The 60,602-nt window shown below is 37.5% G+C and overlaps 5 protein-coding genes across 6 annotated transcripts; 4 read left to right on the top strand and 1 right to left on the bottom strand.

Annotated features, from left to right (window-relative positions):
• Nucleotides 1–4,946: 4,946 nt before the first annotated feature.
• Nucleotides 4,947–9,626, top strand: LOC130407797 (prenylcysteine oxidase-like). The gene is made up of 6 exons (XM_056731034.1): nucleotides 4,947–5,294; nucleotides 5,459–5,665; nucleotides 6,323–6,497; nucleotides 6,916–7,127; nucleotides 7,941–8,081; nucleotides 8,485–9,626. Exons 1-6 carry the CDS (start codon nucleotides 5,198–5,200, stop codon nucleotides 9,144–9,146), a joined length of 1,494 nt encoding a protein of 497 aa, XP_056587012.1. The 5' UTR covers nucleotides 4,947–5,197; the 3' UTR covers nucleotides 9,147–9,626.
• Nucleotides 9,627–10,227: 601 nt separating this feature from the next.
• LOC130407883 (V-type proton ATPase subunit e 1-like) lies at nucleotides 10,228–14,241 on the top strand. Its single transcript, XM_056731201.1, has 3 exons — nucleotides 10,228–10,418; nucleotides 10,799–10,846; nucleotides 13,241–14,241. Exons 1-3 carry the CDS (start codon nucleotides 10,318–10,320, stop codon nucleotides 13,332–13,334), a joined length of 243 nt encoding a protein of 80 aa, XP_056587179.1. The 5' UTR covers nucleotides 10,228–10,317; the 3' UTR covers nucleotides 13,335–14,241.
• Nucleotides 14,242–14,389: 148 nt separating this feature from the next.
• crebrf (creb3 regulatory factor) lies at nucleotides 14,390–38,958 on the top strand. 2 transcript variants are annotated; one of them, XM_056731422.1, is made up of 10 exons: nucleotides 14,390–14,585; nucleotides 23,768–23,958; nucleotides 24,065–24,190; nucleotides 24,419–25,595; nucleotides 26,376–26,570; nucleotides 26,841–27,030; nucleotides 27,253–27,326; nucleotides 27,531–27,653; nucleotides 27,789–27,854; nucleotides 38,933–38,958. In XM_056731422.1, the coding sequence occupies exons 2-10, from the start codon at nucleotides 23,950–23,952 to the stop codon at nucleotides 38,956–38,958; spliced, it is 1,986 nt and encodes a 661-aa protein (XP_056587400.1). In that variant the 5' UTR covers nucleotides 14,390–14,585; nucleotides 23,768–23,949. The 2 variants fall into 2 exon arrangements, with proteins under 2 accessions (XP_056587400.1, XP_056587399.1); XM_056731421.1 differs by lacking the exon at nucleotides 38,933–38,958 and having other exon boundaries at nucleotides 14,391–14,585; nucleotides 27,789–35,676.
• On the top strand, nucleotides 38,951–42,051 carry bnip1b (BCL2 interacting protein 1b). Its single transcript, XM_056731423.1, has 6 exons — nucleotides 38,951–39,090; nucleotides 39,283–39,375; nucleotides 40,024–40,115; nucleotides 40,217–40,318; nucleotides 40,743–40,861; nucleotides 40,996–42,051. Exons 1-6 carry the CDS (start codon nucleotides 38,995–38,997, stop codon nucleotides 41,190–41,192), a joined length of 699 nt encoding a protein of 232 aa, XP_056587401.1. The 5' UTR covers nucleotides 38,951–38,994; the 3' UTR covers nucleotides 41,193–42,051.
• Nucleotides 42,052–42,193: 142 nt separating this feature from the next.
• On the bottom strand, nucleotides 42,194–60,389 carry stc2b (stanniocalcin 2b). Its single transcript, XM_056731785.1, has 7 exons — nucleotides 60,061–60,389; nucleotides 59,549–59,673; nucleotides 59,067–59,265; nucleotides 46,414–46,582; nucleotides 44,735–44,877; nucleotides 44,172–44,383; nucleotides 42,194–43,918 (listed from the first exon to the last, which is right to left on the bottom strand). Exons 1-7 carry the CDS (start codon nucleotides 60,199–60,201, stop codon nucleotides 43,528–43,530), a joined length of 1,380 nt encoding a protein of 459 aa, XP_056587763.1. The 5' UTR covers nucleotides 60,202–60,389; the 3' UTR covers nucleotides 42,194–43,527.
• Between the last annotated feature and the right edge of the window lie 213 nt (nucleotides 60,390–60,602).

Consider the following 60,602-nt stretch of genomic DNA (forward strand, 5'->3'; position numbering starts at 1 on the left):
AAGTATTTTAAAGGCAAACGTTTGGGGCATTTAGACTGTGAAAACCCGTGTTTTTTTTCCCTTTTTTTACAGAAATTGGCTCATGTGTGTCATGGTTTATTCAGCATCAGTGTGAAAACACCCTCTTATCAGGCCACTGGTGAATCACATAAATAAATCAAATCTATATTATGTTTTTTATTAAACAAGTGTTGTTTGATTGTTTATGAATTGTCGGGAGGAAGAAAAACAGTTTCATCAATTTTATTCCAAGTTCATTTTGTTACAAATATTAACCTTTTATTCAAGATGTGATGTAAAGCACAATATTTATCCTAGTTAAACATCTAGTACATGACAGTGTTTGTCTCAAAGGTGCTGAGATCTGTTATCATTGGTAAGTAATTTCCATATTGCAGAACGTAAAATGTTTAGGTAGTACAAATCATGTAGTTAGTTAACATCATAAATGTATTTAAGCAGACACAATTTCACAACATATAAATATTCACAATGTTGTTTCCTTAAGTTGTTTTATTAACATGAGTTCAATGCAAGAGAAACCCACCTTTCAGGATTTCAAGACTCATTAAATATAATGTTTCAATCTGTTTATTATGTTATTAATACTGCAGTCATCTCAGCATGCTTCTGGCACAATTTAGCAGTCAATCATGAGGAAAGGAACGCGAAAACATGCCGTGATGAAAACTGATTAAAAAAATCTCAATTCAAAGTAGTTTTGGTGAAAAGATTGGTTGGGTCATTTAATAAGTGCAATATAAAGTAATATACTTGATATAGACATTTAAATATTATATAAAAAGTAATTACTATGTAAAGTACATTTTAGTTACCGTGAACTTCCTTTTTTTATTATAATTTTCTAATGAAGGTACTTACTATTGTTTTGGGCATGTTGACATTGAAATCATGTGACTTAATTTAATAAATTCAAAGGTAGATTTTAGTTCAAAAATTACAGTATTTCCAAACATACAGGACTCAGTACAATTACAATCAGTAAAACAGACTAATATTTTCAACATTTGACGATTTTACCTAAAGATGTAACATGAATTGTATGCCCAGTTCGAATCCCGTATTTTACACCACAGGGACTATTTTTCTGGGTTGCAACAGAGACGACACGATCCACGACAACTTGACAAAACAAACTGAAATAAATTCTGAACTCTTCAGTACTGCAGTGACTCCTTTAATAATACACGCACCAAGAGTGCACAAACAGATGTCTTACACATCCAAACACAAATGAAATTAACAGAATTCTTGGTCAAAAATAAATATTGAAATACACTACTACCTTTAAGTCCCGTAGCAGACATTTTTGGTGCAGGTCGAAGGTCAGAGAAGATGCCACGAGTATCCAAGCTTAAGAACTGAACTCCGTGGGCTGAATATGGAGCAGACGCCCTTGGAATTCAGTTCTCAAAGCCAAGACCTCCGTAAATCTGACAAGTTGATTGTTTTGGGGTGACCTGGGAAAAACCGAAATGTGAATAAACACTTATTCTGTCACTATTTAAACAGCAACAAGATCATTTCAAGTTGTCACAAGGAACCCTCATGCGATGTAATTTGTGTTATTTGGCAAGTAAAACGTGTTGCACAAGTATTCTCTCTTCAAAGTTTTGTTTTGATTTTCTCGTTCCTCATTCAAAGGTATCATTTACTTGCAGTTTCTTGAAAGTATGTGTCAAGTTCTTGCAAGAAATGATTCAAACAAATTAAACATTAAAGAAACAGCCTTTGTTCAATTGGATAATGCACATTAAGGTGTTTCTATATGATTCATGCAAACTTTTATAACTTTTTACTACGTGGATATTTAAAAATCTCTTACCAGAAACTTACCTGACTCGTAACACACAACAATATCAGAATAATAATAGTAATAGGAATTCCAGCTAGTGGTATTGCTGACTAGCACTCGCGGAAACACTATACAATGAATTATTACAGTAAATGATAAAAAAATTGTTTAACGTATAAGAGTGCATTTGAAGGGTTTCAACCATTACATAAATACACTCCCTGTGTACTAAATGTAGCTAAATCCTATATTTTAACATTCATAAACTATATTTGTAAAAACTTTATTGAAGCCTACATGCAACATTTTTTTCATCCTGTAGGTACAGAGAAAGCTCATAAATTCACTATCAATTGTCCTCCATGCTGCTTTCAGCGATTCTCCTTCAATTATTCATGACACCTTTTTACGAATCTTCAAGTCCTTCAACCCACGTGCGCATCTGTCATTTATCGTTTTTAATCGCTCAACTCTTTAAGCCTACCTTACGATTCCCCTGCTTTTCTCGGCAGGTCCACATCATCTGTTGCTGGTGAGTCATTTCGGTACCAGCGTTGGATTGAGGATGCTGAATCATGTCTCTCATGCACCTGCAATAAATGATAAGACATGCAGAAAGCTTATCTGCCGCCTACTCGCTCAGCGCATCATCCCTATATAAACCGATTGATTAGCGTTCTCATTTGCATGGGCGTTTATTCCACACTTCACCCATATAGTCATGGGAAAGTCCCACAGTTTGCTCAAAGTTCAAAGATAGCCCTAATTGCACAACACATAGCCCGTGGTAATAGAGCCACGTCACACGGACAACAGCAAAACGGTGTTGCAATTTGGGTTTGATGGATAAAGGTTGATCGAATAACATTGTTTTTCCATCAATAACCTGTTATTGCAGACTATGCTATGTGTAGACGACGTTGGTGTTGAGAAAACCCCAACCACCAGAGGAGGAAATGGTCGATGCACCATTTCCGCTCTGTAAAGTCCGTGGGTTGAAACGGGGAAATCCTAACCGTGTTTGGTTTGCCAATCAAGAACACAAGATCTCGTCCTAAATATCATAAGGCTGTTATCACACTAACATTATTCACTTTTGAATGTTTTGAGAGCAAAATAACCGACCCTTTTGTTATGATAAAGATGGATATAGCCTACTGTAGGATATACTGTACGTACGGTTTCATGACTGGCGTGAGTATTATTGTACGGGACACGTTTGTATTTGTTGCCAAAACCAGATGTACATGCATTTACATTTACATTTCCCTTGATATTGGTTAATTCATTTTCGTGCTGTAATATTTGAAAACATTGAATGTAGTGTCACAGTGATCTGCAAAAACATATCAACGCATCTTGAAATGACATGTGCTGAACTGAAGTTTTCTTTACATTTTGACATTAGCTAGTGTAATTTTGTGTGCGCCTGTGAATATCTTATGTCAGTAGTCTCATCTTGCACCACAGAATCTTCACTCTACTCACATGACAGAGGAAGTGAGTCACATTCTCACTCAGTCTGCTGATGACCTCAAGTCATGGGCCACTCATGACGGGAAAACGATGTATGAATAAACATCAGCCTTTAAAAGTGTGAACGTGTACAATCCGTCATAACCTCAAATGTGGATTAATTACACAATTTAAAAAAGTAGTTACTATCTTGATTATGTTATTTACAATATTCATGAAAACGGCATGCAGTGACAAAAAAGGTTTGTTTTTATTCGTTTTTAAATCAGGTCTTCCATCCATCCATCCATTTTCTACCGCTTATCCGAACTACCTCGGGTCACGGGGAGCCTGCGCCTATCTCAGGAGTCATCGGGCATCAAGGCAGGATACACCCTGGATGGAGTGCCATCCCATCGCAGGGCACACACACTCACTCATTCATTCACTCACGCACTCACACCCTACGGACAATTTTTCCAGAGATGCCAATCAACCTACCATGCATGTCTTTGGACCAGGGGAGGACACCGGAGTACCCGGAGGAAACCCCCGAGGCACGGGGAGAACATGCAAACTCCACACACACAAGTACAATAAAACACATGATTTTTTAAATTATTTTTGATGAACGGTTTTCATCGGTTTTTGCAAATAAACATTTATTGTTAGTTGGTTCTGATTTGTGTTTTTTTTAACACAATTTTTTTTTTAAATAGCATGAAGCAACAATGAGGATAGTACAAATATATATATATATATATGGTAAAATTCTTGGATAAAAGTTATTATTGTGTATTAACTGTTCACTTACAACATAAAGGGTATGCTTGGTTAAAGTAAACATTAAAATTCATAAAAGGTATTTCCACACCATAAGGGATGGGTTCCCATACACATAGATGTTCCCGAGACTGGTTATTGTTATTTTCTAAAAAAAACCTCTATGTTGTCTAATCTCTGTTTGGGAAATCAGCAATTGAAAAACTGGTTTCAAAACAAACCAGGCAGCTAAAGGGGAATTTCTGTCTAACCAGGATCAAAAATAACACTCCTATTGATGCCCATGTCTGACAGCTGCAGTCAACCTACATAACACTGCACCCTGATTTCATATACAAATATTTCTTGAGCAGAATATATACATATATATATATATATATATGCATACATACATAAATATATATAGGCTTTACACGTATGTATGTATATCAGAATTTTCTTTTTTGGGTGAACTATACTTCTTAAAGCAAAAAGGGCTTTACATACCTCTGTTTTTATTATCGATATTTTTTAAATAATTTTGTTTTAATTGTAAAATAAAACATTAATACAAATATGAACATTCAATGCTACAACAACGTTAAATTATGTAGTAGCGTAAGGTAACAGCCTGCCCTTTCTAAAGCCAGTACCCTAGCCAATCAGAAGCGCTATTTACCCGTCACTCACGTGTGCTTCGGTTTGCTGACATTTTGATTGGCGTACGTGTCTTTGGGAGGCGGGGTTTGTGAATTAAAGCGTGTGGTTCAAGGTATAATAGCGAGTTGTTAATCATAGCTCTGGAAATTTGACTGCAGCACCTTTAAAACTCGATCAGAAACCAAACCTGGTCAACAGAAACACACAGTCACGAATTTCAACGCGGAAGTGCCACATTTCTCTTGTCTGATTGGTAGAAAGAGAGTTTCCCCCTCTCCAATTGGTTAGAAACGTGCACGTGCAAGTCGAAATCATGCGCTGTTGTTATCCGGCGACACTGCAGTATGGTTTCGTATTGCATTCAACGAACTATTACTATTGTCTAAAATATTATATTTTGCGTCTTTATAACGAAACTCACATAGATCCACAAAACTTCCATTTCCATTGAGCATATTCTGTCATCTTCTGACTCGTGTTGACCTTGTTTGTTTTAGCGCAAACATGCGTCAATTTATGTACGTGTTTCTTTACTCATTTGCGCATGTATTGTCGGAATCGGATTTTTCCAAATTTGACGGTGCACCGCCTTCAAAAATAGGTAGGTGTGATGATATGATCGGTTGTCAATGTATATATATATATATGCATTCTCATAAAACAGTATCACCGTAAACTGCATTTGGATGACTCTCATTGTGCAGCTGTAATGTACAGATGCATCAGTCACGAGGTTTATGATGTGTATTGCATTGTGTTACTCAGCTGTTGTCGGGGCTGGGATCGGAGGAACCGCTACAGCCCATTTCCTGAGGCAACATTTTGGACCGGAAGTGAGAATCGATGTTTTTGAAAAGAACTCAGTTGGTGGTCGTCTGGCAACTGTCTCTGTTAACAACCAGGAGTATGAGTCCGGCGGGTCCATCATTCATTCCCTCAATTTGCACATGCAGGACTTTGTCCAGCAACTGGGTATGCATTAAGAAGAGGCAGAAGTTACATGAATGAGTTCTAGGATTTTTTGAAAGGAAAAGCCACTCCCCAAAACAAATTGTAAAAGTCAAAGTAAAGTTGTTTATCAATGCTGTGTGTTTAATGTTGCGATTCAATTAAAAAAATCAAGTCAAAATATTAATAGTTTGCTAGTTTAGCTTCAAACGACCCAGTAATCCAATGGAGTGATTTGTATGGGTACTGAGACATACTTGCATAATGGCTGGGATACTACAAGACTTTTAAATCTGAACAGATCTTTATAAACTTGACATTATACACTTAGAAACACACTAAAGGCTTAAATACACAACAAGACTTTTGCCCAGATTTTCAGTCTAGACTTGTTGCAGAAAGTCTGTGCCAGTCTGCAGATTTGATCAGTTAGTGTGTTTCTATCTGAAACTTTCAAAAGGTCTGCAAGTGTATGATGTCTAGTTTAAAAAAGATCTGTTCAGATTTAAAAAGTCTTGTAGTATTACAGCCATAACTTAATACATCTGCAGACTGGCACAGACTTTCTGAAACAAGTCCAGACTGAAAATCTAGGCAAAATCTTCGCAAAAAAAAATCTTCTTGTAGTGTATTTTAGCCTTAAGTAAATTGCATAGTTTTAATTTGGTCTCATGTACTCAGGGCTGAAGTACCGTAAGAGTGTAGCTGGCAAAACGGCAGTGTTCAATGGAGAGGAGTTTATTCTGGAGGAAACCGACTGGTACCTGCTGGATTTGTCTCGCTTATGGTGGCGTTATGGGATCAGCTTCATCCGTCTGCAGATGTGGGTGGAGGAGATCATGGAGAAGTTCATGAGGTGAATGATATAAGTTATTGGAATATTCCTCTGTTCAGATACGTTTTGAAATGTGATAATAAGAGGATAGATTGTACTGAATTTTAAACTCAATTATTGTACTGCCATTCTTAAGATGCACTGATGCCTCAATTATTTTAGTTAATTTATATGATCACGAGAATCCACTGGAGGCAAATAGAAACAATTCAGGTAGGTGCTTATTCACCTCATTTGTGCATCTAAAATCGGATAAGTAAATTAAGAAACATTGAAGCAGATCTAGTGAGTAGGGATCTTTAAATAAAGATAATTGATCCTCTAATGATAAACAGCTTCTCTTTTTAACTTTTATTATCTGAAATACTCTCCTCACTTATCATGTTTAACTTTATCGCTTGGTTTGCTCTGACACCTTTTTCTCTACTTTTCTTGCCAGGATATATAAATACCAGGCCCATGGCTATGCCTTCAGTTCAGTAGAAGAGCTGCTGCACTCTCTGGGGGGTTCGGGATTTATCAACATGACCCGACGCTCTCTTTCCGAGTCTCTGTTGGAATTGGGAGTCTCCCAGCGCTTCATTGATGAGATCATATCCCCAATTATTAGGGTCAACTATGGACAGAACATCAGCATCCCAGCATTTGTGGGTATGTGCATTACTTAGAGTATGAATTACACATCTAACACGCGTTTAGTTTTTTTCTTTGCGATTATGCCTACCAAATGTTTTCATTTAGTAAACGTTTTTGTTAGTATACTTGGAGTTTTTCAATGTTTTCTGATCAGATGTCCTATCATCATATACTTTGCTGCTGTCCTTCTGAAACCTCATATCTCCATATTTTGTGATTTTTTTTTTTGCAATATATCATTATTATTAGTCATCCGTCATGTTTGTCATAGCGTTTTGCTAAAAAATTACCAACGAAAAGTATTAAAATGTGCTTGTCAACTTTGATAACACAGTATGTTATCAGTTAAGAAGTACATTGTTTTTTTTACATGAGTAAGAGATTTCAGAAGGCCTTTCTTCCTTTGGATTTTCCATCCTTCTCTTAGAATAAAATGAGCTGTTAAAACTACCTACTACATTTTTTACTCTTTTCCCCACGTATCACTGTTCAGCTAAATATCAGGTGGAATAATACTGTCTGTCTGACAGTATCAGCAGTGGTGGATCTTGCATATGCTGTATATAAATTTGACTAAAAGTGCCTGATATTACATGTGATCTGTATTTGCTTAACTAAATTAATTGTCCCCATATAATGTCACTTTATATTTCTAAACCTCATGGGTCACACTATCTTGTTTGAAGGTTAAATTATGAAAGATACATTTTGAGTTATTCTGGATTATTTTTACAAATAACATAATATTGGTTTTAGACAGTAATGGGCTTGGTACCCTTCTAACTGCTTTGGTTTCACACTTGAACTAATGCATCTCGTTCCTGACAGGTGCTGTGTCTCTGGCTGGTGTACAGGCTAATCTGTGGGCTGTAGAGGGAGGAAACAAGCTGGTTTGCTCGAGGCTGCTAAAGCTAGCAAAGGCTAACCTCATTCAGAGTCAGGTTACAAGTATTGAACTCCGATGGATGGGTAAGACGTCCATTTTAAAAACGGATGACTCCACAAAAGAAAGATTTTACCCTTGATCTTGACTCTGAAGGTGCATTTAAGATGACAGCGATTTGCCAAGTTTATTTTTGGTTTTCCAGTAGGCTTTCCTGCTCAACCGCAGGGTTCTGTCTTCTCGTCACCCCATTGGTGGTTTGCTGCATGACGCTCTGACGCTCTGAAATTTTAGGGAAGCGGAATTGAGCGGAGCGGAATTCTTACAGCTCAGCTCCGCTGAAATTCCCTGCTTCCAGTCACTTTGTCACTGCGAAACGCTGTCAGCGCTAAGTGACCTTAATTGTCTGAAAATGTTGTATTCCCTTTTGAATAACATGGTACATTGTATTATTAGCTTGCACAAAATCTTTGTTTTCTTTTTTCTCAGGAGATTACCCCCAATATGAGATCACCTACAGCTCTCAAGATAAACGAACATCTGAAGTGTATGACATCATAGTAGTAGCAACACCTCTCCAGCAAAATGTCGAGACTGGAATCTCCTTTCAGGGCTTTGAGCCCGATCTCCCAGAAATGCCAGGCTCCTATCACCAGACTGTGGCCTCCATCATTCACGGATACCTAAATTGCACTTACTTTGGCTACCCTGACCCTAAACTGTTCCCGTTTTCTAGCATACTTACCACAGATGCTTCTGAACTGTTCTTCAACAGTGCCTCCAGCCTGTGTCCAGTCAATATAACCTCCGGCTTCCGCCGCAAGCAGCCCCAGGAGGCCGGCGTTTACAAGGTCTTTTCTCCTAAGCCACTGGAGAAGAATGAGCTGAAGACTCTTTTTAAGTCGTATTATTCAGTGCAGGTTAAAGATTGGCTGGTGTACCCTCAATATGGAAGCACCCAAGGGTTGCCGCCAGTGGTTCTGCATGATGGCATGTACTATCTTAATGGCATTGAATGGGCTGCGAGTGCCATGGAGATGAGCTCTGTGGCAGCTAAGAACATAGCGCTCTTGGCTTATCATCGCTGGAACAGACAATTCGAAATGATTGACCAGAAAGACCTTATGCACAAGGTCAAGACAGAACTCTGAGCTTTTCCTTAATGTCATGAGGACAGCGAGGTCAAATATAGACAAAGTTTGACACAGCATGTTTTCTATCCATCCACAGTTTGACACCTCACGAATACTGGGTACTTATTGTTAACATTAATTTGTGTTTTAATTGTCTTTCAGTTCAATTGCTCAAGGAGGGCAGATGTAAGATCCTAAAATGTGATCCTAGGATGTGGTGGGGGATGTGCTTTCCATGGCTGTCTCTGTTCATGGAGAAGTTATATGGTAAAGTGAGAAATGTGAAAGTAATTCTCCATTTGTTTTTCCTCGTGAACAGTTTTCATAATATGGGTCTTATGATTTACAATTTCAATAAGTTTCTGATTTGTTAGGTTTTTACAGGTACAGTATGTGCACGATGATTTCACTGGAAATGTCTGAACACTGAACAGTTAATGTGTAAAAGTACACCCTTTATAATGATTTCTCACTTCAATAAATATTAGTTTATGGTCATTTTGGTGGCTTTTTGTCTTTTGTATATACATTGTCTTTAAGTAATGAATCGGGTTAATGTTTCTATCAAAGCATTAAAAAGTCAAGTCATTTTTCTGTGAGTGGCAGTATGTTAGTGCATTTCATTAATTTTACTACGAGAGAAAGTTAAAATAAGTTTATAAGAAGAAGAAATAGGAATCCTTGTGTATAATACGGATATAAAAGAACAGCATAATAAAAGGTTTTTATTGTACAGAAAATTGAGTTGTAAGTGTCAAAATTAGTTCACATTTTTAAAATGAAAAGTTGTCTGTCAGCATTTCTTATTTAATAGACAATTGTTTTTATATTAACATTAACAAAGATTATTTATAACTGTAAATAGATCATCATATTCATTGATTGTTTGTGTAGGCTTATGCATCAATAGCCTAATGAAGGAGATGTGATCGAGAAATGTTATAAATATATGTAATTACAGTGTTATAGCACATGATGTATTTTAAAAAGAGTACATAAGTTACTCTCATTATTATGATTAATTATATATTCTTTTTAATAGATAGACACGACAAAGAAACTGATACATTTACAAGTCCGTTTACTGGTGACGTCAGCAGGGCGTGTTTTTGCGCTCTTCCTACATCACGTCAAGGTAACGAATCCACACCATTGTACAACCAGGACAAATACATAAACACAACTGAAAATGGAGCACAATTTGGGAATAACAATGGCCGTTGTCACGCTGTTTTGGGGATTTGTCGGTGGACTTGTCCCGTGGTTTATTCCCAAAGGGCCGAACAGAGGGTATGCATTGTTTCTGGACTGACACGTTGTTTTGATCTCCTCTCGAGCGGTTTTAGTTGCTTTCTTTGCTTTTAGAAGTCACGCCGCATTTTACATTTACAACAATCCATGAAAGTTGAAATGTTCAGTCCATGACGTCAACGTAAGATTTTACAGTTCACATCCGACCCAGGAAAAGATTTACGATGGCACTTTTCAAACTTAAAAATGTCCCAATTCATTTTTAAAATATGAGTGTAAAACAAATAGGAGGCCAGTGCATTACATCACCACGACGTCTTGCTGTCTTGTCAAACTTTCATCAACTTTTCTGCTTGTAATAATAATCAGGAATGTAGCTAAGCCAAAATAATTAAACTGCATGTGTGTGACTCCCACAGTGTCATCGTAACTGTGCTTGTGTTAACAGCCATCTGCTGCTACCTATTGTGAGTATATTTTTTTACTCTGGGATTTGTAAGACTTTACTTTCTGCTCAATGAAATGCATTTAAAGATCTTTAGTGTGCTGCTGTCGTTAAAGTATTCATTTTTTCACGTGTTTCCCGTTGTGTAATTTAGGCTGGAAACGTTTTTGGCAACAGGTTTTTAGACTCCCTTCACAAAGAACAGAAGATGGCGCTGTTGTATAATTTTTTAATATACACTCACCTAAAGGCTTATTAGGAACACCTGTTCAATTTCTCATTTATGTAATTATGGTGTTGGTGTAATGGTGTGGGGGATGTTTTCTTGGCACACTTGGTGCCAATTGGGCATCGTTTAAATGCCACGGCCTACCTGAGCATTGTTTCTGACCATGTCCATCCCTTTATGACCACCATGTACCCATCCTCTGATGGCTACTTCCACCAGGATAATGCACCATGTCACAAAGCTCGAATCATTTCAAATTGGTTTCTTGAACATGAAAATGAGTTCACTGTACTAAAATGTCCCCCACAGTCACCAGATCTCAACCCAATAGAGCATCTTTGGGATGTGGTGGAATGGGAGTTTCATGCATCCCACAAATCTCCATCAACTGCAAGATGCTGTCCTATCAATATGGGCCAACATTTCTAAAGAATGCTTTCAGCACTTTGTTGAATCAATGCCACGTAGAATTAAGACAGTTCTGAAGGCGAAAGGGGGTCAAACACAGTATTAGTATGGTGTTCCTTATAATCCGTAAAGTGAGTTTATTTTAGACCGTATATTTATTTATTATGCATCATAGCATATTTCTATATATATTAAGACACAATGCTAACAGAGAACTTGATAAGGAATACTTTAATTCAGGCACTATGTAAAAAAATTATGTAGCTATAAGACATACAATAATACAATAAAAACGATTTGAAATGTCGCACAGACTTTTTAAAAATATGTACATATGTTATATATAGTAAGATATTTTAAAATTAGCCATTAAGAACCAGAATATCATAGAGACTTGGGAGTGGGCTTTTTGACTACCATCTAGTAACCACTCAGAACACCTTAACAACTGCACATCGATACCCCAAGAACAACCCGAAACATCCTATCAGCGACTATTCTATTCTATACCGCACTGCTCTGTCCTGTCTGTCTTCATCTTATCATCCTGCCCATGTGCTATGAGGAATAGCCTTCAGGTCTGGTCGAAACGTGTCGCTATCTAACTTTGAATTTGGAGCATTTTACATCAGTGTAGGGACTATACATTTCTTCCTTTTGCGATTTACCTTTTTTGTTGTCCGGCACCAGAGCCCAATCTGGATTATTTGGATGTGCAGACCTCTTTGCGTTTATTGAACTGATATGCTCTATGCACAGTGACTGAGGTAGACACCCATGCATGTACATCAAACTTCAAGTGCAAGCAGAAATCCTGCCAACCCTGACAGCTGAACTGATTAGAGAACAGCCCATCTTGCACATGCAGATCTAGGAAACAGCACAGACAAAACAAATTAATTTACGTAGCAACCCCGTTCATAAATATTGAGTCCATTTCAAAACCATATCTGCTTGTCATTGTGAATTGTGTCCGTAAAAGATTTGAGGTTGGATGCAGGTCACATTTGTTCATGGCAAACAAAAAGATAGCTGTCCTTTTTGCGGGTACGTGCCCGGAAAATGTGTTCTATAAATAGCTTGATGTTTGACCAATGGTGCATATCTCCTCATCCATTTTATAAAATCAACAGAGCTTGAGTGTGCCAATCTCCCAAAGCCTGTGATGAGCGTGTCAGGGTCGCATTAGACCACTAAATCAGAAGAAAACAAACTATACTTAGTTTATAGAAATTTAGAAATTTGTTGAAGATGAGGATTTAATTTTTGTTTTTACATGACAATTAAGCATGTCACATATTGACACAATCATAAAAAATAGCCCTAGGTTATTTACTGTATGCTGAACATCATTTTTCTTTTTCACATTTGAGGTGAAACATAACCTGAGTATGTATTAAAGAGGTTTGCCAAATAATACAATGAATGAATATTCATTGTGCAAAAATGCTGTGGGCAGGGCCAATGTCGTCATTCTAAAAATAAAGTTTGTTGTCAGTTTCTTTTTACCCTCTTACCTTCTTTGCACGATTTAACCTTTAGTAATATGTGCTTTTTGTTTTCGACTGACTGTAATTCCCTTAAGTGTTGTCTTTGTTTGCGAATGGATACTTGATATCGTGTTGTACATTTTGTTCTTTCATATTTGTTTGTGTGAAATGTGTTACCATGACAAAGTAAACTATTCACTCTTTTGGAATCCCAAAGAATGCAGAGTTTGGCAGAGAAGAGAGAAAGAGCTTTTGGATTTATTCTGACATGGTTCTTATTCCTTCACAGCTGGTTAATAGCCATCCTGGCCCAGCTGAACCCCTTATTTGGACCGGCACTGAGCAATGACACAATTTGGTACCTGAAGGAACACTGGCCATAGTGGGTGATGCATTATCCTACATTATAGGAAAAAATCTATCTCACAAGGGCACAACCAATATGCAACAACAGTTTAGATTTACAACACCTGTGCATTTTAGAAGACATGCTATCAAACTTGTTCTCAAAGTATGACCGATTTTGATGACCTACTTGTTATTCCAGAATCTTAAGTTTCACTAACGGCACACAAGCAACACAATGCCTCTTTCATCTTCTTACTTTAAGTTTTGTTTCCTTCTTGGGAGTAAATAGATGCTATTATTTACTAAAAGGCTTGGCATGCAGCCTAGGGCCTTGGGAAGAGTATCACAGACTGCTGCTGCTGAACTCAAGGCCCAGCGCACAGCCCTACACAAGCAATCGGGCCCTTCCCTCCGATGGAATCCTTAGCTTGTTCATCCTCCAACAATGAGACATTTTCTCGAACATTCATTGAATCAGCTGCAACATATAAGCTGTACAGGACTGACTTTTAGGAAATGTAATCTTAAGAGCTGTCAGTTGTTTTTTGCCATGATAATGGCTTAACTTTTCACTGTGTATTTTTTTATTTTATTTTAATACATAAAATGCAAATATCTGTTTTGTACTTATGAAAAAAAAAAGATTGAGTCGACTCAAAGTGTGTTTCAATGCGACGTAAACTTGTGGTCAATATTTAAAAAAATATATATATAATTTTTTTTTAATATTGACGAAAATTCACAGTTTGGGCAAATGTATTTAAATATCTTGTTTTGAGGCAGAACTGCGTTAAAATGATGTTTTAATGGATTAAATGCAAATATCTGTTTTGTACTTATGAATAATAAAAGATTGAGTCACTGTATATTTTTTAATTATATTTTAATGCATTAAATGCAAATATCTGTTTTGTACTTATGAATAAAAAATGATTGAGTCGACTCAAAGTGTGTTTCAATGCGACGTTAACTTGTCGTAAATATTTAAAAAAAATAAAAATATTGATATATTATATTATAATATAAACAGACTACACACAGTTTGGTCAAATGTATTTAAATATCTTGTATTGAGGCAGAACTGTGTGGTGTCTGTGATTGGACAGTGTGAAAAGCACGTGACTGGGGAGTCACGCGCTTTCCGGGAACCCGTCAGTCAGAAGATAAACAAAACAAACCAGAGATGAAGACGGCGTGGATTGAGGAGAAATTGATATTAAGTTTTCCTAAAGACGAATGAAATCGAAGCTACAATCTCTTTTTTACTCTACGTGGCTTACTTAAAGGTGAGTCGTCTTTTTTACTGTGACGGCGCTGTGGAGTGTGTCAGGAGAGTTGTTTAATGATGATAAAAACATTGTCTCTGGTAGTTAGCTCTCCGGCTACGTTACGCTAGTGGCAGCAGAGGGGAGGGACACGGAGGCCATAGTGTGAAAGCTGTTCTCTGGTTGCTCTTTAAAACCCAACGTGTTCTCAGCTGTCTAGCTGACGTTACATGGCGATATTTTATATGGTCTTCATGCTTTATGTTTCCATTTGTCCTTGAAGATCAATATTTTTCCTGCAGTTGCTTATTTGGCCAGTCATTGGTGCTGAGTAAGGGGAGCAGATGTTGGTCGTTTGCTTTCAAATACAAAATAAAAATTGTCCTAGAGAAATGCATATAAGCCATCATTTGTTGAAAGGAAATTTAGATATTAGAATATATTAGTTTTGAGGTTGTTACTACCAAACTGGAAAGGAACAAGGAAGTGAGGGCGTTTGCAAAAAGCAGTTTCAAGCAGCCTATCTATGATTTAAAGCGATCGGTGGCATTTAGTCAACGATAAATGATCAACGTAACAGTAATGCAGACATAAATCTAAATGAATTGTCAATAGCACACGTGGCGCATTGGAAGTTTCAAACTTAAGTCTACATGTTTATCAAAAACATATTCGAGTAAACATGTTATTTTAAGACGATTTCGTATATCGGTCGCGATCGGTGATTTGTGACCCTTCTCACAAATCCACTTTCTAACATATATTATTATAAGCTAAAAACAAACCCTACTCGATCCTTAAGGGTACACGCCCCCATCACCACGATGCAAGGTGGAATGGATACACGATAGTTTCAGCTGCATCGACTGTACGTATTACACATCAACACCCATCCGGATCTGTTTAAAGACGTGTGTTTAGATCGTGCACAAAAACATTTGAACGCTTAAAATGTGTTTTTCCTTTTTTGCACGAATTCGTTTGAACACGTCAGTTCCTTGCAATGTTTTGTTTATTTATAGATTTCATTATAAATCGCTTGGGATTTAATGTTTGTCTACAAATGAATACTTTACGAGGGAATATTATTGTGCATTCCGTCTGTTTACGTAACGTGGGGAGGCCTTCAATCTTGTTTGTTGCTTGCTACGTCAACCGAACTGAGTCGGGGAACCTTCCAGTGAAAATTATTCTTGACTGACAGCCAGTCAGCGTAACCAGTTTTGTCCGCAGGCGGGACAAACATTCGCATATAGCCAATCACAGCCGTGAAAACCGTGGGCGTTGGCTCTAAAATGTCATCATGTTTGGTTGAAGCTATTTGTTTTCGATGGGGGCCATGTTGAGTTCATGGTGTTGTTGTAAAGTGTTAGTAGGTCAGAATAAAATATGATATACCCGTAATTCAAATCTTAAAATTAACAAGCGTTATCTTATTATTGTACAATTCCTGCAGTTTTGCTCCGTGTTGTATCCGAAAAGTGCACACGTGAGCTGTCGATAGCAGATTTTTAGTAGGTCGTTCTGTCCTCATGTAAACATCGCGGGAGCGGTTACATACAAGAGGCTAAACCTGCTTTTAAGCGTGCTGCAGTTTAATAACCAATGCGTGTGTAGGTTACTGACTTACAAAAACTGAGGAAACCAGGGGAAAAGGCTTTGAGTTAGGAGTGCAGTGTCATGATGACCTGTTTTGAATGGAACCTTTACTAGCCCTGGCCTGATGCCAGTTATGCAGTGTCTTTCACTTTTTTGGTCGTGAGGTATAAACTGAAGATCCTATACAGTATAATCAAACTTGGATTTTCTGTATCTCTGCTATTCTTTGTATTTACACTGTACTTTGAATAAGTATACATTAAATTGTCTTGTGACAAACTAAATGTTTTATTCCAAGCTTTACCGAAAATGAAAATTTGGTTGAAAAGCATTAAATGCTTACCTTGGTAGTACCCCAGGTTTTCGTTTCTTGTGCAACACAATAGGAAAAGAAATCCAAATTTTCTATGGCTCCTTTCATAAAACATGTATGTTTATGCAGACCCTTTTATTGAAAGCAACTTCATCCAATTATTATATATATTTATATGAGACATATATTTATATCTGTGGCCACTACTAACACAATGCTCTGCCAATAGCAACAGGAACTACAACAGCGATCATATAGAAAGATTATGAGTAACGCTTAAAATTGAAGTCTGTTATATATAGACAGTTTCAAAGAAACAACGTAAGCAGATGGTGCTACTTAACTAACGTAACTTCCGCTACACATCCACGAAGAATACAGTCCCTGTAGATTATATCTGGTAACGAGTAAAAGGAATAACATGTAAATAACATTAGCTAGCAAGTTAAAAGTATGTCTAGCCAGTATTGTTTTGCAACAGAGTTACAGGACCTATTTAACATATAGTTTTTTATAATACTATATGTTAGTTTATTATATTATAACATGAAGTTTATTATAAAACAATTAACAATACAATACAAGCTTTCCTGTAGCTCAGTGGTAAGAGCACTGCGTTAACAACGCAAGGCTGTGGGTTCGATCCCAGGGGAATTCAAATACCTATGTAAAATGTATAGGATAAAGCAATGTAAGTCGCTTTGGATAAAATCGTCTGCCAAATGCCTAAATGTAAATGTAACATAAAAGTAAACGTAACAAATTGTGATTTTAACCAAAAAGTAAATGTAACAAATTGTTATTTAATACAATAATTATAAAAGAAAATATGAATATAAATGAATATTAAAAGAACATTGTGTAATTTTCATCGTGATCTAGTGGTGAGGTTGTGAATTGCAACTAACGGCTCATTCCGGAGGGAGAGAGAAGACTAGATGTTGTCACGTTTTCGCTGCTTTCCCGAATGTGATAACGTATTTACGAAACGCGTTCTGTATAGCAGTTTGTCTGCTAAAGACTACCGTAGAAACTAGGGATTCCACAATACTCAATATAATATTGAACCGTTCGGTACAACCTCCACGGTTCAATACGTGGAAGTGATTGCGGTTTTCTGCTTTTGCGTTTAAAATTTTCTGTGCGATTATTTACACAGTGAACTGGCTCTGTCGTGTTTGTCTGAATGTTGAGATAGATGCTGATGAACAGACGTGGGCTGGTTTTATTGTATGCCTGTTGTACTAAAGTGATAATGTCCAAATTTGGCACATCACAAATGTATTTTTACACTGCACATGAAAGCAATACGTTCACTTTGCTCTAAGCACACACAGAAAGAGTGTCTACAGCACCATGCCAAAATCCTCTTAACAAAAGTCATGCCACTCGGCGGCCTTTCGGACAGCTATTTACGTCATAGCAAGAGGGCCTCCAGGCAGCTATTTAGCATAGCAGTTTTTCCAATTTATTGCAATGGCATTGGCGCACATAGTTGATATATTATCTTTGCTTAAATATAATAAAATAAGTCAAGTAAAATTGAGAATTTCAGTAAAATAATTCTTCTTCTTAAGTTTTTACTGTTCCTGTCACATGAGCATAAAACAATGAGAAAAACACTTAAATGTGCCGAAGCCATCCGAACTGAACTGAAAACCGTGAGAAAAACCGAGGTTTGTAATGAACCGTGGGTGAGCTGTATTGATGCATCCTTAGTAGAAACAACATTCCATGCCAGCATACCTGCGCTGAATGTGGATAGAAATAGCTCATTCTAAGGTAATAAAAACAACGCTTCATCATGTAACTTCTTTATACACCTCAGAACACATAGTTATGTATATTATGTTGAATTTCTGTCAATAGATCCTCCAAAAAATTAGGCACTGGACCTTTAATATAAATTGATTAAAATACAAATAGTTATATTATTAGCCACTAGCCAGACCGATAAACAAACACAGGCCAGAAGTTAAGTTCGGGCCAGGTGCTTGCGTGCATTTGATGAAACCGTCTGTATATGTTGTATAGCTTTAAAATGTGTGAGACATATTGTGTGGATTATTCTTTCTTCCTTTTAACAAAGTTTTTTCTGAAAAAAGTTATATTTTTCCATTAACTAGCCCAATTTTTCTATGTGTGCATGTTCATTAATTTATATTATATAACATCTACTGTATAAAAAAATGCATTAAGTGTTTCGGTTGTCCTGTACTTCAGGATTGAGGTACAGGCATTTTTCTCTGTGCTAGGTCTGTGCTGTCTCAGCAAGCTGAGATCTCTGACATTTGCAGCGCAGTTTCTGCACTTGAAGCCTGAACTGCAGAACGCGAGCTATTTTGTGATTAGCTCACACTGTCTTCTGGTTCTGCAATTCTGTCTGACAATAAAGGAATCATGATTTGGAAGACCTGTCTAATCTACAGTATAAATTAAATGGGAACTGTACTATGCTCTACTTTGTTTCCTTTGATACTTCCTGTGTGTAAGCCACAGTTTGTCTGTATCGTAGTGCATAGGCCATCGATTTGATCACAGCTCGCCCACGCTTAAGATTTTTCAGCTTGTGCATAGCAAAGGAGTGGCCTCTGTGTGCAGTGCAACAAAACTTACGCAAAGTAAAGTGAAGTCGTAGTTGGGCGATTTGCACAAACTATTTAGGCAGTTACAGATCATTATGTGGTGGTCAGTGGTGTTTAACAAAGGGTTCGTCAACCATAAGGAGTGGACATATTCAGAATTGGATACTTATGGCTTGTTCTCAATCTAATTTCTTAGAAAATTGAAAATGGAACACTTGGAAAATATCAACCAAAAAATGTTTCGCTTAAATTTGTTTTCATCCTTTTTTATTAAAATCTTTTTATTAAAAAGATTGTATGTCGTCTGTTTGTTGGAGATGGTCAAATATTGATTTACATTATTTATTTATTTATTCATGCAGTAAGTTTTGGTGTCTATAAAAAACGTTTGCAGTTTGTTAGAATTTGGCATTACTATTGTATAAAGTTATAATAATAAGGTTTGCAAAATTCCGGGAATTTTCAAGGCTGGAAACTTTACATGGGAGAGAATATGGAAATTAATGGGATTTAATGGGAATAAACAGGGAATTAACAAAATTGCAGGTTACCCTATTACAGGGAACTTAAATGTAGTTGGAAAAATCTTGCAGATTGATCTTAGTAAAAACAACCAGATTTAATGCAATTTCAGTTGAATTTGTACTCGCAATTATCAATCACATCCCCACAGCACACTGCTTACTGCAGGGCTATTTAGGCCACACCCCCTACATGCGCTGTGCATTCTTCCATAACATAACACAGATCATTTCTTGAATCCAGCACACAAAATAATGTAAAAAATGTACATAAATATTACACAAATGTATATTTTAAATCATGTGCTGTAAGCTAATGTGCAAATTATACTACTGTAAAAAAAATACAATGACTAAGCAGATATTTAGGTAAGATAATACAAATCTGTCTAAAAAAGACCATCCCTACAAACAATCCCTTAGTTATCTGGTGGGATAATCCCTTCTTCTAGACTCTGACTACCATAGGAATATTGAAACCACAGTTCTACATTTCAGTTCGAAGATAACATCCATTCAAATAAGTTTTGATATTACTTGGTTAAATAAACTGTATTAAAGTCTTACTTGCCAATACCAAAATGTGCTTATTCCGTAGCTAGCCGGCCAGTAAATCAGATATGTTAAATGTAAGCCAGCACTGTTTCATTGACAATTTATGATGCTAGCTAACACCAGCTGTGACGCCCTTTCTTCTACTTTCTGCTTGCCAGTTTTCTGTCATCATACAGAAGTACAGTAGGCTACTGGTCAGAAGTATAGACACATTACTGTTCTAAATGATTTTGAAAGAAGTCTCTTATTCATCAAGCCTGCTTTTATTTGATCAAAAATACAGAACAAAACGGTGATGTTGTAAAACATAATAGTTTTCTGTTTTAATAATTTCAAATATAATGTATTTCAGTTATATAAAGGTAAAATTTCCACACCCCTTACGCCAGTCTTCATAGACACATGATGCTGACCTCCGGTAGAAAACAGCCTTTGTTGTGAGACGTCAAAAGTGTCAAACCCTAGGTTACTATGATATTCTCGTCCCTACGCGTGGCATGATTATTGGTCTTTTTTGGACATTTTATTTTATTCGAACTGTTTAAGCGAGTTAGATTTCAAAGTTTATTGCTTAGGGTTTGGGGTTTTGTTAAATAAGAACATTGAAATTTTCAGTAGACTCTTGTCTTGGCCAGCACCATTTATTGTCATAATGAAACCAAACCGGTGCTTAACTTCTGAGTCATACTGTCATTATCCAAACAACATTTATCTCCTGTTGTATGATGAGCTTTTGATGAAATAAAATGAACTTTAGGGTACAAAAAATATGATAGTCAGAATAGATTAAACGCCTGGTATCATTTCTTTATAGTCATTAATTGCTAGATCGTTAAACTTTATTATAACCACGTATGACCTAGAACAATGTCTGCTTGTTTACCAGATTATCATAATCACAGTATCATTCTGAGGATTTATCTATTTTCATTGTTATTGGAAATACTGTATCATCCAATGTGTTGCTATTAGGAAAGTAATTTAAGGCTAGCCTGCTATAATTTGTATTTGTAAATAACATGCATGCATCTGAGAACTACTGTACTGTCATAGATGTTCCTCAACATTGGCCTCCCCTAACAGCAATCCGGCTGAGATGAGGTATCACAACAGTTGGATATATCATGGCACGATTGCTCATATCGAAAGTGCACGGCTCTTCCTCATTGCAGTTTCTAAACAGCGATGTCTGATGACTCTTTCAGACAGCTCAGAGACACAGTAGGTCATCCAAAACAAACTGAATGGTCATTTAATGTTTAGAGCGAGGAATGTGCAGATAGTCCGACCCTGGTTTTACATTGTTTTGATATTTGAGGACTGCATGCAAATCTGCTAGTAGTGTTTGTTAAAACAAGCATTATTTTGTATTGCTCATTCATTTGAAGTAATCTCAGACTCAGACTGTAACTGAATATTTGCAATATTTCAATAGATACTTGTTAAATATGATAAATGACTTGTGACCTGTGACGTAGTCGGGCCAACCAACATCAAGTCGAATGTTTGCACAGCAGAAGAATTTGGTTGTTAGTAGGGTAGTGTCGCTAGGATTTTTGTACCGATTGAAACAAAACAAAAGACAAACGTTCGGAATCACCTTTTTGACATTAAAATGTATCTTTGTTATGTCCTTAATTAAAAACACATGCATGAACAGATGTCTTACAACTCAGACTTTTATCATGTGGTTGCCCATATGCAGACATTTTTAATTGATCAAAAATAAATTGATGCATCTCTAGATGTCAGTACTGTTTTGAGTTTTGTAATGTGGTTATGTGCACACTAGGGTTGGGCGATTTCTACCAAAATGGGATCGGACGATGGCTAGAGTGAAACATCGCGATGGACGATGACATCTCCCTGCGGTGTTATCTTTCAACTAGTAGTCTGTCACGTCAGTGCTATAGCCGTTCTCCCCTGCACACACACAGCTTGTCTCAGCAGAGAAATTATATCCGCATATCATCTGTGTCATTCAAAGGTTCACCAGTGCTGCTCCCAATAGTCCTGTTGTCCGAATCCGACATAAATGCTGTGCTAAACGCTCAGAATAAAAAGCATTCAGTTCTTAGTGAATGTAGCTTTGACAGATGACCTTGTGCTTTAATTGGACTCATTTGCTAAAAAACATTATTAACATTGTTAAATGAATTTTGGTTGTTACGAACATCACCATTTTTTACTTTTACTGGTTTCACTGGTTATCAGTGTTATTAAAGCTATTGTATTAGTCTTGTACACTGTTTTTTATTTCGTAAAAATGGTTTACAGTTTACACCCTACAGACCCGTTTACACCAAAATTGACTAGTATAGAACTATTTGACAAAGAGAATAGTGGCATTCATGCCACAATTATAGAACTCTAGGAACAATATGTTGGGATCATTTCAGAGCGATTTTTTTTTCAGTTGATGAATGATAAAACATTAGAGCAATAAAATAAAATAAAATGCAATACTGCAATGTGCAAGCGTACAATTAACGTAAAATTACCGTTCGTTGATGTTACAGCAATGTTATAGTTTTCATTTCTGGTACGAGCGGGTCATAAAAACCAATCAAAACGCCTTATAAATTGCAGTACTACCCTGACAACCATACATTTCACCTTAGCAATGGCCTAGGAAGCACATTTCAACATTATAAACTCTTATCAATCTTATAAACTGCACAGCATCATCCTGGCAACTATCAAGAAAAACTCCAACAACCAAGTAGCAACAACTTAGCAACCACCCACAACATCCCAGCATCATGCTGATGACTTTTGCATGGAAATGAACCACTCACAGTTCTACACTTGTAAAATATAAATATCATGTTATGGTTTGGTAGCTGTCAGTCAGTAAACTGTGTAAAAGTTCAGTGCTCAAGGGAAGTGTTTTTTTGGTGCTTTTTTTCCTCACCCTGCTTCTGTGGGCTGCATGCAAACCCTGCCGAGTGCAAAGCCAAAGGGTGATAAGACACTTATTTGACTCACTCAGTGCAAAGAGAGGAAATGATGTCATTGAGCACCAGAGAGGCAGGATTGTTTTGCTCAGAGTTGAAACTGGTCAGCGCAAGCCTCACATGCTTTAGCATATTTCTGTTGATTTGTTATGCAAATAGCATCTCTGTGACTCGGAGCTCGCCGCCTATTGCTGTCTGTCAACCAAGGGGAAAGGGTGCCTGCGAGATTGTTTTAAAAATAGCCCCAGCGTTAGGCACTTTTGCAGCCCACCAAACTGATACAACACAGGGCTGTCATTTCCTCCTCTTTGTACCTCAGACTCCTTCTGCAGACAGCCTCTTTAACTTTTACTGCCCCTGGCTATGTTTTTTGGCTGGGACTCTCCAGAAAATTGCCACTATTTCTGTTTGTTATTGCAAATATTGCATTGATGAGATCACCTGTCTGTGGCTGTTCAACTGACAGCTAGCAGTTGTTTTTGACAGCTGTTTCCTCACTGTTTTTCATGATCTTTACCAGCTCAAAGCTCGAAAGTGACATTGTTTTTATAGAGAACTGGTTTACTAAACTGCCCAGTCTTAATGTTCTCTGATGTATGTTGACGTTTTTGTAGATACTGTTTGTTGCATAATGTCTGTTAGTTAACGTTTTTATTTCTCTCTCTCTTTTCAGGCATTAGTCAACAGTGGAGGACAGTCCAGGCATACCAAAACGTGCTCCTAAAGCCTCCATATTGAGAACAAAAACTTTTTTTTCATGCAATTATCTGCCAGAGATTAAGGGGAAGAACAAAGTGACTGAGACAGGAGAGGTGGCAGAAAAGTTTCCGTCAAGGAAAAGATCTGTGCTTTGCAATGCCTCAGGTATCATGTTCCTCAAATCCCAATGTTCAATTTTGGGTGACCAGACGACCACTGAGTTATTGTAAAATAATGGTAATTGTATGCTTCTCTTCCTTTAATCTTGCAGCCTAGCATTAGAGGAATGGAACCTCCCTTTGCGGATGCCTTTCAAAACTGCTCGTTTGCTGACCAGGCACTGACCAGCACAGACCTGTTGGCCAACAGCTCTGACCCAGACTTCATGTATGAACTGGTGAGATCAGACAAACAATGCAACGGTTGGAATTTCTGTTCATATCTAAAGGCTTTCAAACTGAACGCTGGGTTTGCATCTTTTTAAGCCTGAGTTTAGGCCATTTAAAACATATCGCCTGTTATGAGGACTAGGTTAGGACAACTTGTCATATAATGATGGTATAGCACAGCTTAAAATTGTGAAAGACCCAGTTGTTCTGTTTTAAGTTGTTTTAAATGTTCACAGGACAGGGATATGACTTGTCGCCAGAGCCCTAGAGGAGATGTTTTCACAGTAGGCGACTGCAAAGACTTGGACAGCATGGATCAACTACCTGAGCTGGCAGACAACGACCCTGCCCAGAGCTCAAACTTTGAACAGTGGGACACGTACTGGGAGGACTTGACCAAGTATTCCCGTCTCACCAGTTGTGATATCTGGGGCACCAAGGAAGTTGATTTCCTGGGCCTTGATGACTTCTCCAGTCCTTATCAAGATGAAGAAGTGATTGGTCAGACACCCACACTGGCCCAGCTCAACAGCGAGGACTCGCAGCCTGTTTGCGACACCCTTTACCATCCGGATTTGTTGGGGGGTCAAAAGCAGAATTTGTTTCCTCCTGCTATAGGCAAGAAAAGCAACAGGCTTGGCATTTCCACAACCAACCCTCTTCCAGACTTTGCAGAGGGAGTCCAGAAAGCCACCTGGCCTGTTGCCTCCAGCACTGAGACAATGGCCAAGGCCCAGTTGCAGGGGGCAAAAGCCCAACCCGCTCTGGACAATATGGATTACGTTCGCAAAGCCAAGGTTCGCATCAGCGTACCACGCAGGGCTTTGGTAGAGCGCTCTACACAGCAACAAGTTGCTGTTTCTGCCAGATCCCCTTTAGTCCAGCAGCACGAGTCAACCGTTTCACTAGTCAATGAGGACCTGGTCGTCACCCCTAACACGGCATCCTCCGTCAGCTCCCTGGCTTGTGAAAAGAGAGTGGAGACTCCTAAACGGGAGGTTCCCATTAGCCCCGTCCCAGAGGGAGGGACGCTGAGGGCAGTGCCAGTTAAACTCCCATTTCCTGCACCTGGAGGCAGTGAAACCCTGCTGACCGTGAGTGCCCTTGGAGCTGAGGCCACTGCCGATGAGAAAACAAAAGAGGAAGAGCACAACTACTCGTTGTTTTTAACCAGGGCCAGGCTGGCAGGGAAAACCACTGCTGAAATGGAAGAGGAGGAAGAGGATGAGGAAGAAGGCGAAGAGGACGAGGAAGAGGAGGAGGCAGAAGGAGAGGACCTAGATGACGAAGACCACGACGAAGGGTTCGGCAGCGAACACGAGCTCTCAGAGAATGATGAGGAGGAAGAAGACGAGGACGATGACTACGAGGGTGACAAAGACGATTATGTTAGTGACACGTTTTCAGAGCAAGGTTAGTATGCAACTGCATTCTACATTACATTATCTTTTCCTCTTTCAGAATGTTAATTCTAATGCTGTAATACCAAGCGTCATCTTTTCGTTGCTTTGAGTACATTCTTTGCATACACATTTGGGCAAAAACACATCAACAGCAGAACATATACTGTCTGTGGTGTCAAAGTACAACATACTACCACCACGTAAGTGCACAGGGCACATGATTACTCGCAGGCTTACAAGTGAGCGAGCAGAGGCACAGAAGAAGAGGGGGGTACAATGTGGAGCTTATCATAGAATGTCATTGCTCTCAAGTAGCATTGCGAAAGTCCAATTCAGTTTAGTTCCCAGACAACAGATCATCTTATCAAATATACATAATATTTGCTCCCAAAGAGCAGACGACATCATAGTTTGCTTGACGTGGCAAACGGGGAAGGCTAATTTTGCATTTAGCAATGTGTCAAGGGTCTCAATTGTCATATCATGTCACAAAGCATATAATAAACTGCCAAAATTACATATTAAAATGCGTATTCTTGCGTTTGAATCCAGTGAGGCTGGTCATGACGATTCTCCGACCAATCAGTGATCTGTGTGTAAACACGCCACAGTTTGGTATTGGTACGGAATACAGTGGAAAACCCCGCACTGTACAGTACTATACTGTGAAAAAGACCCATTTGTGTCTGCTACCCTAATGCGCTTGAACTGTGAATGTGAATATGGTAGATTATGAAATTGATTTAGTGATTCTACCAGGTCAGAAAGATATGTTCTCGCTTTCAAACAGGATGTGACACTGATATGGTTGAAGATGTCAAGGGCCTCACAGCTGGGATTTCCAGGAAGAGAGGGAAGCGTCGATACTTTTGGGAGTACAGCGAGCAGCTCATCCCGTCCAAACAAGAGCGCATGCTGAAACCCTCTGAATGGGACAGAGACACGCTGCCCAGCAACTTGTACCAAAAGAATGGCCTACACCATGGTGATAGTCACTGCCCATACATTTATGAATTATTTAGGAAAACGTTTACCACCTGTGCATTATTTACAATTCCAACCACAGTTGAAATGGCAATTCAGCTCATAAAATGGCTCGTAGCACAATGTAGATTACATTATATTCGTTTTATCTAGCAGAATATACTTGTATTCACCATATTCATTTAATAAATACGTTTTAGATGTTTCTTAATAAGAAAGGACATTTTAAACTTTTGAGTCTGATGTTTGATGCCATTTTTTACCGACTCAGGAAAATACACATTGAAGAAGTCCAGACGGACAGATGTGGAAGATCTTACTCCAAACCCCCGAAAGCTCCTGCAGATTGGCAATGAACTACGAAAGCTAAATAAAGTCATTAGTGACCTGACACCTGTTAGTGAGCTTCCCCTGACCGCTCGTCCTCGCTCCCGAAAAGAGAAGAACAAGCTTGCATCCAGGTAAAGGCATACCTGCATCGCTTACTGCTTTAACTAAAGCCACTATCCCTCGTCAAACATTCTTATCGTGTGTTTTGAATCATTTATCATGGTCTCCAGGCACTTTGCACAGTAGTTGGCCTCGTGGGTAAAAACTTTAAAGATTATACGTTATTGTTCGCATTGCAGAAATATGTCACAGGAAAGCACTTCTTAATTCTTCGGTGGTTGCTTTCTTTGCAGGGCCTGCAGACTGAAGAAGAAAGCTCAATATGAGGCCAACAAGGTCAAGTTATGGGGCCTTGGCACTGAATACGGTACACTGTTTTGAAATGGAAACTAAATTTGAAAGAGAATGCCTGGGATTGTTTGTCAGTTATAGAATCTGTCTCATCAAGAGTTGAAGCAAACTATTGTGTGTGTCCTTGAAAGAAGACTTTTGAGATTGCTAATGTGTTGACTCTCTATGTGTACATCTTTATATGGTAAACTGAGAACGCTAGCATTTTTTTCCAATTTAGATCGATTGCTCTTCGTCATCAATGCCATAAAGGAAGAAATAGTCAGCAGAGTTCAGGATGTCTCGCATGACAAAGGAACAAGCATGGCGGAGAAACTGGACAAACTCATTGAGGAGACCCTAGGTAAGGAAATCTCTCTTCTTCTATTCGATTGAAAGCTCTGTCAAAAAACAGATTGGCATTTGACTCATTTGGTGTTAATCTACCATAGCTTTTAAATCTCATTGGTGATTGTGAAATTTTGTTTTGTTGATACAGTGGAGCCACCAGTGGCCAGCCAGACGTCAGACTTTGTGAACCAGATTCTGGAGACCACTGGCAAAGGTGATCCGACCGGAGGGCTGGTGGGGTTGCGTGTGCCCACGTCGAAGGTGTAGTGCTCCGTCCTCGGCGGATACCTTGGAGCACACACAAAGCCATCCGCGCCATTCTTGTCCTTCACTGTAAACGCCCGACACTCTGCATGCCCATTTCACTTGGAGACGCACCCTCTCGATTTTAGTGAATACATGCATACGATACCCAACTCTCTGTGCATACGTATGTATATGTTCACCTCCTGCACACCAATGGAAATGAACCAAGTAGTTAACCTTTGCACTTAGTAGTCTGTTTCCTTCCATGTGTGCATGTGGCTGGTATTGATCACCGTCAACAGGCCGCCATGTTTAAAATGATGTAAAAGCCAAGCCAATATATGACATACCTCCTTCAAACAAGAGAGAAAAAGCAAAACGATGAGCACCAGTTCTTGCTGTAGCCATTTTCCTCTTGCGTCCAGCTAAATCTTTCAAATGCCCAATAAGGTTTTAGAAGGTATTAGTTCCCTTGATTTAGCGGTCGAAGAGGTGTAAATGCAGACTTTAAAAGTTTTTGAAGACGGCATTATGTCTTCACTCTTGCTAGGCCTCCTTTTTAAACTTGTTAATCTCTCAGCTGTAGGCGGGATTGCTGCTAGACTTTGTTTTCCGGATGTTGAGGCATTTCGAGGTTCAATCTAGCTACACCTGCTATACTACACACCAACTACAGCAACAGAGAGGCATGCAGAGCCATGCGATAACAATGTTTAACAGAGAGTAGCTCAAAGTTACTAATGTTATATGGTGTATATACGTAGGACAGGGATGCATCCAGAGAGTCGAAATGGGAGGAAAAAGGCCACAGTTGCTCATTTCCACAGTTTTGAGGTTGTCTCTGGGTGGAGAGGAGAAAGAAAGCGATTCTCTTTCTTTCTTTGACTCGAGCAGATGGCCAGGTAAATCCCAATGTTGTAAATAGGCAGAAGGATCGGCAAAACCAACGGAAGCCCTTTCTTTTATATACTTTGGTCGAAGTGCCCTCATGTCAGATCACCCTTGATGTTGTTTTGCAAATTCTCAGCAAAAGGGGCTTAAAAAGTCGATTCCCAGATGGGTGTTTGTTTATATTTGTACTTTATAAAAGTAAGATTCATCGTGCCTTGTAATTGCTGAGTTGAGCAAAATAAAACTCGAGTCGAGAGCAAACGGACCATTTCGCAGGAAGCTGTTAGTCGAGTCTGAGAGCTCGGGTGGAGGTCTTATCTGCGGTTTGTAATTCAGCTCTTTAAAGATACTCTGAATGTACATAGGAACATGGAAAATATAGATATATGCCACAGAGTCTGTGCTTTGTATCATAAGATGGCTTTGAAATGTACTTTTTCGGTACTTCGTTTAAGACGGGATGTGGGGGGGGGGGGGGGGGGGGGGCGGTGTCGTAATATAAAAAATATTCACATATAAAATACAAAAAAAGGATATTTGCACACTATATTTTGATTGTTTTGTTTTTGTACCAAAGACACATGCAACTTAAAATGGCATCTAGCCAGTCTAAGTAAGGTTTTGCACAGCTTACCTGACACCGTATTGAATGTAGGAAAAAATGGTAGGGTCAGGGACATTTAATGAACTGTGAAATTTGCTTGGGTCCAATTCTCTACAGAAAGAAGCATTCATTTGCATCCTCATAGAATTTTGTACTGTTCCTTTGTTCTCAGATATATTGCTTCAGAAGCGTTTGTACCATTTGTTAGTTCTTACAGTTTAGTTTCCCTCTACTGAAGATTTATTGCATATTTAAGAAAAAAAGCTCTAAAACTAAAGGAGATGCTTCTATTTTTTCCCATCAAAACCTTTAAGACTAAGATGGCACCTTTTGAAGTGGTATGTTACCATGAAACATTTCTATCCTCTATCTTCATACTGTATTCTTGAAAAAAAGTTAAATTCTGTATATTTTTGTAGAGATTGCTTTTATATTTTATTTCTATGTTACCCGCGGAGCTCTGTCTGAACATGCTCCCTTTCCCTGCGAAGAAAATTCTGACACATTTAAAATTGCCAATGCTAATTTTTTCGATGGGAGTTTAACTTAACCAGTTGAACTGTCCAGGTCATTTTATATCCTCTCCAAAAAGGAAGAATTTACATTTAGCTTTAACAAAATGAAACCTATGTTTAGGAACATTCAATAATTTTTCATGACAGATAATAAATGACTACATTACTGAAACGTGAAAAGAATATCAGATCATCCTATCTGAATATAAGCTCTTTTATTTATTTATTAAAATCAACACAAATTCAGTTCAGTATGATAAATATGTGATATATTTGACTATCCTACTTTACGTGATAAATATATTAAAAACATATTACAGTAATGAGAATTTTGGAGATTTTTGGTCATGAAAATAATGTCACAAGGCAAAAAGTGTCCTGAAATATGCTTCGTTCTCATTATGCAAGACATAACTCCTAGTTTGAACTGTGACCTGGACAGTTTTAATGAGATTTACCCCGCAACCTTAATCTCTGGCTGCGGCAATATTGTTGGGTCAGAAAATCTCCAGGTGTTCGTTCGCTAAAGGCCCATTTAAAGTGACTTTATTCCTGACTCTGAAGCTAGTGGAGTTTCTTTCTCCCATGTCAGTTTTGATCAAAGAAGGGAGAATATTTTTTCCTTTAAAATCTAAGCTAAGACTTTTCTAATGATATTTTTCTTTATTTGCTCTGACTAGCATAGTAAAGATTCTATATACCCTATATACCGTCCTTTATGTGTCGTAATTTCAGTTATTTCGTTTTTTTTGTACATAGAAGTAAATTTAGATTTATTATATATATAGTATATTATATATCTAAAGATCTAATAAGTTCTGTATTACATGTAAGAAAGCAAAAGCACTTTGTCTAAACAAACAAACATAAAAAACAAACAAAAAAAGCTTTCCCCCTTCCATTTGCTGCTATAAGGACCTTGTTTGAATGCTGCGGTGTGTACTTGACTTTGACCATCCTGACCAGGGCAGTGTGACGGAGAGGTTTTGAGTGAAGACGGGAACCCGTTTTCGTCTCATTGAATAGTGTGGTGAAGTCACAATCTTCATTTGCCTTCAGTAGACGTTTCCTATGGAAAAAGACAAATTCTGCTTAGGATTTTTCTTCAGGTCGATGTACAGTGTTGACACATTCTCTCGGGCCAGAGATGGGTATTGTTGTCATTGAGTTTTTTAGGTAATTTTTTACTTACTGGGGAAATCTGAGGTATTCAAGAAGGTTGCTCAGAAAAAAACAGAATATATATCTATATATCGTTGTACTGTAAGGCAGTTCCATTTGCCATGGGGAATCAATTGGACTAAGGTGTTTGTTATCTTTTTTAAAAATTGTCTTTAAGATCACCCATCCATTCTTAAAAGACAGCAAAGCCATTTGTTGTGACGGCAAAGACTGGCCTTTCTTGTGCCATTAACGGCTCAAAGCTTTCCGATGTGGCATTAGCTCAAAATGATGATGATTGTTCTGATGAAAAAATAACATTGAGCAAACAGAGATGTCGTTGGCCTGCTGTGTTGAGAGCGTCTGTTTGTTGCTGCTCTCACATTCAACATGATGATAGTGAGCTGTGCAATTTAGGGTTTTAACCGGGGGACTCTGTGGCATTCAAACAGTTAAGGAAAAGGTTGCTATTTAAAGCCAGTATTTGATCTTTCTTTCTTGTCTTTCTTTTTTGCTGTTCATGTTTTATATAAAGAAAGAAAGATATAAAAAAAAAAACATTTATGTATACAAGCACTTATACACAATTGTGTTTCTTTGCTAAATAGCTAAATTTCATACTGAGCTGGCTATATCACATTAGTGTAAATCGAAACGGAAAATATAGGAAATGACGATTTTCTGCCTTCAAAAACACAATCTCACGAATATTCTTCGAACTCACCATGTATGAAACATCTATTATAATTCGCAGTCGGATTTCTTACGTAGCGCAACATTTAGCAACACATTTCTTTTTCAAAGGGAAAATTGTAGCTAAGTGTTTCCGAGCAATGCTTGGTTATTATGTACGCTTCTTTTAGGATCATGTGCATTATTATTTAGAGTCACATGCTATTTCTTTCAAAATACATCAAATTTGTACCGATAAAAAAAAGAGTAAGCTATTAAATCTGTTCTATGATTGTTTTATTATTGTCTGCATATTGTTGATGATTCAATAATTTTGGACGCAAAAAAGCTGCTAAATCATGTTGTAAAGAAGAGAATCATAAATCATTCCCTGTTACATTCAGCATACGCGTATGCCCGATTCTCGAGCTTCAAGCAACAAGGTTTCTCGTGTTTTAACAATGATTTATCAGTAGATGGATCTCATGCCACTATCTTTATACAGCGAAAACAGTTCGATCTCAGTCGGTAACTTCCTTTCAAAAAATGGCTACAGTATATATTCAAGAGTAATCAAATAAGCATTTACACCTTTGGTTTTCAAGTTATATTTGCCTGTTTGTGTAGATATGTGTTTGATGTATAAGAGAAAGATTACTCTTATTGGTGCACTATGCAGGTTTTACTCTGTAGTAAGACAGGATGTTGCTTTAGTTTACAGCACTTATTTTTTTACAATTGTTGAGTATTGTAAAAGTTTGTTTTAAAGATGGTAAACAACATGGTGACTAAGCTGAGAAATCTTAAAACTTTTGATACGCATTTCATGGAAGGCGACCTGTCTTATTGTTGCTAAATAAACATGCTCTTTCCAATGTATTTAACCTTTTGAAAGTTGTGATTTTGTTTGAGTTTATTTGAAGTTTCATTTTTTTTACTTTCCTTTATGTGCTGTTGTTTAATGGACCTTTACGAATCATTCTGTGTATTTTGTCACTTTGTATCTTGTGTAATCGTTTAACCTTGAGTGTGTTTTTGAAAGTAGATTCACCTCCACATGCTTGCTTAGTGTTGCTTTTAGAAGCAGATAAAAATGGAAAAAAATGCATTCCTACATATCATGACTCCAGTTTTGCTCATCACTGTTCCTATAACAAGTCTGTACGTTACGTACGTTGGTGATACTTAAAAGCATTGCACCATGAAGTTTGCATATACACGGCATGACTACTGTGCATGCTAACCTTGCTAAATTGATATTCATGTAACTGAGCTTTCGCGAAGGACGTTGGGGCAAAAGTGCAGTCTCACTGTCTTTATCATAACCAATGAGCACAAGTGAGAAAGGAAATGTATCGAAGGTTTCGCACGTACTTTGATGTAGATCATTTCCATTGCTCACCTGCTTTCTGCATCATTTGCAAGTACTACGAGCTGAAAAGACCCAAGTTGCACTTGGTTTTACAAAATTTCCAATGTTCTTTTTGAAATGATGCCTGCAAAATCAGGTGCCTTATCCAGACGTGAAAATCCAAACTTGATCTATTGAGATTTTTTATGGAAATGAGATTTTTGCCCAATATGCCAAGAATTTAATAGATTTTTCTTTTGTTCAGCTGTGTCGAGCAGTAAGCTTGCTTCAGATGAAAACTGTTGCTGCTTTGCCCCTCCTACAGTTTTCTTGAAAGATGAATGTAGTCTTCCTTCAGTGGAGTTCAATACGACGAAACAAGTCAATATGTAAAGACTATGTCCCATACGTTTTGGTTGAGAGACTATCCAAAGAGTGCTGCAATCATTTTAAATGTTTATATCATCATTACACGTATATATTTATATATACACAAATATATAAAAAACATGTTTGTTTTATTCCTTGAGATTTCTTTTGTATTTATGCTCAAAACAGTAGGTTCTTGCACAAGTTTGAATTGCCTTTGTTTCGTTCAGCTTTTACTTGCCATGCAGCGTATTCTAACTTCAGAAATTTTTCATTATTTGGAAAAGATGGTTGTTCCATTGTAACACGTTATTTTGTACGTACATTTCTTTTTGAGTTATGTTTCATTGATACATAGTGGAGGATAAGGAATTTTTACAGAAGCCCTCAAAGCGGAAGAAGTTTTGCAAAGACGATGTCAAACCTTGTCAACATTGTGTCCCCTCACCAATGCTCAAGATTATTGTGCCTCCCGATTCTTCTGGTTCTACTGTTCCTCAGATTGCTGGTTATGACTTTTCTTGGAGCAGAGTCACTCACCACCAAACAGAAATGGCCTTCAGCAGTTGTTCTTCAATGAACAAAATCAAGGTTTTCCAAAAACAAGTACACGACACAAAAAAAGGTGCGAATTGTTCAGCCTGGATTGTTCTGTGATGGAATTCCATTGTGGCGGGCGGGAAGTCATAGCGGACTGACATTCGTCGGTGGCCTGGGAAACCACTCGCAGATGATGTTTCGCTTCATGTGGTTGGGATGGGCATGCTCTTCTTGCACTCATTCACTCCCTCAGAGAAAAGTTGAGTCTTCTTTCGTTGGTTTCTGCTGCATGACTCCCTTCGCGGCAACGGAGAATAGAAGCTCTTCGTTTTATTGGGTTCAAAAAAACTTTGGACATTGGGTAGGAGTCCTGTCTCGCCACCCATGGTGCTGAATTACAAAATATGTACTTGAACATCCTCAGTGACATGAGAGCTGTGACTTGGCATCTGTTGTCAGGTTCACAAACTCCTCCCCCTCCCTCGATCTTAAGCTAGAAACCGTTCTGAATGGTTGCTCTTATGACATCTGCTCAAGCCACTGCTCCAGACACCTGTGCCAAGACCTGGCCCCTGCTGGGCGCTCATGATGGACTTGGACTGAACCAGTGGTCGGGTGGGAAAAGGGGCATGTAAATGTAGCGGTGATAGAATTTTTGATTGTTCGTTCGTTTTTCTGTGTTGAGGAAGACATGGAGAAGCTATAGGGTCACTTTGACTATCGGGCCCATATCTCTTGCACTGAAGTGCAACGGAAACACTCGAATCACTACTTTAAACCCAATGTTACCAAAAACGTAGACAACAACCCTCATGTCTGTCAACTTCTACATGATGATTTCACTGCAATTTACATCCCCTTCCAACGTTGCCAAATTTGCATTAGGCGACAAAATTGACCTTCAACATTGGAAGCATAAACTGGGCCACCAAATTTTTTTTTCATATGTTTCAAATTCCATGCAACATTCAATTTACAACGATTGACTGAATTGTCACCCATTTGAAAAAAAAACAAAAAAACACACAATATGTGAACTTGTGCTTCTAATGTTGTATGGTATTCTAGTTGGTATTAATTTAGCATGGGATCCTTAGGTAGGCAGTATTGTGTTTGTACTCCCCAGGTGTAAAATCTGTTTATTTTTCCTAGTCACAGTAGGAAGGCTGTATTTCATTGCTAAGTGCTCTGTCATAGATCTCTTGGTGATATTTTTAAAGCAAAATCTCTGCAGAAGTGTATCCTACTGAAACTAACAGTTACTTGATCCTATTAGCAATGTCTATATTTGTAGTTCACATATATGCCTGTTCAAATACAATATCTTGACAGTTGTTCTATTTATGTTTTAGTGTTGTGCTGGGTTTTGACATACTTTTGACATTTACTTTCACTTTTGTTTTTCACTTTTGATTTTTTCGGCACAACTAGTTGGAAAACAGCTTGGTTTATTGAGCTGTGTTAGTGTACAGATGTAAAGTAGGCTTAAAAGCAAAAAGTTGTGATTGATCTACAAAATGTGTTCTGTTAGTGTGCCTCTTATAATTTGATTTTGATTTTTGTATTATCCTTAACTATGTCACTGCATTGTATCAGCCCGGAGTTGGTACCACAATTCTGCTTGTAACCATGATAGTCTAATTCTATTATTGATTTTACTATCAGAAATAAACTAGAAACTGCAGCACTGCATCTCTCATGTGTTTTGATTAAAGTGCTTTTCCATTTGTGCTCAATCCCAGATGCATTCAGGACAGGATTACCATTTTGCAAGGCATAAGTACCTTTACCCTACTTCCCACAGATATGTGTCAAATAACAGAATGATAAGAATGAATCACAATTATATTTGTGCAGGCGATAGATTTGTTCTTAATCATATTCATGGTAAAAGTTACTGTATGACCCAACTACCTCATTCTGTCCTTCCTTTTCTCTCTTCCTCACTCTGTTCTTAGACATCGTGCATTTCTCAGTCAGCATAAAACGGCAAACTTTCACCTACTGATGTCTGTGGACCACCACCGTACTGTTTGAATGATAATAAAAACATGATTCGTTTCTCAAGCCAAACAAATGTGACCAATCCTGTGAAAATCATACTAAGGCCTCATAATCTACTGTAATTATTACACTCCCCGATTGTTTTACATCCGTATTCTGACACATTTACGAGTGAAAAGGAATTTCACAGAAGAATATTAGTGGGCGTGGCTGACGGTGTTCACAGCAAATTGATTGGATGTGTAAAAACAGCTGTTATATTGATTTAGAAATGAAACTGGCAGCAGACTGACCGTTGAAGGGGAGGAGTTAACAGATGCTCCGGCCAAGCCATCTAATTTACGTTATTTGAGATTGATAGTCATTATGGGCCGGAAGTGCATTTTCAGATTTTAACTGAAGATTATGAGGGTCAGTAGCGAACCATCAGGGACCTCTAGGCCCTTCTGTGTAACTGTAACTATCGTAAAAATAGCATTAAAATACTTACCTTATTACATATGTATATTTGACTTTCTTGATCGATGCAGACGCTATCCAAGTAAGATTTCCAAGTGTCACAAGAGTAATTCAAGATGAGGGAGCAGTCGCTGTTCTGCGATGTCATACGTTGTCTACGCAGCCTTCACATGCTTCAAGAAGTCAAGCGTGTGCTTACACGGGGTTGGGTCGCCTTCTAGTAGTACTGACAGTACAGTTAATCAATGGGAGAGATTCATTTTGATAAATAATTATTTCTAAATGTGCGCACTTTGTTTTTTGCTAACTTTCCGCCATCTGGGGAGTTGTTCACCAACAGTCTCGTAAAGCGGAAGAAGCACACAAAGTTTCTGGATGAAACTTCATTCTGGATTCAGCATCTGGATGAACTTTATCAAGTCACAGAAAAAAAGCTGGTAAAGGTTGTTCAAAACAACAGGAAGAATACTTTTTTATCAAGTAATTTGATCATCAAGTTGTAAGTCATTTATGATTCATAAGGCCACTGTGCCTCAATTCATTCTGGTTGCTTGTGGGCACATTTGTTTATGTTGCTTAACATTTGTTTTATTTGAGATGAGTGATTTTGACTAGGTCAGTCTTAAATTGAACATATTGTGCATGCATATTTGCTGTTATTCTGCATAACAGTGACATTTTATCAGATAGATGGTACATTTACTTTTGTCAGTTCCATATGTTGGCCTACTGTAATGTTAACAGTTTAATATTAAGATTTATTATAATCATAGTTTATTTGCTGGTGAATCTCGGTTTACCGTCTGCTTGTGTTGCAACGGTTTTCTTTGCTGAGTGCACTCTCATGAGGTGTCGCTTTTTAAACTGGCATTCTGTACGTTAGTCTGTGTTGGTTTCATGATCAGACTGGGAGTGTCTGTCATGTGGTCCATTATTCCTTTGAAGAGCACGTTCACGCAACACGCTGATCATAATGCATATGTGTTATAATGATTTGTATAGCTTGTTATTTAACTGTCTTGCTTTGTTCTGCTTGTTGTGCTTCAAGTCTGGAGTAGCATTGTAAATGTATCATGTGGTAAGTGTGTGTGTAAAATTATGTATTCTCACTTCTATAGGAAAGCACAGGAAGGTCAAATACCACAATGTACTGTGGTTAGTGTGTGTGTTGGGGGGTGTGGTGCATGTGCGGATTGGGCTCAGTTCCCACATAGATAAGCTATTTACTATAAATGCTGCAAAATTTTATGTAAAAAAAGAATTGGCATTTTAACTTTCACTGGGACTTTAACAGCATCAAAGTTAGATTTTAACAATTAAAGCGGCCCTGCAACGATGCATTCTGACTTTTTTACAATATTAAACTTGCTGTCTTCTCGTGCTTAATATGGTCAACTTGTCAACAAATGAGTTGGGCGTAGTATTTCTGTGCTCGATACACCTGCGATTGTACAGGTTTCAGTTTTTTCGAACATATAAAACGGTTTCATGACAACTTTTCTTAGTCCCTTATTGTAAAGCACGACACGGCCACAGTAGAGCAGGAGAAGGCGCATGTGCAGATGTCACTTTCACTTGTAACAGGAGAGACTGAGAGCATACGTTCGCGAAGTTCAAGTGATTGTTTGTTTGCATTTGGGTGATGAATGTTATATAACTGGTGGGTATAACGCTGGATTTGGAGATCGTTTGAAAAAGATATATGGAGCCGTCCCAGCGCTAAAAGATGCCGGACATGAACGGCATGCGGTGAGTGAAACTGATGTCTGTGTTTTGTTGACAATGTGTGCGCACGTGCTTTGGTTCAGCCTACCCCTCCCCCCCCGCACGCGCCGTATGTTTTCGGAAACAATCGTAAAGCTGTATCTATCTTTTATAAATGTGATCAAACTAAATACTCTTCAAAGATACGAAGTATGCAATACTACTATATAGGTACTCGAGATTAAAATGAGATTAACCCTGTGTGTTACCTCCGCTTTAATTATACTATGGTTTCAATCTTTGTAATGGCCCAATATTAAGATACCATATACAAATTTAACGTTACAATATGTAGAATGATTTAATGTGTAAAACATTAAATCACAAAAAATTGTATGTCTGACTAAAAACAAAGGTGTTGAAAGAAATATATAAACACTATCATTGTTTTCTGTTGTTTTGACACAACAAGGTCATTTACATGTAGCTTTACGTTGCGTGGTTAAAATGGTGTCTTGCATACAGTTTTGGGCATAAGGGTTTTTCATTATCTGTATAAGATACATATAAAAAAAACTTGTAATTACGTGTTGCTCTGGCAAAGCTTCAAATATAATGTAATTTGTTCTTTTTAATTTTTACAACCTATTATTAACTTATTATTGCTTTCTGAAATAATTTGACAACCACCACTTCACTTCAGCATTTGTTTATTGCAGTATATCTGCAATATATAAAATAAAAAACAACTCGTAATTTCAAGGTTTCATGCCTAGGGCCGCTAATCAGGAGAACGCGTTAAGAAAACAGATCAAGTTTGGACCTTCAGACTAGCCGTATGACAACAAATATGGCGTCTTCCTGTGATGTTCATGTCCGAGTATGTGGCCAAGAAATGATCAAATACGATCTAGAAATCAAAGCCCTTATTCAGGTAGATCTCCCTTTTCATAACCACACTTTCGTGGTTATATTTTGTCTGTGTGGTATATTACTTTTGTAGCATCATTAATGTGGCAGTCATTATCGTTCTTACTCGACGTTAATCTCACAGCCTGTAGAAAATGTGCACAATGAAAGTTTTGTTTTCGAAAAGTTTCAATGTTTTTCATTTTTTTCGTGTCAGGACATTAGAGAATGTTGCGGCCCGCAGCCGGTTCTGATGGATCTGAACTCTACAGTGAAGGAAAAGTTCAACCAGTTAAGACAGAGAATTCAGGTGAGGCCAACTCTTATTATCAATGATCAATCGTCATTTATCAGCCATTTATCATCTTTATCTATACATTGACCGTTTATTTATAATTATAATAATTTTAAATATGTTATAATGCAATACGTAATCAAAGTAGTTTTACGAACGTTGTAAATGTATTTGTATTTATTCCATTCAAAAGTGAGATTGAGCTCTAATCTAAGCAAAAGGTTTTGGGTTGTTTTTAAAAAATATATATATTTTAGGCCACTGCATGATTATGAATTGGTTAAAAGTGTGTATAATTACATTAGATTTTTATTGATGTTTTAGAATCTTTGTATAACACATTCACGTTATTTTCCACATTCACGAGTAATGGTTAAGAATAAATACGTGTTACAATTCAGGGGGGGTTGTAAGTATTTTTAATACATTATATTTATGTATACATTATATATCATAATATATACATGTTGTATTTTTCTTTATTGTTCTATTATTCAGAATTTGTTGTATAGTTACCAACAAATACTGCAGTGCGTGTGTGTTATTCATTTAACAAATGAAATGTTTGTAGTAGTACATGGACAAAATAACCTTATATATATGTTATATGTTTATTTAGCAAGTTTAAGTGTTAAAAGGAATAAACAAAACACTTCTTTACAGGACATGGAACAGATGGCCAAAGAACAAGATCGAGAGACCGATAAGCAAAATATCTTGAGTGAAACAGAAGGGCATCGGAAGCAGATGTTTAGGTTAGAGAAACATCTGTGTGGTGTGCGTTTTGTCTAACTTCTTTCTAATAAGCTTTCGTAAATGTTACGTTTACAGAGTAATATCTGTCATTATGTCTTAGTAACCAGGTGGCATGGAGAAAGGCCAACCTGGCATGCAAACTTGCCATTGACAACTTGGAGAATGATGAACTCCTTCATGGGGGAGATTCTGTGAGGCAAAGGTACTTAAGAGGCGCTTTATGGCATTTCAATACATTTGATGAATATTTGACCACGATCCACACATCTTTCTGTTGAATAGTCCATATGTTTTTTTTGTGTGTGGATCACAGAAGATATTTTGAACAACAATCATGTTCCTTTTTGTCATATGAAAAACAATCGGTGACCATGAGCATTATAAAAGTAATTCAAATGACTGACAGTCTTTTCTTCTCAAGTCAAACTAAAGCATTGTGTGTAAAACACACCAAATGTAATTCATTGTTCACTGATAATCAGTCATAGATGCCAAATCTTCTTCGCTTTTACTCACATGCATCTCTTTAAACACCATCGGTTCTCATATAGTTTGTTATTTTGTTTATATTATGTGGTTTGTTTCATGGATGTAATGGTTTATTCATCGTCTTGCTTTGGGTTTAGGAAGGCCACTAAAGAGAGTCTGGTGCAGACGTCCGGTGACATCACTGAGAATCTGATGAGCATCAGCCGTATGATGTCACAACAGGTGCAGCAGAGCGAAGAGACCATTAGCACTCTGGGTAAAAGAGACCATGTTTTAATTTCTGAGTGATTTATTTCTTTAATGTAGCTGGTAAAATTGGGCTTTACGTTATGCTTACAGTTTCCTTTGACATTTTATTTATGTTTTTTTCCCCCGTTTGCTCATTTCTAGCTACATCTTCAAGAACTGTACTGGAGACAAATGAAGAGTTTAAATCTATGACAGGAACCATCCATTTGGGGAGAAAACTGATTCTGAAATATAATCGCCGTGAGCTGACCGACAAACTGCTGATCTTTTTAGCAATCGCTCTGTTTCTGGCTACGGTGCTCTACATTCTGAAGAAAAGGCTTTTCCCCTTTATTTAGAAGAAAAAATAACCATCTCTGCTACCAACCACTTTCCTTAATGTGCTCCGCAAATGTTTCAATTAAGACTGGCTCCATGAGTTTAATGGTAAACCTGGCGTGTCCTGCAGAATGACTTGGAGGAATTCTTTGCTCAGGGAACAGAAGCACATTTAACCACAGGACTGCTTATTGTATTAACTAAATTGCATGATAACCATTGAACTATCCTTTTGTAGATTTTACACAATGCCAATATATTGAAGTTCTTAGTTTTTATTAACAGGTGCGGAAATACTCAACACAAAGGAGGGTTATTAAAGTTAATTTAAACAATCTCAGCTTACTAATGTAGAAAATAGAAGCGTACTCATTCTATTTAAATATTTTATTTTAGCTCAATTGCAATCAACATTGTTCTTTGGAAAAACTTACATTGTTTTATATCTCCGTTTTAAATGTAACTCTGTTGGAAATCTTCATGAATTAAAAGGGGAAAAAACGTAGTTTTGCAACACCGAAGATGTACCTTTATACTACTCTAATTCTGTAATTAGACATCAGAATGTAATGGAAATGACAATTTGGCCTCTTTCAACCTTGAAGATTATCAAGTTTTTGATGTAAGTATATGCCATGGTGACTTTTATGAAACATCATTATTTTTGGCAATAGCATCTTTACATTTCACTTTACAGACAAGACAAAAATATGAAAGTCTTTTTTAAAGACTTTTAAAAAACTTTTTGCACTTGACATTTGTTATATTTAACTAAATTAATTAACATGAATTTTAATTGTCATCATGTTGATAAGAAAAATCTTATTCATGTAATGCAAGAAAAACAATAACATTGAGAAATAAAAACAGTTGAAGATGCATTATGTGTAGAGTATTCCATTGAGAATCAGCATTAAGAATTAAGAAGTAAAAAAATGTGAGAAGGAAGGTTTGGAGAAAAAAGGTGAAAAAATCTAAATGGTCCTAAAATGTATATCCTATAATAATTTATTCTCCTTACACTAAATATAAATGAGTTCCATATGTTCTGTTTGGTCTATACTGGTCAAGCCACTAGGTGGTGTAATAAACCTTGTTTTATCAGGAGTATATTGCTCATTTTTTTAAAGCTTGTTTTTTTGTCTTGAAACACATTTAATTCCCTCTGTATTAAAACTGAATGAAGCAAAAACGAATTTGTAACCACATAAAGAAGAAACCGTAAACAATTGTGTCTACTCCACAAACAAAGACCCGAAATAACTGAATATAAGGTTAATTTAATGTGGAAATCGTTTTAATGAATACACTGAATATTTTGTTAAAGATCCCAAGTAAAAAAACGTGAGAGTGGTTGATAAAATAACAGTTTAACAACAACAAATAAATAGCACAAGCATTTATGTAAATTGACGTAACAGCACTGTACAGTGGCTGTGATAAACCCGACTTCAAGATAAAAGTCCACAAGATAAATTTCATGCATAACTTTAGAGAAATTAATTTAAATAAAACAAATAAGTGGTATCTCAACACGATACATTTTGCAGAGGGGAGTGAATCTATGCAATGACCATTTTTATATATTACACAGCATATCAATATAGGCGCATGTTACAGAGATGAGGTAGGTCTGGATTCTGTTTTGAAGTGTTTCTGTGTTGGATTACACTTTATCAAGGAAGGCATAATCATGTATGAACCATGTTCAATTAAAAAGATGTGAGGTCTGATAATAAAAATGTAATGTCTAGGTAAAAGCAGCATTGTGGTTGACTGGTTTGTTTGCGCACCTTTGCTGCATAAGAGCTTATATCACCTGATGAGGACATTCATCAAATAAGTGAATCTTGTGAAACCTGGCAAGATTGGTCGTATTTTACCCCAAAATTGTATTTTGCTTAAATAAATCACCACAATGCAGAATAATGGCTTTATCGCTGTAATGTGAATCACCATTAAAATTATGGCAATTGACGATGGAAAATATTGATTTTGGGGTAAAAGGTGACCCAGACATTCGCCCAAATGTTTTTGTTGTTTCAGTGCTAACAAATACTGAGCGTGCGGAATGATGTTATCACAAATACTGTCTGCAGTCTTAGGAATGCACTTTGTCCACAATCTACAAAGGGTATAACTCCTCCCGTCAAATATTTGTTTGCACAAAATGATCTACAAACAAACAAAAAACGAATGTATCAATGACTAATGTCAGCTTAAAATGTAACTTCATAACCACGAAATACCCTGTCATTAAACACTGCAGCTTATATGTCCTTGAGTGAGGCAGAGATAGAGAATAGCTGTCACAAATAAGTATGTGTGGGCTGTTGAAGGCACTGAGCGGTCCCTTCACCTCCTTTTTGTGGCATTCAGAAATCTCTTTAGCTGTTTATTAGCATTAGAGATGTTGTGTTGGGCCTGAAGGCCTGAGGACAGATTGGGATGTTCATCTGCATCATCTGTGAGCGTCCACATCTTTTCCCCATCAGCCTCAGGACGTACCAGGGCCGGAGGCGGGAGGGAATTGGCGTTGGGTCCTGGCGGGGTCGGGATGTCCGGGGTGGTGGCAGGGGTGAGGGTGGAATTGGTCTGGTCCACTTCCTTTCCGAGGACACAGAGACTTAGACTCCCGCACAGAGCTCCCCAGTTCTGCTCGCACTGAGTTCGTATTCGACGGCTGATGGCGGCCCGCACCTCCTCGCCACAGCCCAGCAGGATATTCACCAACTCCACGTGAGGCCTTAATAAGGAAAATAATAAGCTTTATTCACGTTATTAGGAAATGCAGGATAATTTTTAACAAACAATGGCAGTACTCATTCAATTGTATGGACTCAAAACCAATGCATGTGAATGGGTACTGACGTTGTTCGGTTACAAACATTCTTTAAAATATCTTCTGTTGTGTTCTGAGTAAACGATTTTTAGGTGGTTAAACATATGACTAGACTCATAATAATGCGATGACTTGACGCGTGTCTTTTACTACTAACCCTCTGGGAAACAGGTCCTTAAAGTGGATCATCTCCACCATGACGTTGACGTTCTCTCTCACAGCCGAGCAAAGGTTGTGCTTGACGTAACATTCGCGCTGAAGCTGAAACACCATCTCTTTTACGGCCAGACACTTGCGGCTCACGCAGCTGAACTTGTGGCGCAGTCCGTGGGCCATGCACTTCAGCGCATCTTTGATAAAGGATTTTCCCTGCGGTGATTCATAAGCCATTTGTCAACCCGCAGCCGTTTCCACACACAATTAATGGTAAAACACTGATTTTAGCTCAAGTGTCTCATTAAATGGATTCAGTGTATAATGTGCACATTCCCAGCCCTTATTTAGGAGATGCTCAATGGATGCTAAATATTATTGAAGCCTTAATATCTCAAACATGTTACAGTAAATGTTACATTACTGTTAATTGATATGTAATAACAATCACAGTCGGTAATTACATATTAATTACATATAATTGTTAGTATGAGTGTGTACACAGTATTGAATTTGTTACATGTGAACTTATCACTCTGAAGTGCGGTTGATCGGCAAGAATCTAACCTGCGAGTCAAATTTGCCTGCGTTGTGGAGGAAGTTCATGCAGATGTCATGAAGTCCACGGATCTCGCAGGAGTTGTTGTTGAAGCACTCGAACATCCCGCAACCCACATCACCCGCGTTTAACAAGCACTGCTGAATTTCGGCTGGAGAACGAGGAGAGTTCAGTCATTTTACAGTGTATGACAGTTCAAAAGAACAAACAATATATTTATTTTTCAACTATTGTGTCGTACAACATATAACAATGTTTCTGATGATGGTTAAACTGCAGTACATAAAATCTGTGACTAACACACTGTTAATATATGAAGTAAATGAATGTTTATTATACTATTATACTGATAACATGTTTCTGTAAAATATAAAATGCATACTTTAAATGCAAAGTATGTTACTTTGAACAAAAGCGTTGACCAAAGCCTACTGAAAAACATTGTATTAAGTAGCCTCAAATTGACTATGGTCTCACCATTACCATAGTTTATCCATGTTATTTGTAGTAAAATATGGTAACACAATAGTAATCGATCTATGGTTACTGTAATTTTACTATAATAAAACCATGAGTATTTGTCATAAGCAGTGTTGGGTAAGTTACTCTGAAAAGTTAATTAATTACTAGTTACTCATTACATATTCAATAGTGTAATTAGATTACTGTCCAAATTACTCTGTCCAAAAAGTATTTAGTTACTCATTACTAATTACTTTCTATATCCTAAATCAACCTTGATTAGTTCAGTGATTCAAGGATAGACATGAAACGGCTTATTTAATTCATTCAAATAAATAATATTATTAACTGACCAAAGTATTACAAATGTGAGAATTATACATTAAAGCACAGATTTTAAAGTAAGACTTTGAATTTTGATGTCAATTACACTATTGCACACGCATATATTTCACAAATTATTTAGTTTAAGTACATCAAAAGTAACTGTAATTAAATTACAGAAGACATATGAGTAATCCCTTACTTTACTTTTTCAAGGGAAAAGTAATTCAAATACAGTAACTAATTACTTAGTAACTAGTTACACTCAACACTGGTCATAAGGGATCAACGCTGTGAATATATACCTTACACTGTTGGCAGATTTCTATTTGAAAGTTTCGAAATAATGGAAAAAAAATGATTGAATGATTCAACTTTACAAACAAAAAGTCTTTTAATTCAATTTCTAAATACAAAATACCAACATCATTGTGTTGAGCGTACCAGTAATGAAAAAAAAGTACAAATGAGGGGGGAAAGACAGATAAATCAGTTAAAAATGATAAGAAACAGAAAAAAAAACTTAAAAGAAAGAGGCTTACTCAAGTTAACTTGTGTTCAATACTCGAAACATCGTTCGTTATCTTTGGCGCGTAAAGTGTGACGTCATCGCTCCTTCGCCTATCTGTCTCATCTGTTCAGATTTTCCCTCCAGATTTAACAATTATTGCCTTTATTTCAAAATAATTTCCATTTTAACAAGCGTATTGATTAAGATCGAAAAGCTCTCATTCGCTTTGAGTTGCAAACAGTACCATCTGACTTATGTAAAAAAAGCTGTAGCCTCGGACACACTCCGTCATCTTTCTAAGTAGAAGTTAAACAACAAACCGTATTAAAGTTGTATAAAGCTGTAACAAAAGTCATTTGAACAGGTAGATGAATGCATGAGATAGTTTACCTGTGTTCTGCAGAGACAGTCTCCTCTTCTGGATGTTCATTGATCTCTCCAGCGAGCTGTCATGAGCGCTGCTCGACTCACTCGCGCCAGTTTGCCGCACCGCCAGTACAAATAAAAGCACATCTACGATAAACCGAGCACGCATTTCTGACGGTACTGATAACGCTGTCTACACCTGCGGATACCGTTTGTGCCGTGCGTCTGGATCACTTTCAGATGAGCGTCCACTGTGTGCGTTCATGCGGTGAAGAGAGAAGCGCAGTGAGAATGGGGGGCGATGGATGCTGCCTATATTTCCTCTAACTCTTGTCAGTTTGGATGAAGGAGGTGAGCAGGTGTTGACCAATCACAGTCACCGACACTACAGCAGCAGTGCGTCCATTCAAAGTCCACAGCGGCACGGATAGAGGAGACCGGGGCTAGTTGTCACACGTTACGTTCAATTTGGTCAATTGCTTTGTTTAATAAAACTTTGTGTTTATTACATTTAAAATGCGCATTTATTCTAAAATATCGTCTTCCTTTCATAAACACTGTATAAACAGCAGGATGTAATTGTGACAACATGCCCCACTGCTGTCTGGCAAGTACTGGTAAAAATGCCATATGATGGAGGGAGCGTACCCATCATGACTGTAAAGTACAACATACAAAGCTTTGTTTTGACTTTCTATGGGGTTTGTGTACTGTTTGGTCAACCCCCCCTCTGTAATTCGCACCCTGCTAGTCATATGATCGTACAGTACTCCAGCCTCCAGCTATCAGGTGGCGGTGGAAAAATGTCCCGTTAGGAATACACGTGGTCAATCTTTTACATGGACTAGGATTTACACGTCAAGACTCCAGACTCTATTAGTCAGTAATCTAACCCAACGCTTATCTAAACTAATCTGAGAACAGAAAAACAATCATGAACAACTTAAATTGCTTGGCCTCATTGTTGCACTGGGCCATAAACGACACAAATGATACATTCTATACACTCTAAAACTATATAGCACTATATTTGGTTCTTGGCTCGTAATCAAAGGGGAACCACTTTTAGTGATAGAACCATATTTTGGTGCTTCAGTGGTTCTTTTGGATGAATGAGGTGCTATTTAGAACCGCAGAAGAACCATGCAGGGGCTTAACAGGTTCTTTTTTCGGAAACGGTGCTATATGGCACCTCGATCAACCCAAAGAACCTCTTAAGAACGCCGGAAGAACCACTAAGGCACCAAGATATGGTTCTATATAGCACCAAAAGTTGTTCCTATATGAGCGAAGAACCACTTTTAGTGCTATATAGCACCATTTAGAGTGTAGGGTTTCAGTTTTAATTTCTAATGTCTTTTGTCGTGTTGTGACGCGTCCGGTGTGGACACTGTGTTAGTGTTTATTAGAATATACAACATAAAAGAGTGCACATAGAGAAAAATGCAAGGAAAAAATAAGAATAAAACATTACACTACTGTAAAGTCGATCAAGTAGATGATCTTAAAAGACAAGAAAAGTTCAAAAACTAAAGAATAATATGAACTGGTCATGCAACACAATACAGTACACGACTGCACAAATAACATTGACATTCAGGCATTTAGCAGATGCTTTTATCCTAGAGAAGATAAAGGAAACAATACTGTGAAGTGAATAGGAATGTAAAAAATATGATGTCCTCTGCACCTTTGGCCCAATTTGGTAAAAGTATATATAGCAGATTTTATTTATGTAATTAGTCATCTCTGAGTTGACAGGTAACAGGAAAAAATGGCTAAAAATACAAATTTGTTTACTTGACAATCAAAAATTTAAGGGTGTGCTTCAGTTAACTGGATACAGAATAGTGATATAAAGTGTGTGCTGTAATTATACTGTATGTTTACAGTAAGTAGTATAAAGCCCAGTAGATGAAGGATGCACAATGACATGTGCTCCTATTGATATGATCCTGAGATTCTGATTGGTGCGTCATCAGTCTTCCCACTGAATGTTTACTGATGGATAAATGTGTGATATTTGAGTTTACATCTTGATACTTAAGTTCATTATATTGTGTGTTTTCTGAATGAGAACATGGTCAAACCTTTGAAAATTGAGGCTGTTTTTGTGTGTGGTTTGTACACGTTGGTGTATTGTTCTGAGAATGTTTTTATAGTCGTCAGAAAATTGGGAATCGTTTCATGAATTGTGTGTTAGAAATGGAGAACGGTGTATTCTTGTCATACTAATTATTGAAATAAATATTCCAATATATATTTCATTACAAAAAAATCATATAGAATTTCAAAGAGAATTTTTGATGGTCCGTATAGCGGACCATCTGTTTACCAAGATCTATTTATTAATTCTGCTAAAGCATTGAAGAGACACGAGGTGAGAGGCAGTTGAATGCTTTCACTGGGGCCTCCTGCCAAACCAAACATATCCCCTTGGCATCCTTACATTAGTGCCGTCAATGGCCGCACTACATGCGCAACAGCTTTGGAAACGAGACCCCAGCTGAGGAGGAATGGCAAGCTTATTATGGGCTATATTTGGCATAGAAATGCACTTGTGAATGGGCTGGAATGATACTAATTGAAACCATATATGATTGATTTAAAACCGCTTATTTTAATGACATAATTAAGTGTTGAGGTTGATTGTTGCATCATCGCTGGGTGTGATAAACACAAGGAATAGCCCATAATTATCTGACAGTAAATGTAGAACTGGAAGGCAAAATTGCACGATTCCACACTGTTTACAACCCTGCTTAAACTGGATTTTATTTACTAAACATATACCAGAATAAAGCTTGTGTTCAAGGGGAATGTTTTCACAGATTTGATCTCCCGCGACCGGTGAATGATGGTTGTTTATGGATGCGGGGAACGCTGACTTTGAATAAATCAGGGTTGTTTAGAACATGCTGAATCGGTTCAGTTCACCATGTTTGCTCTTCATGTCGAAATGTACTCAGATTAACACATTAAGGATGATAATACACTCTGATGGCAGGTTTGCAATGTAAATAAAATGCATGATGGTTAGCGTCCATCCAAAGTCACAAACTGCTAACAGCACTTTGTTAAAAATCTTTGCCTTGTCCACAAAAGGTGTGTTTTGTTGCCAAATCTTGTACTTTTCAATTGGTCAAGATTTAAATATGATTTAAACAAAACCTAGACAGTTCATGTTTTTACTAAAGTTATTTATGTATTTTCTATGTTGGGAGAGTGGCTAGGTTGCGTGTTGCAACCAATGGCTCAGTCCAACCCCGTCCCTTTTGAAACACTACGGTGGCTGACACAGGCCTAAGATCTCGTCGCGTTTTCGCTTCTTTCACGAAAAGCTTTCTGTAGAGCAGTTTGTCTGTTTAGGGCTACTGTAGAAACAACATGGCGATTTCCAAGAAAGTGACCCGTGGTGCATGTAGATAGCTCATTCTTAAAACATAACACTTCATTATGTAAACTCTTTATACACATCTAAAGACCTCTTAATATAGTTGTGTTCTGTATATTATATAGAGAATGTGAAGCTGACGTCACACCCTATGTTGCAGGTTGCAGTGGTACCGCCATCTTGGGAGGATCATACTCCACTGCTATTATTGTTTTGATAGGTAGCGTTAATTATTTTGTTTAATATATTCCTGAACGACTATGCGTAATACTATTTCAGTTTTAACACGGCAAGACTGACCTTCCATAGTTACAGTATATTTCCTATAATCTAACAAGAAAAACAAAACACTGTATTAAACGCATTAGCAGCCATCCTCCCAGGATGACGCAACATTCAACGCGGCGTGACTTTGAAACAAGCTCTATTGCTTTTCTGTCAATAAATCCTTCTAAATATTACACATTGGACCTTTAAGTAGTTTTTACAAACATGCCATGAGACAAAACAAAAGCACTGATGTATTCAGAGGATACTGATGTATTTCTGTTGTATTTCAGTGCGAGCGTTGTACATTAAAGCACACGCCTGTGTGATTAATTTAGATTATTTTGGCAAGTTTATGAATTTTAATATATATCTGAAATAAAGTTACATCTTTTTTGTCTCCTTGTGAAAACACCACAAGATGAGTCAATGCTAAGCTATCAGAAGGTAATTTAGAGCAGTTAATGTCTTGAGTGTTTTTCACTGTGTGATTCCTTGCTGGCACGTGTTTAAGTTATTCGAAAAATGTAAATGTTTACTATATTTGCTATGGCTTTTGCTCTTGTGTTTATAAATTAGATACATGCTATCCTTTTGGCTAAAGCATGGAGAACAGCGATGTGTGTCTGAACAAGTATACAAACAACATTGACAAGAATGACCGATCAGAGACTGCTTTAAATGGAGAAGTTTCCTTGGATTTCCGTCCTCTGAATAATCTGAGGGGAAACATGGGTTTAAAGCCATGCATCGCTGAAGTCTACATTGGTTCTTGACGCAATGAGAAAATTACTGTTGATATGCAAACAAAGTATGAAACTTTCAAAAATGTCAAGAGATGTCAGAAGTTGTGTATGCGATATCAGTGAGCTTCTATAAAAGTTAGGCAGAGATGCTATTCAAATAAACACATGACCTCACTAGCAAACACATGAGGTTTTTGTGTCCCTTTAAGTGCACCAGAATAAAGGCCACTCTTGTCTGTAGGTCTGAGGTGTTTGGGATTCTTGAAATGTCTCTCTGATTAACTTTTCTTTCCCTGACTGAATTGTAGCACACAGGGATACCCATTGAATCCAGGTCCATTCTGGCTCCTCCGCATGAGTTACATACCAACGTTTAATACTTGGTTGAAACAAAACCACTGAGTATGAGTCAGACACTGTTGTTAATCAGTCATTCCTAAATGTAAGTAGCTTGATCTCATTTTTATTTGATATAATCGAGTAAAATCAAAAATATATTACTGCTATAAATGGTCTTTTTGATGAAATTAGTCTTAAAGGGACAGTTCACCCAAAAATGAAAAATCTGTCATCATTTACTCACCCTCAGATTGTTCCAAACCTGTATACCAATTTCTGTTCTGTTCTGCTGAACACAAATGAAGATATTTGGAAGAATGTCAGTAACCAAACAGATCTCATCCCCCATTGACTCCCTTAGTATTTATTTTACCTACTATGGCAGTATATGTCGGATGAGATTTGTGACTGACATTCCATATATCTTCCTTTGTTTGTGATAAGCAGAAGAAATACATTTATACAGATTTGAACTTGAGGGTGAGTAAAGGATGACAGAATTTTCATTTTTGGGTGGAACATCCCTTTAATAGAAAGTCGAATTGGAAACTTCTTAATAAAAGACTCTTTATGTGTTCACTGTTACAAAAGGTCAGGCAGTAGTCAGTATGAGAACAGATTTACACAACCGCCATAGTAAATATTTCAAACAGTGCCCATAAATTTATGGTTATTTTCATCACGCTTCTTAAAGCACTTCCGCTCATAAATCAGAATTGGGGATGTTAACTCCGACCTATTTCCATCCACCTAGAGAATGCATGCAAACGGCAGAAAAGGGTCAAATGAAACGCTAAATCCAGACCAATTAAAGGAACAGTTCACCCAAAAATAAATGAACAAAAATGTTGTTTGATTTACCAACGTTCATCAAAATATCTTCTTTTGTGTTTTGCAGAAGAAAGAAAATAATATTCCCTGTTTGGGCTTATTAGAAGAATATCATATATGACATGAGGGGCATGTTTGTCACCGTGTTTTAAAAATGACCCGCGTGTGACACCAGTCGACCAAGTGTAGGGGTTAAATGTCCATGCAATGCTTCTGCGTCAGGTGACTTTCTGGGGGAAGTCACGTCTACTTTCAGGAAGATCTGTTTATGCCTCCGTGTGCCCACGCACTGTTTGAAGAGGATTTACACAACCTGATAGCTTTAGCCTTGGTTAACCCTATTGTTGATCATAAAATGACCCCTGTCCCACAAACACGTTCTTACAAATACACGTACCCATGAACTCTGTGTTATGACCAGTGCAGCTGCGGCAAACACGTCGCTCACATATAGAAATAGCCTTTGAACAGCAATGCCTTCACATGTTTCCCAGGTGCAAACTCAGGGAACGTAAGTGTGACCCTTTGATTTGGTCACATTAAATACCATTTTAAATGTCTCTTTGTTGAACCAAATATTGGTCAGCCAGATATGCTGACAGCTTTGATTGTTGAAAAATGGTTAAAGAAAATGCTGGTAACACTTTACATTAAGGTACCCTTTATTAACCATTTACAAATGTGTTCGTTAATGATTAATAAGTAATTTATAAATGAATTATGAAGCAAGTATAACTGCATGAATAAAAAGAGTATTCTAACGAAATACCTGTCAAATGCTTTGCATTGTTTAAAAGTCTAATTTCAACTTAAACATTTTGATGGCAGGGCTAATATTCAAAGGTCATTTCTATGCTTTGACTTCAGCTTGTACATTCTTCAAACACTACAGCAAGGTACAACGATTATTATGTCAATGAACGTAAACATCATGTAATATGTTCCAGAAAGAGAAGCAGGTCAAGGCTGTGTGTGGGATTTGTGTGTTAACATGATGTTTTGCTTTCACAATGTATACCTTCATACATTGCAAACGAAAAATAATTCAATTTAAACCATATTATATAACAACATTATCTATAGAGACTGTTCGTATTTGTATTCATTGTATTTATTGGTACAGGACTGTACATGTTCTTTAACATCCAACTTTATTGACCAAATCACACAACCAATAGAGTTACACAATTGTTGACATCTACGGTGGAATGTCCCAAAGACTTTTCATAAAGCACAACTGGTAGAGCACAACATAACAATGACAAGTTCATGGATTAAATTGCAAGAGAAATACAAACTGAAAGAAAAATCTGAATAAGTAAGTAGCTTTGGATAAATCATCTGGCGTATGTTGAAGTGTTAACTAGATACCAATGCAATAAACAGTATTATCATGCGTCCTATTAACATGAATAATCTCAGTTAACAAAACTGGTAGCCTTGTCAACACCCCTATGTACAATATTAATATTGCCTAAGAAAATATGTTTCTAAAATTGTCTAAAATAGTTTGAATTGCTGTGAGATTGTGTTTGTTGTTGTGATTTGGTCTCCGTACATAAAACATTTACAGAATGATTTAAAACTATACTTTTCATTGAATATCCCTGTTGGTTTAGGTATGTTGGTTTGACCAGCTTAAACCCGCTATGGACCATCACATGTCCAGCTAAGGACCATCTTAAACCAGCACATGACCAGCTTAAACCAGCACAAACCTGCATCAAAACATACCAAACCAGCATATGCTGTTTTTTGCAACAGGGATACGTTTGTTTGAACAACAAATGCCAAACTCATATACTAGTCTAAGTTGGCTATGTATCCTGTATCGGGTACTTCTGGGATGACATATTTTGTAGGCAAAAACCAGAAGCGAGTTAGCATTTAGCACTTCCGGTTCCATGGTCCCAAAGTCAATGGGTTTTTGGTTAAATGTTTGAAATGAGGTGTGAGGTTAATCAAACCTCTGAACATTTTTATGTTTATTCTATGACAAAACACACTAGTTATAACCCGCTCGTGATTTTTGTGTTTTATCGTGTCCTAAAATGGGCGGTTGCTAACAAGTTGCTAAAAGCGACTATCCTTTGACGGGGACATTAGACGTCTTTTAATTCTCACAAAAAACTGCAACATGGACACAATCTCTAAAAATGTGGTTATATACAGTTTGAAAGCATTGTCGGAAGCTTGATGGTTGTGGTTGTGACGTTGTTATTGACCAACTGTAGTGTTCATAGCCTCATGTTTGCTTTTTACTTTCTTGCAAATGTATTTAGGCTTCAAAATAACAAATATTGTGTTTATTTGTAAAGATTATCTTGATCGGCAAAATGTGTGAATCCACTGGTCGAGGAGACCAGTGCGGGCTGGCCTAAAAAGATACGTCATCTCTGCACCCGTCTATTTGCAGAGTGTTCTGAAACGTACCAAAAGGGCATGACATCACTCAAGTCAGTTTGGAATCCAGTATTGAACAAACAGCAAGTTGCTTGGTTCAGCAGTGACCTAGAAGATATCTGAGATCTAATAAACACCAAAAAAACAAAGCATACTTAGATAAACTAAACTTGGCTGTGGATGTTTGTATGGCTCTTATGCTTTTTGTTGTCCTAATGTTTGACCCAATTGATTCCATTGTTTACCCAACTTGTAAGTCGCTTTGGATAAAAGCGTCTCCTATATGACTAAATGTAAATGTAGAAGATGTCAAATGCTGGTAAAAGTTTGCAGTGTGATGCTAAACACGACTGAACTTTGAGAACACCTGTAACGTGTTACTTATAGGCACCACTGGCAACAACCTACAAAAAAAAAAAACATAAATGCTAATGTCTTTCTATAAAAACGGCATTGTAAATGACCTTTCCTATTCAGCGAGACAATTCACTCTGGCTTTCTCAACATCTGGGCAGCAAAGTTTTGTATGCAGGGCTGATGTGAGTTATCCATTGTAATGAATCTCCTCCACATCGGGTGAGAAAATGCAAAGAGCAATTAAACTCAACAGATGCAGCAGGACGTCTTGAGGAATGGGGATTTCATTGTTGTGGCTTGAGCTCTGGAAAGCCAACTCGAGAGCGACCAGCAGCTGTGATTCGGGAGAAGCTGGGGGTGGACGGGCTGTTGGATTTCCTACACCCCCCCATACCCCCCCATCTGTACTCAGTAATTACTCTGGTGATTTATAATGTCCAGAAGACAAATGCAATGTCAGCTGAGACGTTCCCCCCAACCGATGCCCTGAACATACAATTTCACACTACATTACCAACCCTCTCCAAGGGCAGCGGGATTTAATTGCCGCATATTCCAGGCCAAAAGTGCTGTGTCACTTGTTTCCTCGCAGTGCACGTTTTCAACATTCGACAGCTTCTTTCGACACGTTAAGAGCTGCCGGGGGATGAAATGTGAGAACTTAATTCATCCGTGGAGTAATCTGCACATAATTCCTGGAATAACACAAGAACTGTGAACATAGATACATTTGCAGAATTCGCCCTTATGACCCTTTCATATGCTAAACTGTAACAAATCACACGTGTAAACCTGGTCTGTATCGATTTAATAATGTTTCGTGTTTAATTTTGTGGTCTGACATATGTTTTATTTGGTCTCTCAATATTTTACTCGATATGCATCTCAACATTTTTGATAAACACTAAAAAGTGATTTTATCTTGCCTCAGTTAAATATAATGCATGATTTGAATAGAACATTCTACATGTTTAATGCAACAACATTTAAAAATAAACACAGTAAAAAATAAATGAATTAAAACCGTAATTATTACATTTAAGTCGACCCAGGAAAAAAAATAGTGTACTGCAATACACCTTTTTTATTCACACTATGTACACTTCCATTATTTTTAAGTTTGTAGTTAATATATTAAAATATTGTCTTTAGTACTTTTTATTCTTGTGTCTCAAAATACCAGTTGAGTACAGTAGACTAGTTTTTGTATAATAAGTACAAAATTAGTGTGTGAAAATAGAGCACGTTAAATACATTTAAGTGTATTTTAGTGCACTTTTTCCACATGGAGAGTGACCACTTAGTACTTTTTATTAAATGAACACATATAGCCTAAATGCTATTTTTATTGTGACAATTCATGTTTTGCGCAACTCGTGCGATGTAAAAGGGAATGGTATTTGGAATTGATACTGATATTAATCTTAATCTCAATAATCGGTATTCATGATATTTTACTTAATTTTATATCTTCAGCGCAATCATCTTAATGATATATAGAAAACTAGGCATAGAATTAAGTGCTAAATAGAGTGCAACAAAAGAAATAAAATAGTAAGATTGACTTCATGAAACACATATAATTTAAAAAACATATGCAACACAAAAGGTGAACATTTTAAACAATATCTACATTTCTCATATAGGCTAATGAAAGTTAAAGGGGACTGGAGGACCACAGACAAAAAAAGACTAAACAAAGTTTACAGAAAGTCACTATTCTAGGTCTTCTGAGGCCACACAATATATTTTATTATTAAATTCATTATTGAACTTATTTGTGAGTAAAGAAACTTTTTTTAGAAACCTTCCTGTAGTATACGTTCTCAAACGTAGGAAAACCACTCCCCCTATTGGCATTGCTCTTTAATCACAAAAGAAAAAACTGTATTATTTTATACAAATCTAAAAATTCCACCAGAGCAAGCAGACAGCTCAATGCCATCTCTCAGTTCACACTGAGCCTTTCAAACCAGAGTCAGATCAGGTTACTATATATAGGGAGGAACTACAGCAAAGCATCTTAATAGGCATGATGAACGCTGGGTTCAGTCGCCCAGAAACATTGCCAAGATCAGAGCTGGAAACTCGAGCTTGCACCTGGACTATTGAACATTTTGTTATCATGAGCAGCAAACGTGTCGTGGACTTGGTGTGTAACAGACAGGTGGACATACACTGTGTGACATTGCCATGTGAAACCAGTTGCCTGTGGATGCCCCAGTGTCTGAAGTGTCTGAACACTTAAGCCATACAGAATATTCAAGCGACGAAACGATATCGAAATCTCACTGGCCGATAAAACCACGGTGTAATACGCAAAGAACATTATTCATTGTGATATTTTAAAAACAGAAGACTTGAAAACAAGTGCCATAGTGTTTAATAAACTATTATTAAATGTAAATATTATCCATGTCATATTCTCTCCTATTTTCTTCATCCTCTAATTATAACTGTTGCTTTGATGTATAAATGAAGTATAGTATGAGATAGGTCAAATGACCTAAAGGGGTCATATGACACGGCTAAAACGAATATTGTTTGTTCTTGATGTAATGCAATGTGTATACACGATTTAAGGTTAAAAACACTGTATTTTCAGTACTGTGCATGTTTGTATCTCCTCTTTGTCCCACTTCTCTAAAACGTGCAGATATTTTACAAAGCTCATCCCTCTTAAAATTGAGGTGTGCTATGATTGGCCAGGTAACCAGTGCTTAGTGATTGGTCGAATACTGCAAGCATGTGACGGAAATGTAACGCCTCTTACCATATTTGGAAAATCAGGATCCAAAGCAATTGTACTGACAGATACGTCCACCTTAAGGCTAAAATACACTACAAGACTTTTGCTCAGATTTTCAGTCTGGACTTGATGTCTAGTTTAAAGTCTTGTAGTGTATTCCAGCCATTACTTGCATATACATTTGGGCGATCTTAGTCAACTCATGCCACCAACTGACGTGGATTTGTGCGGGTGTGGTTACACGAGGCGTTTCAGGCAGGTCTGGGTGAGCATTTTCTTTTTAGAAAGAATGCATTTTTTGCAATTGTACGTGTCTAATACATGCATGGGCAATTTATGACACACCAAAGACACAGAAAAAAAACATATTCGTGTCAAATGACCTCTTTAACATTGCAATTATGTGCAAATTAACCATGTCATGAAATGTCCTTTTTTCTTTATTCTCTAATTATAGCTGTTGCTTTGAGGTGTGAAGTATTGTAAGAAATAGGTCAAATGACCTAAAAAAAAGATGTCTTAGGCTTGTCGCACAACTTGAGGCAGGGTAATTCCTGACAGAATTTTCTTTTTTTCGGCGTAGTTCCCCTTTAATTCATGAATTACCATCAGCTGCACAACATGTGAATCTGAATTCATTCGGATGGAAGAACCTATCACCTATACACATGCACCTCAACAAACAGCCAATGTCACAAGACACGAGACTGCAGCTCTTTAGCAACCTGTCCGGTGTCTGTCGAGCATCTGACTGTACTGAACATTCCCAGCAGAGAGGTGCTGAAAGATAGAAACAAGCTGCAGCGGTCGACCTTTGTCCTGGACCGGGACATGACACCTCTCCTGAGGCTCTTCCATTACCAAAAATTCCTCCTCTGGAAATTCATGCCACAAGGATGCCGGAGATTCGAATGGAGTCCAGGGGTCACAAAGCTTTTACCCCCAAATGGTTTCAATCATGTAACACTGTGTCCGCGTAGTACAGAACACGGTGTACTTTTGAGGGTACTCGCTGCAGTTTATATCCAGATGGAATCGCAAAAATTCTGGTAGAGGATTACCTCTTAAAAATGTCACAGAAGCAATTACGGGCCAAGTCATTAGCTGGTGTCTTTCCCACAACAGATGACAATAATTGAACAGTAATGATGCAACAAACTTAGATGTTTTTTTTACAAAGTTACATTTATTGTACAAATGTTTCTGTGAATTCCAAAAAAACACAAAAAAAGAACAAATCAGAAGCATTTCTTCAATCCAGCTGTGTAAGAAGGGTCATGTCGTTGATTTATTATAAATACAAATGATCTACTTCATGTTTTTAATTATTATGACAAATTGTAGATATCATTTCATTGTACTGAGGTTTTCATTAATCATTGGAGTCCCTCTAAAATTGTTGTATCGAATAAAACCCATTCTGTATTTTATGGTGCTCATTTGAAATGTAAAATTCAGAAAAGATACACAAAGTAATATCTTGGTTTCATTTCCTGATCAATGACACATTTATTGTCCAATAGATGGTTGAATGATTTACAGGTTCGACTCATTTCCTTGTGACTTACAAATATCCTTTAGCATAAAGTCATTGTATTTTTGTGGCAGTGTTGCTGGCGGCTTCCTGCGGCTCTGCTTCAGTGGTTGAATTCGACGGCCCGTCCTCTTTGTTCTCGCCTTCTAGAAAGTCATGAATGGCTTTCTCAATGTGAGGTCTGAAGATATGGTTCAGTTTAGGGTCCACCACCTGAGTAATGATCCGGTCCACACCTGACTCCATCATCCCTGACCTGTGGAAATAAACACAAGTCTTTCTTTGACACTAAATAGTTGATAGGTATGTAACGATTTACGAAGTCTACCAATATTCTGATGAAACTATGATTTTCGTAAAACTATCACGTCGCAAAACAACGTCCGTTTATTTATTAGAGAAGCCAATTTAAACGTTTAATTTTGTTTAGGAGTATGTTTCGGTGAATTCTCAAGCATTAAACGCAATATGCAATGCAAAAGACCGAAACATACAGTATAACACAACACAAACGTCGCAGTATCTGAAATGATACTTACTGAACTACGCTCTGTCTCAGCACGTTCCTCACTTGGTTCTTGTTGATGGACGGATTCCATTCTTGAGTGGTGAGATGATTGGACACAAAGTTGTCCACCTTCTGTCTCAGATTCTGATACGCAGGCTGTAAAGAGATACATTTAGATATTAATAAAAAAGAGAGAAATGGATGGGTGGATGCATGTAGGCAGATAGAGAAAAATTGGATGAAGAAAAATGAACCAGACAGACAGATGCTGTAAAACCTTAAAACTTTTGCCTAGGTATCAAACTTGTTAAATCAGCTTACAATCAAGTATTAAGGGCAAGATCGAACATGCAAATGGTGACTACACTTTTACTATAACAGAAGCTAGTTACTCTTCTTAAGGGTGTGTTTTGAACATCTTATTCTACTGTCGAATGACCTGTAAATATGCAACGTGAACAGTGTGGCCAATATAAGCACACAGAGAAAAAACTCCGCAAATAAGTAAATGCAAATTGTGAAGTGACGTAACGTTGCTTTCACCTTCGTGTCGACGTCTGCCAGACAATCTCTTCTGAACTCATCAAACAGGCCTCTGTTCTTCAGATGCTCCACTATGAGCGAGATGAGCTGCGGGTCTCCGGGAGGAAGACTGCTCAAACTACTGCTGCCTTCTGCCATCATTTATTACAACAATTTAATCACGTAAGTTACATTTACTCAAACCGCTGACTTCAAACGGCCCTGTCAGCCTTAACGTTAAGTAACGTCGAGATTATTATATTAGACGTTCGAGGCTTCAAATGATAGATCAATTATTTCTAACGTGACAACCACAATATGAAAACAAAAGCTCTTGCGCGACTTCTTCTGTGTTTCTGTGCCTGGATGCGAACAGGCAGATATACCGCCACCAGCCGGACGTAACGAGAACTGCCACTCAATGTCACAACAAAAGTGTTTGTTTCGTATTATAATCAATAAGCAATAGAATATTCAACAAAAATTATGTCATTAAAAAGATGCAAAAATCATAAGTAGATAAATAAATGAAGCAATAGATAAAAACTGGTAAGAGATTACTT

This window comes from Triplophysa dalaica, chromosome 19 (genome assembly GCF_015846415.1).
Source record: "Triplophysa dalaica isolate WHDGS20190420 chromosome 19, ASM1584641v1, whole genome shotgun sequence".
NCBI lineage: Eukaryota > Metazoa > Chordata > Actinopteri > Cypriniformes > Nemacheilidae > Triplophysa > Triplophysa dalaica.

What these genes read in the sequence shown, in the direction of transcription:
- LOC130407797 (XM_056731034.1), top strand. Translation starts at nt 5,198, where the DNA reads ATGCGTCAATTTATGTACGTGTTTCTTTACTCATTTGCGCATGTATTG. An exon ending in TGCACCGCCTTCAAAAATAG is followed by an intron (nt 5,295 to 5,458) that starts GTAGGTGTGATG and finishes TGTGTTACTCAG; the next exon opens with CTGTTGTCGGGGCTGGGATC. An exon ending in ATCATGGAGAAGTTCATGAG is followed by an intron (nt 6,498 to 6,915) that starts GTGAATGATATA and finishes TTTTCTTGCCAG; the next exon opens with GATATATAAATACCAGGCCC.
- LOC130407883 (XM_056731201.1), top strand. Translation starts at nt 10,318, where the DNA reads ATGGAGCACAATTTGGGAATAACAATGGCCGTTGTCACGCTGTTTTGG. An exon ending in CCCAAAGGGCCGAACAGAGG is followed by an intron (nt 10,419 to 10,798) that starts GTATGCATTGTT and finishes TGACTCCCACAG; the next exon opens with TGTCATCGTAACTGTGCTTG. An exon ending in GCCATCTGCTGCTACCTATT is followed by an intron (nt 10,847 to 13,240) that starts GTGAGTATATTT and finishes ATTCCTTCACAG; the next exon opens with CTGGTTAATAGCCATCCTGG.
- crebrf (XM_056731421.1), top strand. An exon ending in TGACACGTTTTCAGAGCAAG is followed by an intron (nt 25,596 to 26,375) that starts GTTAGTATGCAA and finishes GCTTTCAAACAG; the next exon opens with GATGTGACACTGATATGGTT. An exon ending in GGGCCTTGGCACTGAATACG is followed by an intron (nt 27,327 to 27,530) that starts GTACACTGTTTT and finishes TTTCCAATTTAG; the next exon opens with ATCGATTGCTCTTCGTCATC.
- bnip1b (XM_056731423.1), top strand. Translation starts at nt 38,995, where the DNA reads ATGACAACAAATATGGCGTCTTCCTGTGATGTTCATGTCCGAGTATGT. An exon ending in AGTTAAGACAGAGAATTCAG is followed by an intron (nt 39,376 to 40,023) that starts GTGAGGCCAACT and finishes ACTTCTTTACAG; the next exon opens with GACATGGAACAGATGGCCAA. An exon ending in GGAGATTCTGTGAGGCAAAG is followed by an intron (nt 40,319 to 40,742) that starts GTACTTAAGAGG and finishes CTTTGGGTTTAG; the next exon opens with GAAGGCCACTAAAGAGAGTC.
- stc2b (XM_056731785.1), bottom strand. Translation starts at nt 60,201, where the DNA reads ATGATGGCAGAAGGCAGCAGTAGTTTGAGCAGTCTTCCTCCCGGAGAC. An exon ending in TGGCAGACGTCGACACGAAG is followed by an intron (nt 59,674 to 60,060) that starts GTGAAAGCAACG and finishes ATCTCTTTACAG; the next exon opens with CCTGCGTATCAGAATCTGAG. An exon ending in AAGGACCTGTTTCCCAGAGG is followed by an intron (nt 43,919 to 44,171) that starts GTTAGTAGTAAA and finishes TTCCTTATTAAG; the next exon opens with GCCTCACGTGGAGTTGGTGA.